At 39.1% G+C, this 72089-nt stretch overlaps 3 protein-coding genes and 1 long non-coding RNA gene across 4 annotated transcripts; 2 read left to right on the top strand and 2 right to left on the bottom strand.

Moving 5' to 3' along the window:
- Positions 1 to 1457: 1457 nt before the first annotated feature.
- Positions 1458 to 1967, top strand: LOC122652024 (uncharacterized mitochondrial protein AtMg00810-like). The gene has a single exon (XM_043845651.1). The coding sequence runs from the start codon at positions 1458 to 1460 to the stop codon at positions 1965 to 1967; it is 510 nt and encodes a 169-aa protein (XP_043701586.1).
- A 15742-nt stretch (positions 1968 to 17709) lies between these two features.
- On the bottom strand, positions 17710 to 19300 carry LOC122652015. The gene is made up of 2 exons (XM_043845641.1): positions 19193 to 19300; positions 17710 to 18390 (listed from the first exon to the last, which is right to left on the bottom strand). The coding sequence occupies exons 1-2, from the start codon at positions 19298 to 19300 to the stop codon at positions 17710 to 17712; spliced, it is 789 nt and encodes a 262-aa protein (XP_043701576.1).
- Positions 19301 to 24648: 5348 nt separating this feature from the next.
- On the bottom strand, positions 24649 to 58264 carry LOC122641474. The gene is made up of 4 exons (XM_043834724.1): positions 57749 to 58264; positions 49647 to 49700; positions 26349 to 26474; positions 24649 to 25128 (listed from the first exon to the last, which is right to left on the bottom strand). Exons 1-4 carry the CDS (start codon positions 58127 to 58129, stop codon positions 24946 to 24948), a joined length of 744 nt encoding a protein of 247 aa, XP_043690659.1. The 5' UTR covers positions 58130 to 58264; the 3' UTR covers positions 24649 to 24945.
- LOC122641483 lies at positions 49342 to 70944 on the top strand. The gene is made up of 4 exons (XR_006329912.1): positions 49342 to 49356; positions 55346 to 55352; positions 60381 to 60388; positions 70605 to 70944. It is a non-coding gene; the product is annotated as an uncharacterized LOC122641483 (long non-coding RNA).
- Positions 70945 to 72089: the final 1145 nt, after the last annotated feature.

Genomic DNA, 72089 nt, shown 5'->3' with positions numbered 1-72089 from the left:
CACCCCCAACAAAATGGGGAGCTGAGAGGAAAAATTGTCATTTATTGGAGGTCACTCGGAGTCTTTTATTTGACATGCATGTTCCTAAGACCTTTTGGTCTGATTCTCTTCTTATTGCTTCCATTCTCATCAGCCACATGCCTACAAAACTTCTTGGTTCCAAATCTCCTTTGGAAACCTGGTCTCCTTAGGTTTCTACTTTTTCTATTCCCCCCCCCCCAAAGGGTCTTTGGATAATTGTTATGTCCATGTTAATAAATCCTTTGAGACTAAACTTGACCCAAAAGCTCTCAAATGCCTCTTTCTTGTGTATTCCTCTACTACCAAAGGCTACAAGTGCTACCATCTTTCCTCTTGTCGGCGTCTCCTCTCCAAAGATGTCACCTTCCTTGATTAATTTGCACCCTACTTTGGTCCTCCTTAGCATCCTCTTCAGGAAGAGATTAGTGGGAGTGAAAAGGCTACAAATGATATTCCCTTTCTTTCTCCCTTACCTATTTCTTCTTTTATGATTGACATTGGGAAACACAAAGAAGTAAATGTGGTTGATATTGGTGATCAGTCAGGTGGTGGTTCAGGTAATAAGGAGCTAATTGTTTACAAGAGAAAGAAAAAAAAAAAAGACCTACCAAGAGTTCTCTTTGGATCCACACCCTGAGATACGTCCTCTTTAGTCAGGTAACATACCTTCTATTAATTTTGATTTAGACCTTCTTATTGCTATTATAAAAAGGAAAGAGCTTGCATTAATCCTATAGCTTGGTTTGTTTCTTATGATGCTCTCTTTTCTACAGGTGTTGTTTTTACTGTTTCCCTCTCTGCTGCTTCCATTCCCAAGAATGTCACTGAGGCTATATCTGACCTAAAGTGGAGGCAAGCCATTTCTGAGGAAATAATGGCTCTTAAGAAAAATGGTACTTGGAAATTAATAGATCTCCCCAGGGAAAGACTTCCAGTTGGATGCAAGTGGGTCTACATAATCAAGTATTGGTCAAATGGTGTGGTTGAGAGTTACAAGGCAATGTTGGTGGCCAAAGGGTACAGTCAAGTGTATGGGATTGACTATCAGGAGACATTTTCTCTATGGCTAAGCATAGATCTATAAAAGTTTTGTACATGCAAACTCCACCTGGCTTTAACCTTCCTTTAGCTGAAGTAAAAGTGTGTCTTCTCAATAAGGCACTATATGGTCTCAAACAATCCCCAAAAGCATTATGAAGAGTGGGTATTCCCAAAGTCAAGCCGATCATACCTTATTTACTAGGTGAGGCAATGACACATTTACAACTCTAATTGTCTATGTTGATGACATTGTAGTAATTGGAGATGATAGGGTTGAGATAACTAGGTTGAAGATATATCTGGCCTAGCAATTTGAAATCAAGGATCTAGGACCCTTGAAGTATTTCTTGGGAATTAAAGTGTAAAGGTCCAAGAAGGGAATCAACATAAGTCAAATGAAGTTTATCCTCGATTTGTTGAAAGAAACAGGGATGTTGGGCTGCAAACCAACAAGTTCTTCTATTGAGCAAAACCACAAGCTAGGAGAAGATTGTGGCCGCTCTCTTGTTGATGCAAAGAAGTACCAGAAGCTAGTGGGGAAGCTCATCTATCTATCTATGACTCTCCCAGATATTTCTTATGCAATGGGAGTGGTGACCCAATTTATGTATACTTCCAAGAGTGGGCACTTGGATGTTGTATACCAATACAAATACTTGAAGTCCTCTCCAAGGCAAAGACTATTGTATGTTAGGCACAATCACTTGAGAATAGAAGGTTTTGCACATGCCAATTGGGCTGGATCCATCTCAGATAGAAGGTCTACATCTGGCTATTGCATATTTGTAGGTGGTAATTGGGTCATAAGGAGAAGCAAAAAACAACCTGTGGTAGCTAGATCCTGTACAGAGGTAGAATTTAAGGCTATGACTCATGGAGTCTGTGAGCTCATATGGTTAAGATGATTGGTCCAGGAGTTGGGGTTTGATACTGAAGGACATATGCGTCTCTACTGTGATAACAAGGCAGCTATAAGCATTGCCCATAATCCTATGCAACATGACAGAACAAAGCACATTAAAGTGGACCGACACCTAATCAAGGAGAAAATAGACTCTGGCTGCATTTGCACTCCTTTTGTGAAGATTGGTGATCAATTGGCAGCCATCTTCATCAAAGGGCTCACTTCTCACCAGTTCGATACCCTATTATATAAGCTAGAAATGCATGATATTTATTCTCTAGCTTGAGGGATTGTGTTAGAGTTTATGTAATAAGGGTACATTAGGAACTAGTTTGTTATTGTGAGGACAATGACCGCATGGTGGGGGATCGCTATGTGTCCTCCACCTTATCCCTCTTTGGGGGGAAAGAGAGAGGGAGGTGAAATGTGTGTTGGAGTCACCACCTAGAGGAGGGTCAAGAACCCAAGATTGTAAATGTAATGACTCTCATGCAATGCCCTTTTAGGGACGAATGGTCTGTTAGCTTGGGTATGGGTCAAGTTACAATCCAGAGAAGATATTAGGCACCCTAGTCCGCTCGAACTTGCCGGTCTTCTATTACTAGGCATTATGGAATGAATAATATGCTTTAATAGTATGTAGATGCAAGTAAAAATGCAAGAAAATAAAGTACAAGGGGAGTGAAGAGAACACATACCCGGAGGTTCGGCTGCAATGCAAGGGTTAGTATACTGAATATAAAGATGAAGGATTCAAAGACCTAAATAACCTAAACATGATTGACTTTAGGCTAATCATAATGATGTGACAAATGCATGACAACGAAGGTGATAATTTAATGCATATGCATAGAGGAATCTGAGAATAAAACAAGAGAAACATGTCAATGGTGAATGTACATGCCCAATATAGTTCTCAATACGATAAACAGGACAATTAGTACAAGAACGAGTACCTTTTCTTTGAGCAATGGGTAAGTCTGGAGATGGAACCTCAATTAGAACCGAATTGGTAGGGGGCAGAGCAGAAGCCTGTACTGAAGTAAAGGGTATTGTAGCCTTGCGCCATTTGTAAACCTACAAAAGGGGTGCCACTATATGATCCAATATAGGAAGAGGAACCACAGATGGAATATGTGGGGTGGACTCGGGAAGGGTATCCTCTCTAGGAGAGGGAGGAGGAGAGTAATAAGGAGTACTCTCAAAGAAGGTAACATCAGCGCTGACAAAGTGCTGATGAGAGTTAGGATCATAGCACCGGTAACCCTTCTGAGTTCTGGAATAACCAAAAAAAACACATTTGATAGCACGAGGAGACAATTTATCAATGGTTTGGTGCAGAATATGGATAAAACACACACTCCCAAAAGCACGGGGAGACAGAGAAAACAATGGTTTGAAGGGAAATAAAATAGAGAAGGGAGTGTTATTTGAAAGAATAGATGAAGGCATTCGGTTAATAAGAAAACATGTAGTAAGAACTGCATCACACCAAAAATATTTAGGGACATTCATATGAATTATAAGAGAGCGTACGACTTCCAACAAATGTCTATTTTTATATTTTACCACCCCATTTTGTTGTGGGGTGTAGGAATAGCTCATTTGATGAATAATCCCACGCTCTAAACAAGAAGTAGAAATTTCATGTTGTGCATATTCTAAAGCATTGTCAGACCGAAACACCTTAAGGAGAACACTAAACTGATTTTGAATTTCATTAATAAAATTGTGAAACACAGATAAAAATTCAGATCGATCTTTTAATAAGTAAACCCAAGTTAAACGAGAATGGTCATCCATAAATGTAGCAAAATGTAAAACACCTAACCTATTTTTTACATGACATGGACCCCAGATATCAGAATGGACTAAACAAAATAAAGAACTACTCCTAGACTCAGTATGAGGTGGAAAAGAAGTGCAGTGATGCCTCCCCAATTCACGTGCTTCACAAAACAGATGAGACAGTGAAGAATAGCTTGGAACCATAATTTTCAATTTAGGTAGAGACAGATGGCCTAGGCGAACATGCCACTGAAAGGGTGTGGGATGAGAGGATGCAGTAGCAGCAGTGGAAGGTCTAGTATCATCCAAATAGTAAAGGCCTGACTGCTCAAGCCCGCCACCAATCGTCGTTCTAGTCTGAAGGTCCTGAAACACATAATAGGAAGGATAAAAGGTTAGAGAATAGTTAAGGTGTTTGGTAAGTTGACTAACAAATAATAAACTCAATGGTAATTGATGAACATGTAAAACTGATGGTAAAGTCATGGTAGGCATGAGAGAAACTGTACCATGACCACTGACAGCAGTAGAGGAACCATTAGCAAGACTAACAGGGGTAGCGTTAGTGAGTGTAGACAAGGAAGAAAAAATGCCAGACTTACCAGTCATATGGGTGGATGCCCCATAATCAATAATCCAAAGGGTAGGAACTGATGTGGAGGACAAAAGAGCAATAGTACTTGTGTGGGCTATGGTAGTTGTAGATGTAGAACTAGAAGTCTCAAGCATTTGCACACGCTTAAGAAGTTGTTGATAATTGTCCTGAGGCACAGAGATGGTGATAGATGACCCAAATAAAGGTGGCCATTCACTAGTTACCACAGAAGTAGAAGCTTGATCCATAGCAACATTGGCAACTTCATTTTCCCAATCTGGATGACCATGCTTAACCCAACATGTGTCAATAGTATGATTGGATTTATTGCAGAAAGTGCAATGATAGGCAGCTTTGTCATATTGACCACCAGATCCACAACCACCAGACCTATGGCCACGACCACACCCCTAGCCACGTCCCTTGCCAGAAGAGAAAGAACCATGATCACGACCAATAAAGAAGGCAGAAGTATCCTTCACAGACGGTGAATCATTCTTGGGTGCAGAAGATAGACATTGAAGACGGCCAAATGTCTCATTCAAGGAAGGCACATGTTTTCCAGTAAGTAGATGGCTTTTTACTGGCTGATACTAAGGATGAAGATTAGCCAGAAATAATGTAACTGAAATTAGACTTTTGCTATTTCAGCACCTCTGCATCAGTAGTAAAGGGCTAGTAGACTTGAAGTTCTCAATAAGGCCTTTGAAACTCCCAAAAAATTCGCTGAAAGACCTATCCCCTTGCTTATGAGTAAATAATTTTTCATAATCTCATAGATACGAGATACATTCTTGGCCTGGGAATATGTCTCACGAAGATCAGTCCATACTTCTTTGGCAGTGGAGTAATACATAACATTAGATGCTATTGTTGGTTCCATACTATTCCACAACCAAATTTTAAAAGTTGAATTATCATGCATCCAAGTAGTGTAGGCAGTAGTAGAAGCCTTATTCTTAGAATCATAGGATCTTCAGTTAGATGCTGGATTTTTTCCTTTGCATACAGATAGGTTTGCACAGATTGTACCCATAATGTGTAGTTAGAAATCCCAGCCAATTTGACTCCAGTGATAGGTAGGTGGATATGATCTACAGTTTTTTTGAACTCATCCATAATACCAATAAACTAAAAGAAAAACAGCCTGATATGACTGTCGAAGAACACTTCAATGAAGATAAGTAGAAGTCCAGAAGATCAGGACAAGAAGCCAACTATTGCAGCAGTTACAGGAGATATAATAGTCCCAAAAAATTGGGAAAAAAATAGAGTACCACAAGTCTGGAGAGAAGCCTTTTAAAGCAGCACCTGGAGAACTCAATTAACCTTAAAGTTGTGGTTGAGTGTCACTAATATAGAGCAGAATAACACCCCAGAAGATGAAGAAGACCAACTCAGACTTGAGCAAGAATAAATCCTTCACTCGAACCTTCAGAACATAAAGACTTGTAGAGAAAATATGTAGACTCGATCTACAATCCTTCAGACATCATGTAGTTAATAGAACAGTCCTAGTTTGCTTGTGTAGTCATACAACTAGGACATTAAGTAGGTAGGCAGCATAGGCTGCTGCAGCCAGGAAGAGAAAAAAAAATTGAGAACTCAATCAAACCAGTGTCGTGGAATGAACAGGCCTGGATTTAATCAAGCTCTGATACCATGTAACAGAATAAAAAAAGAAAAAAAAAACTAATTAGAAGGACAAGATGGAGAAGAGAGATGATGAGAGAAGAGATGCTAGAGATGGAGCAGCCTCGGTTGGTTTAGACTGCTCCTCTCATGCAGGCATATATTAATATAACTTTCCATAAGTGTTTCCTTAATTTAGGAAACAGAATTACAAGAATATAACTAATTAAGGAAAGAAGATAAAGACAAAATGGGGATTATATCGGATGGACTTCATATGCTATCGATAAGGTACCCCAGGAAAAAAGACTTTTGTCTATGTGATGTACGGTAAGAGAAATAGGAAATCATGTAATTGCCAATGTGAGACCCATATGAAAGTGCATTTGGTAAAAAAAGATAGGATATTTTCATGAAATGTGGTATCTTTTTCCAATAACCACAATCATGAATTATTGAATCAAAACGAATTGCATCATCTTCGTGCATATAGGCTCATTTCAAAGCATTGCAAGGACTGACTGGTGACTCTTGAACAAACCAAAATGCATATCTATCATATGATGATCATAGCTAAAGAAAAAAAACGTTCCCATTGATTGTTTTGCCATTTACTATAAAAAAAATGTACAAAATCTTTTGAATGCGGACAAGATATCCCGTAAGAAGCAAGATGCATCAAATTTGGTAAGATGTGCATGTAGCTAAAAGAGAAGGATAATGATTTTCAATTTGAGTATGAGGTTGATAACAAAAAGCGACTAAAGCATATTTCTTTGTCGTATGCAACTTCAGTATGCATATTGGAATCTCTTTGACGCTACCTATAAGTTCAATTCCTATAATATGCTCGTAGGTATTTGGGTGAGTGTCAACAACTACAGATCGACTTGCTTCTTTAGTTGTTATCTTTTAAGGGATGAGAAAATACAATCTTTTTGAATGATTTTTTAACATAAGTGAAACACATATTGTTTGAGATAAATAGTTTAATTTGTGAAATGTGTGGTTATGTTGACAATGATCAATATATCAACTACTCCAATTTCTTGTGCAAATTCCCTTGATGTAGACCTTTCTAAAATCCATGGATAGGATGTCTCCAAAGTCTATCCTCATAGATCAAGATCTAGAAATAATGGATGCCATCTCCATTGTCTTTCCTTGTTCAAAACATGGTGTGTGCATGTGGCACATAGCGAAGAAATTTCCTAGTCATCTAAGGCCTTTGTTGAAATTTCAATACAATGATTGAAAAAATATTTCTAGGGATTATTTAATAAGTTTGAGATGGTGGAAGAGTTTGAATATAGATAGCAATCAATGATAGAAGAGTATAGGTCGTCCACAAATCAACACTTGAAGGATTAGTACAAAGAGAGAGAGAGAGAGAGAGAAATGTGCTAAACCTTATATTTGGCTGTTTTTTGTAGGAGTGACAACCACAAGTAGATCGGAGTCCATGAATACATTTATTGGCATTTAATAACCAACAAGGCTAATTTGTAAGATTTTATAGATCAGGTATAACCTAGTAGCAGTAATAAAATATTTCCACTTCTCATAAAAGCAATCAGAATTTTGTTTTGAGATTGTTAATTTACATTTTGATGCTAGGTTGCACATGCTGTCAACTATTTAGGTCATACTGGCAAGATGTTATTGACAAAGCAGAAGGTTGACAATATGATTCTTTAAACCAACATCTCAATTGTATGTGGTTAAGCTTTTGATCCCTTATGCTTTTGCCAAATACTAAGAAGAGATAGAGGCTTCATTTTCTTACACATGTTTTATTATAAAGGGTTCACCTGGATTGTATTTGGTGAAACATGCGAGTAAGGAAAATGGTGGTTGGAAGCTATATCATAATTCTTATGAACAATCAATACATTATTTGTATCAAATGTTTGAGTTCAAGGGGATTTTAGGTAGGCATTCAATCCTAGTGCTATTTAGATTCAATGCTTTCCCAATACCTAACCAATATCTATTGTTTCGATGAAGGCGTGCTACTTCTGTGCAACTACCTTTAATACTTGAAGAAGTTAATCAAGTGAGAGAGAAGACAAAATGTCTCTAATCTCTTGTTTTTGAGTTGGTTAGGGAAGCTGAAAAGGTTCCTTGCTTCATAAAATAGTGGTGAATTACAGAACTTAGGAGGCACCAATGATATTATCCGAACTGATATGAGTGTCATACCAACTCATTTAGTCACATGTTCAAATAGAATTACACCATCACTGGCAGTAGGGAATCCATTGAGCTCAACACCCAAAGGCAGGGGAAAAATCAAAAGATTATGGGGTGCTTTAGAGGCTACCAACAGGCCCAAGAGATGCAGGCTGCATGGGTGTGGTGAAGTTGGACATGATAAGAGATTGTCTATTGCTCAATGCAATTAGTTTCTCAGAAGAAGTGATGCAGTTTAAAAGCTTGTCATTTAAATAAACTAAATACTTGTACTTTGTGTACCTTCTCATTAGATATTGACATGGTGTTATACTCGTACCTAAGATCATACTAACTTCGTTCTTATTGTATATACCGTGTAGATGAGGCGGCAACCTACGCCGGTGAGTTATTCACGATGGTTGTCAAACCAACCCACAAGATCATCGATTAACACACAAGACTAGTTGTCAAGGATTGATTCCTCCACCGAGATTGGAGAAAGTTCATCGATGATGAGATCACCGACTATCCTCCTAGTAGGAGTCCCAGAAGTGAGGAGTTTCGGAAGGAGAACCCGGTGTCTTGCCACCTAGACACTCACTGCCTTTGCGAGGTGTGCAATGAGATGAGAAAACTCTTCGAGATCCATGAAGACCTACTTTGATGGGCAAGGGGAATACACAAAGGTGAGCTTTCAATCCATTTATGTCATGTGTACATACTCCCTTTAAAGTCCTTGCAGTGTGGGCCAAGGCCCGGATGTAATTACTAAGTGAAAAGCCCTTTTCAGCAAGGGCGATCACACGGGCGGTTGCAGTTGCTGATGCAACCGACCTTGCAACCACCTGCGCTATGAGCCTCCAAGTGTGGTGGATCTCATGGGACCCACTTACCCCATGTTTTCAGGTGATGAGTTAGTGTTCTCAAACACCGTGGACCCCATCCACATTTCTCCTTACCATGTGGGGTCAAATAGGTGGGCCCATCTTGCTCATCCTTAACTTTTAAATAGTTTTAAGTCTATTAATGGTCTAGCCAAATAGGCCCTATTGATTATAGGCTATAAATAGTGAGGCTTAGGCATTTATTGGTCATTAATCTCATCCACCAACCAAAACATGTGAGAGTAAGGGAAGGAGAGGAGAGAAGGGAGGAGAAGAAAGGAGCGGATTGGTGGAGAGCTGGATTACTTGGAGGGCATCTATTGGACTCTCCCTCTTGACCTAGGTAAGTAAATGAACCCTTCTCTTCCTTCTATTTTGGGTTTTTGAATTCTCATGGGTTAGGGTTTGACCTAGCATTCCACTTGGAGCCCAAGGAATGGATGTGGACACCTATTTAAACCTAATGCGAATTTAATGCTCATCTATTGATGCCCCTTTGACCTTCTCCTAACCCTATTTGGAAACCTAGGACTCCAATTTCTTCAAAACCCTAGTTTTGATTTATTAATGAATCAACCCTTTAATCCCTCCAAGGTTGAATAGATGGTTATAACCATTAGAGACCCTAGGGTACTCCCCCTTAAGTCCTTAAATCCTTAGAAACCAAGGGAAATGAGGTGTTGACCTCAAAACCTCGGGCTTGAAGTCGGGCGGTCGCACGACCACTTGCAAGTTCTGATGCAACCGCAAGACCCAAAGACCCCCAAAAGCTCTTGTACTCAGCGGTCGCACGACCCGTTGCAACCGCTCATGCAATCATTGGCCTTTGTAGGTGGGCGGTCGTAGTATCGGTTGCAAATATTTATGTAATCGCCTCTACAATCGCTGCTAATCCGAGGCAATTATACTGAGCAGTCACAGGGGCAGTCTCAGTTGCTGATGCAATCGCCCGTGCAATTGCCCTTGTTCTATTGTGTCTTACTTTTTGGGTGTTGATGTAATCTCTTGGGGACCCCTTCTACACTTCTTAACACCTATTCTCATGATTCCTTAGGTAACTAAACACCTAAGGTGAGGCATATTGGGCAACGATCGGGCGATGAACCATAACTCTGATTCTTAAACTACTAGGTGAGTGGGTTTGGGTATGAATTATTTTAGGAATGTTTTTCACTATAACATGCTATATATGCCATGTATCATGCATAATCTCATATTTGCATTGTTATAACTATGATCGAGGATTTATGCGATGCGAATGTGGTTAGTACTGTGTGGAATGGAATACGGTGGTCGGGGATGCTAACACCAGGATCATGAGAGATATTGTATATTACTGTTATGTATTATCATTGTCTTGTCATGTGTTGTGTCATGTTGGTACTCGGGTACTAGATGGTATTGGACATTCAAAATACCTCTCGACACAATAGGTATCATATAGTATTATGCGGTTAGGTTATGTTCCCCTTGCTATAACCCTTACCAACAGGGGTCTAGGTTTTGGGTAATCAAGGTTCCATGCTTGCCTGTGGAGAGTGAGAGAGGCCAGGTCGGAGATGACCATTGGTTATCGGGGTCTGCCACTGGGTGGTATTGTACAGAGCCATTACTAGCGCGGGCTCCAAATCAATAATTGAGGTTGCATCGCTGCGATGACCGTAAGTGACCCAGGATGTTTTCCGAGTTGTTGCAGTAGCATTGACCGAGTGACTTAAACATGTTGCTAGGTGGCTAATCTTGTAAATTAAAGCATGCATCATAGACTATGTGTTATTGCTTGTGTTCCCCATCCACTCACTGGGCTCAGTGGAGCTTACCCCCTTTTGTGCATACTTTTTTAGATGTATCTGCAGATTATGGTGCTACTGTGAGCTTCGAGGATCAAACCTTTGGGTATGACTACATTGGTGCTGAGTACCCAAAGTCGGTGATTGATGATCACGGTGATGGATATCTGTGTGACGATTGTGCCTACAGGGCACATTGATTCTAAGAGTTACTCCTCTTTTGATTCTTTTTGGGTTTATACCATGTGTTGTATAAACAATTATTGTTATACATATGTTTTTTGTCGTTATTTGATGGTCATTGAGAAGAATTGCAAAGTGTAGTACTATTTACCATTTAACCGAATGAACATCTTGTAACTATTGTTATTAAACGCTTCCGCACTTTTGATTTACATTAATACAATGTATTCTTTCTTTCCGCATTCTGATGTTGTTATGTGAAATGTATACTCGAGTTGATTGTAGTTTAACCCATTGCATCGAGATCCTAGTGATTTGGTAGGATGACAGGCGTCATCTTAGTCATAATTCGAGTATTATACTTGTATAATATGCCTAGTTGGGCGGGGTGTGACACATGATTTTGTTATGAAATTTTAAGGTTGAAGGTACAGAGCGAGAGGATTACTAAGGGACAGAGGGTTTCGATAAGTTTGCCTTTGATGATGATTTAGAGTGTGACTCTAAGTATTAGAAGGTTGTCAACTACAATAATTGTTCATTCTTATTTATAGCTTTGAATATTGAATTCTTATTGTAGAATTTTTTTCTGAAAATAGAGTTGTTTCTTTTGAAAAATGGATGGTTTATAAGGGAAACTAAAATAATTTTCTATCACATTTCATCATTAGTTGTTTCATTGATAAACTATAATATCTTTGAACCAGTTGAATGTAATAATGATTTGATTGTCATTGATTGACAAAGGCCTAATTTATTTATAAATAAAAGAAAATAAGCAAATAAGGTATATTAGGTGGTGATGATTCATCCTTATCCTAACACACATTAACACTCCCCCTCAAATTGGCACATATATATATTTCTCCTCCCAACTTGCATACAATTGGATGAAACACCTTACAATGTAAACCCTTTATGAACACATCAGCCAACTGATTCTCTGTAGTTATAAAAGGAATGCAGATAGAGCCTTGCTCGAGTTTCTTCTTGATGAAGTGTCGGTCAATTTCAATGTATTTGGTCCTGTCATGTTGGACCAGACTATGAGCTATATTGATTGTTGCCTTGTTATTAAAGTAAAGTCTCATGGACTCTTTAGTAGTCACCCATAAATCACCGAGTAACACCTTAAGCCATACAAGCTCATAGACTCCCTGTGGCATTGTGCGGTACTCTGCTTCTACACTTGATCTAGACACCACCAATTTGTTCTTGCTTCTCCAAGTAATTAGCTTCCCTCCAAGGAAAGTACAATATCCTTAAGTAGAACGTTGATCATCAATGGAAATAGCCTAGCCAGCATCAGTAAAGGCTTCCAACTTTAGATTGTCATTGTTAGAAACTAAGAGTCTTTTTTCAGGGGCTTAGTTGAAGTATCACATAATAAGATATACTAACTCGAGATGTTACATCCACACTCCAACTAATCTATTCTTGAACCCTTGCTTGTAAATCCAACCCCATGAGGATTAGACTTCACAATTGGATCTAAGCTTTGAGTGTTGAAGGTAAGATGATTCTCCACTTAATTGGATGATTAGACCTCATGCCACTTCATTTAAATCCTTTAAACTACACGATATAACTCCCCTTCATGCAAGTCCTTTAATATATTTTTATGTGTATTAGTATAAACTCCCCTCCTTTCATGTGTGAACATCCATGAGAAAACCCCCCCCAAACAATTGGAACCAACCTGGACAAAATTCCCTCTTCGGAGGATGGTTGCGGAGGATGCAGTAGAGCCTCCGCATGGATCCTCTGCAGAGACCAAAACAGCCCAGATTTTATTGGCTTAATCTTGGATCACTTGGACTCGAGCCTAAAGCTCAACCCTGAGTTAGCCTAGCCTATTTAGGACCTAAAGGACCTAACTAAATCCTAAGATGGAAACCCTGAGGCCTATTTGGGGTTTTATGTATTTGAAACTCATTTTAGACATTAAAACACCCCCAACCAAACACACCCTTAGATCCTTAGCTAAACAACATCAAAACCCTATCCCTCTCCTTATTTCTCTCATTCTAACACTTAAGAGAGGAGATAAAATGTGGGAGACTGAAATAGAAGGAAGAAGGAGGAAGAAGGAGGAAGACGAAGGAAGTGAAGGAGGAGCCTAACCTCCATTGAAGCCACCTTTGAGCTTCAACCTTCACCTCAACCAACTTAGGAGCTGCCCTTAGACCTTGGAGCTCGTGGGAAGGAAGAGTTGCAGCCCAATCTCATCCTAGAAGCTTGCCCCATTTCTGTCCTAAGCTAACTGTTAGTGGCGGCGAAAGCGATGGGATTCTCATGTAATCACAAAATTTTATGAGCATGCAAGGATCTCAATAAACACATTAATGTACTAACCTCAAGGGGAGAGCAAGGTCACTTAGAACACTCAAATGGTGTGTTCCTCCAAAGGAATGCAACACTTGAAGAAGATCTCCCAAGCTTGCTTCACCTCCAATGGCCAATAGTGCTTGAGGAAGAAGAAGACTATTTTTCTCTCTCTAAGCTCTCTCACAATTTTGTGCAAATTGTTTTAATGATTTTTTTTCTATCATCATCAATCATCTTAGGCCTTAGGTCTCTTTATATATACAGAGACCTAATTGAGGAAGTGGCAAACCTACGGTCCAGATCTAACCAAGTGGTGTGATCCTAAAGGGTAGCCCATAAGATTATCCTAAATTGTACATAAGGATAAAACTTGTCCAAAATCACAGTAAAGGATGATCCTACCAGGGAGTAACCTGAAAAACCCCTTGCGGTAGGTAATTTTATTACATTTTCTCCCCACACTACTAATACCTATAATGGACCATTGCAACCATGGAATAAATATTACCGCCATAATTTCGGTCCATTATAATTTATCACGAGAGTATGGAGGACTTTGATTGGCCATAAAACTCTTTGAAAATTCTTTTCCAAAAGACATTTAATTTAATATTAATAAAATAAAATACTCTTTGCAAATACTTTACAAAATACCAAGGCCTTGGATTTGGCACAATCAAATCCGTTCATTCTCTTTTTGGTGTTCTCCTTTTACGGACAGTGAAAACTTTATTGAGCATCACATCTATAACTATTTATATTGTGCACACCGAGTGGTCGATATTTAGTCAGTCCTTTCGATAGACATCAACCATTGACACACCACAAATGTACAGAACATAAATAAAATGGCAAGTGTCTCTCAAGTACAGAGAAAATAACTACTAGAGATTCCCATTGCAACTACAACTTGACGGTGAATAATTTGAGAATCCTCGTGGATCATGTTCAACACGAAATGTGCCTATATTTACATTTTGGTCCAATCACTATTGTACAAATGTAAAATATAGCAACCATAGAAGAGATTGCCCAAATCTATCCGTAGTTGTGAACAAAACAGTTTGAATTGGGCATATGCAATATACAATTATGACAAGCACATAATTAAATAAAACTAAATTAATTAATTTAATCAAATTAAATTGGGTTTGATGGACACATAAATGTTACATCCAACAATCTCCCACTTGTACATTAAACCTAATGTCCAACAGGTTTTATCCCCATGTTCTCAACATGTCTAGTAAATACTACTGGAGTAAGTCCCTTGGTTAAGGGGTCGGACAAATTATCTACAGAATCAACTTTGGCAATCGATACGTCCCCTCTTTGTATTATCTCTCGAATGAGATGATATTTGCGCTCCACGTGCTTGTTCTTCTGATTTGCTCTTGGTTCCTTAACTTGAGCAATGGCTCCTTTGTTATCACATAACAAAGTCATGGGGTCTTTAACGAGGTCAAGTACTTCCTCCATGTCAACGAGAAATTTTCTCAACCATACCCCTTCCTTAGCTGCTTCACAAGCTGCTAAGTATTCAGCCTCAGTTGTGGAATCCGTCGTTGACTTCTGCTTTGCACTCTTTCATATGACAGCCCCTCCTCCTAGTATAAATATCATGTCAGATGTCGATTTCTAGTCATCTTTATCTGACTGGAAATCTGAGTTCGTGTACCCTACTACTGATAAGTTATCTGCACCATAAATAAGGAAATAATCCTTTGTTCTTCTCAAGTACTTCATGATGCACTTAACAACTGTTCAATGTTCCTGTCCAGGGTTTGATTGGAATCAACCAACCATACCAACTGCATGATAAATATCTGGTCTGGTACATAGCATTGCATACATGAGGCTTCTAACGGCCGAAGCATATGGAACCCCTTTCATAGTTTCTATGTCCTCATGGGTCTTTGGACATTGTGACTTAGAAAGTGTTATGCCATGTCTAAAGGGAACGTTTCCTCTTTTAGAATCTTTCATTCTAAACTTCTCCAAAACGTTGTCTGTGTAATTAGCTTGGGATAGACCTAAAATTTTGCGTTTCCTATCTCTGACTATCTTGATGCCTAGTATATACGTGGCATCACCCAGATCTTTCATCAAGAAGTTGGTGGAAAGCCATTTCTTAACAGAAGTGAGCATTCGAACATCATTTCCAATGAGAAGTATGTCATCTATATATAGGACAAGGAAACAGACCAAACTCCCACTGAGTTTCTTGTAGACACATGGCTCACCAACATTCTGATCAAAACCAAACTCTTTGGTCGTTTGATCAAACCTGATGTTCCAGCTTCTAGATGCTTGTTTAAGTCCATAGATTGACGTCAACAATTTGCACACTTTGTTCTCTTCCCCATGGGAAATGAACCCCTCTGGCTGAGACATGTAAATGTCCATTCAGGAAGGCTGTTTGGACATCCATCTGCCAGATCTCATAATCGAAGTGTGCTGCTATGGCAAGTAAAATCCGAATGGATTTTAACATTGCGACTGGCGAGAAGGTCTCCTCATAGTCTATGCCTTCTCTTTGGGTATAGCCCTTGGCTACCAGCCTTGCCTTATATCTCTCCACACTTCCATCGGCGCCTTTCTTCTTCTTGTAGATCCATTTGCATCCTATAGGCTTAATGCCTTCAGGTGGATCTACTAAAGTCCAAACGCCATTGGAGTACATGGAGTCCATTTCGGCTTTCATAGCATCTAACCATCTAGTTGCATCCACATCTCATATAGCCTCTTGGTAGGTGCAGGGATCCGTATCCGAAGTATCGACGACCATGTAGAACTCCTCTAATTTGTTTGATTCCTCGCTAAAGAAAACCAAATGGTCAGGAGCCCTGATTGTTCTCCCACTGCGCCTAGGCTCTATAGGATTCATCACCGGTGGTGAAGTTTCAACCGGTGGTGGTGTAGGGACCATCTGAGTATCCATGTTATCCAACTCTTGAATTACAATCGGCTCAATTCTGGGTGCAATTTGGTCATCCTCGAGAAACATGGCGTGTTTACTTATAAACACCCTTTTCTCCGTTGGGTTATAGAAATAGTAACCCACAATGCCTTTGGGGTAGCCTAGGAAATGGCATCTATCAGTCCTGGGTTCAAGCTTGTCTGCATGCTGTCGTTTCACATGTGAAACACAACCCCATGCCTTAAAGTGTCATAGACTAGGCTTGCGCCCTGTCCACAACTCATTTGGTGTTTTGGGCACAAACTTTCTTGGAACCCTGTTTAGAATGTATATAGTTGTTTCCAATGCATATCCCTAAAATGACAAGTGCAACTGAGAATAGGTGAGCATGGATTAAACCATGTCTAACAGAGTTCTGTTTCTACGCTCTGACACACCATTTTGTTGTGGTTTGCCTGGTGCTGTCAGCTGTGATAAGATCCCCTTATCTTGTAAGTGGTCCAAGAATTCGTCGGATAAGTATTCACCTCCTCAATCGGATCTGAGGCATATAACACGCCTATCTAATTGGTTGTCAACCTTGGTTTGGAACTCTTTGAACTTTTCAAAGGTTTCTGATTTGCGATGCATTAGATAAACATAGCCATAACGTGAATAGTCATCGGTGAAAGTGACGAAGTACTGATATCCCTGCCTAGCAGTGATATTCAGTGATCCACAAACGTCTGAGTGGATTAAATCTAACGTTCCATTGGCTCTTCCTCCTTTCTTAGGAAAGGCTAACTTGGTCATTTTACCTTGTAGACATGATTCAGAGGTTGGAAATGGTAGAACCTCTAGACTTTCAAGAGGTCCATCCTTAACTAACCTATTTATCCTGTCTATCCCTATGTGGCCTAGTCTAAGATGCTATAAATAAGTTTGATTATCTAGAGAGTACTTTCTTTTCATTACATTAACTTTCATGCTGGAATCACCGGATTCATTCAAGACAGAATTGAGAAAGTAAAGGTCATTCAATTTAAAACCAGAGCCAATAAACTTGCCCTAATGAGTAATGATCATATCATTATCAAATGAAACCTTATAACCATCATCAATAAGTCTTGAAACCAAAATCAAATTCCTACTAAATCCAGGTACGTAATAACAATTATTAAGTTTCAAATAACCAGCATTGCTAAAATAAATGAAAAAAGTTCCTACAGCTACTACTTCAGCTTCATCTCCAGTTCCAACTTTGAGGGTGATTTCATTCCTTCTTGTCCTTCTGCTCTCCTGAATCCCTGCAACTTATTGTAAATGTGTGCGGTGGACCCAGAGTTCACACACCCCATGCTAGTTGGTCCAACCAACATAAGAGATTCAGAAACAATAAAATATTCAAAAATACCTATCTTTGGCTTGTCCTTCTTCAAGGAAGCTAGGTACTCTTGGCAGTTTCTCTTCTAGTGTCCAGTCTTTCCACAATGGAAACACTTTCCTTTGACAGCTTTGGCCTTTTTCTTCTGCACTCCTCCCTCTTTCACACCGGTTGACTTGCCTTTCTTGCTTTTCTTAGTCCTCTTCTTTTTCTTGTTCTTTGAACTCTGAGAACTCTTCTCAGTAATAAGATAAACAACCTTATTTTTCTTAAGCATACTTTCTACTTCTATAAGCATGTTAGTAAGCTCAGAGACGTTGTTAACCACTACTTTATTCATGTGGAAGTTCATGATAAAAGAGCTATAGGCGTCAGGAAGTGAGGCAAAGATAATCTCTATCTTGAAGTCCAACTCAAATATAGTACCGTTATTCTCCAATCCAGAGAAGAGCTTGGTAAGCTTCATCATATGATCCTGGATTGTGGTACTGTCATGCATCTTTGCAGAGAATTGCGCTGAGGAGATTTGTTGGCGTGCAAGACAATCTTGGTTGCCAAAATTCTGCTCTAAGTGTTCCATCACATCCTTGGCTGATTCCAAGTCATCACATGAGCTCTGGAGGTTCTTATCAATGGAGCTAAGAATATAGGTGGTGGTCAAAGCGTCCTTCTCTTTGAAGGTCTCCCAAGCCACATACTCGTCACCTTCAGTGGTGTGGGGTAAGGGAGGTCCATCAGTAGCAATGACATGGTGGATCTTCTCTATCTTCAGAATAAGTATAAGCTTTCACTTCCACTTGGGGTAATTAGTCTCGGTCAGTCTGTTGTCATTAAGTAGGGAATTGAGGGCGGCATTGTTGGTTATATTGATGGCAGTTAGGGTCTACAAAGAACGTACAAGCAATTAATTAGCAACCATACCATCAAAATAATTAAGGAAACATGCATCACATTCCAATGGTAACTCATAAAATCAACATCCCTCTCAATCGAAAATGTGAATTGGAGTCTTCTAAGCCTTTAATGTGCATAGCTTAGCCTTTCGGAGTTCACTATGCATATACTTTGCTGTCAATACCCTAATATAAGGGTTGACCTCCAATATACTTTGGCCACCTGAGTGACAGCTTAGCCTTTCGGAGTTCACTGCATACTCAAGTCAAGTAGGTACCTATCTCCTCAAAACAATTCATGGCTCTTAGGTAATGCTGACACTCAGGCTATACCTATTTACTATGATCGTTTAATACGTCGGAGATGGGAGGATGCTACTTATCCACTGATCACTAAGGTTAGCCTTTCGGAGTTCCCAAAGTGGTCTATGGATAGTCCATTCTCTCATCGCGATAGGAGGCCACGGGATTCTAACCGTTAAAGATTCCCACACTATTACTTACTTTACTTAGTCAAGGGTAATAAGGTAATTTTAACATTACTACGCATTAACCATATTACTCCTAACCATCATACATCATATGCATCTAGTAACGCGCACAAGCAAATATTACCCTATGTACTAACATGTAGTAAACCATATAAAGCAAATAAAGTAAGCAAGAATATGGTACGGTCATGGGATTCTCGAAGGTCTTCAACTCCTTGAAACATGAGAAGCTACCACTCGAAAATTTGTCTTCCTTGAAGTCACGGTCCTCTTCTTTCATCTCAAAGATCATCTCATGTCTTCAAGCGGTTACATCCATTGAGTATAAAATTAAATTACATCTCATGAATTTAAAATAAAGATTAAAATTTTACAACTATTTAGAAAACCTTAGGAAACCAACCCTCCAATTATAGGGCTGCCCAATGGGGATACAACCATTTAGAATGGGGTAAGAAAAGGGGGAGAAATTAAGAAGTAACATGAATATAAAACAACCATCACATACTTAATCCCATAACCATTCCATGCTACAAAACAAATGGTTAGATCAATTGCCCAAAATCAAAGTGCTAATACCACATGAATCTCATAATCCCACTTTTAACTCTCTAAAAATGATTCAAGTATCAACTTTAATACCCAACACTTGGATATGCAATCTATACATGATAGGTAGGCATGTACTCAAGAAAGCATTGCATTCTTTATATTATCTCATAATAAAATGCAATGGAGGCAAAATTATAATTTAAAAAAATACTTGTTTAATTACACAATTTCAAGAACTATTCTGAAATTTCTTTAATTAAACGATGTTAGAATGAAAATGCATTTCGGTTCTCATAAAAAATAACATTTGCATATATTTCATTTAAAACTTTTTTTTTTTTTATTTACAATTCGGGTCAACCCAAGTGGTCCGATCCACATGGATCGGCCCATGGGTCAAACCCATGTGGGTCGGCCCTTTGTTCGACCAAGGCCGAACCGTGTGCGTCCCATGGGTCCAACCCATGTATTAATAAAGTGGGTCCCATGGGTCAATTTACAATTAAATAGAATCCTATTTTAATTTGGACTTTCTTAATCAAGTTAGGATTCCTATTTAAAATCAATTTTCATTCATAAGAGAAAATAGTTAGAGTTTGATTCCAAATAGGAAATCAGAATCCCACTCCTTTTAAATTCTCATTATATTGTGAGCAACTTTTTTTTTTTGGTCAAAATATTGTGAGTAACTTAATTAGATTTAGATTCCTATCCAAAATAGAAAATTAATTCAAATACAAGTTTCCTAATTTAATTAGGCAATCTTGCTCACAAATCCAACTTTCCTAATCTAATTAGAAAACTTTGCTAAAAGTCCTATTGTGTTCAAAACACAATTAGAGCATCTTCAAGCAATCTCCATTAAAATAGCTTCAACTAGAACTCCATTAATTGAGCTTACAAGATGGAATTTGACGTGAAGAATATGAACTTTTTAAATCTACATCACATGCACACATACAAAATTTCAAAAATCATCATCTTCCCCAACCCCTATGGACCCTTTTTTTTTTTTTTTTTGAAATGCAAGGGCCGCTGCCTGCGTGCACGCTGCCGGTATGCAGGCTGCGCCTGCGCATGACTGCCCGCCCCACATCTGCTGACAAGCTGGCCAGCAGGCACGGCTACCAAGCCATGCCTATTTGCCACAGCTGCCGGCCAGCGGTTTCGACTAGTGTGGCCTCTTCTCCTTCGTTTCATCTATTGTCAACTTCAAATTTTGTGTACAATGCTCAAAATTCAAAAAACTCAAAACACAATAATGGAGGAAGAAAAAGAAGATTGCAAGTTGATTTTGACATGTGTTTAATGAAGAACCTACACTCTGATGCCAATTGTTAGTGGCGGCGAAAGCGATGGAATTCTCATGTAATCATAAAATTTTATGAGCATGCAAGGATCTCAATAAACACATTAATGTACTAACCTCAAGGGGAGAGTAAGGTCACCTAGAATACTCAAATGGTGTGTTCCTCCAAAGGAATACAACACTTGAAGAAAATCTCCCAAGCTTGCTTCACCTCCAATGGCCAATAATGCTTGAGGAAGAAGAAGGCTATTTTTTTCTCTCTCTAAGCTCTCTCACAATTTTGTGTAAATTGTTCTAATGATTTTTTCTCTATCATCATCAATCATCTTTGGCCTTAGGTCTCTTTATATATATAGAGACCTAATTGAGGAAGTGGCAAACCTACGGTCCAGATCTAACCAAGTGGTGTGATCCTAAAGGGTAGCCAATAAGATTGTTCTAAATTGCATATAAGGGCAAAACTTATCTAAAATCGTAATAAAGGAAGATCCTACTAGGATGTAACCTGAAAAATCCCTTGCGGTAAGTAATTTTATTATATTTTCTCCCCACACTACTAACACCTATAATGGGCCATTGCAACCATGGAATAAATGTCACTGCCAAAATTTCGATCCATTATAATTTATCGCGCGAGTATGGAGGAATTTGATTGGCCATAAAACTCTTTGAAAACTCTTTTCAAAATACATTTAATTTAATATTAATAAAATAAAATACTCTTTGCAAACACTTTACAAAATACAAAGGCCTTAGATTTGGCACAATCAAATCCGTTCACTCTCTTTTTTTGTGTTCTCCCTTTTCGGGCAGTGAAAACTTTATTGAGCATCACATCCATAACTATTTACATTGTGCACACTGAGCTACCGATATTTAGTCAGTCTTTTCGGTAGACATCAACCATTGATACACCACAAATGTACAGAACATAAATAAAATAGCATGTGTCTCTCAAGTACAGAGAAAATAACTACCGGAGATTCCCGTTGCAACTACAACTTGACGGTGAATAATTCGGGAATCCCCGTGGATCATGTTCAACACAAAATGTGCCTATATTTACATTTTGGTCCAATCACTATTGTACGAATATAAAATATAGCAACCACATAACAGATTGCCCAAATCTATCCTTAGTTATGAACAAAATGGTTTGAATTGGGCAGATGCAATATACAATTATGACAAGCTCATAATTAAATAAAACTAAATTAATTAATTTAATCAAATTAAATTGGGTTTGATGGACAAATAAGCGTTACATCCAACACTAACCTCATTGTAAGTGAGCTAGTTCATGCAAGTTCTAGGTTGTTTCCATTTGAATTTGATTGGCAACCATTCAATCTTTAACCAAACCCTTAGACTTCTTACTCTACTGTAATGAGACCTTCTATTTGAAGTTAAAGGCATCAACTATTGACCTAAAATCACTCATCCACAACCCCATGGCTTAATTGCCATGAAACCCTCTTAAAGAACCTCCAATTTGAGGATTCTTGATGATGGAACCTATCCAATCTCTAGTCAAATAATAGGGCTTCTTGTTATACCTTCTATTTAATATTATTGATGTTAATTAGTGACCTCCAATGACTGGTTACCAACCCCATGGCCAAACCATAATGAAACCCCCATTGAAGAACCCCAAATTGAAGGGATCTTGATGCTAAAACCCAACCCAATGTATGGATTCCATTGAGGATTGAACCCATGTGTAAAATGGAGTTTTAGGAGGCTAAAATTACTCCCATAATGACCCACTGTAAGCCCCTCTAACCATGGATCAAGCATAGACCCGAGCTGAGCTGCAACTCAGCAATTCTGGGTTATGTGGAGGATGGAACCAGCCTCCGCAAACATCATCCGCAGAGACTAAATTGCAGTTTCTGGGTTTGACCTATGCCCATTGTTTTGACCATAACTTGGTCGATACGTAAAAAATGACAAATCGAGTTCATTTTAATAGGACACGAATCGAGTTCATTTTAGCAACTAGAGCAAAAGTATCTTGATAGTCAATGTCATAGGTTTGTGTAAAGCCCTTGAAACCAACCTTGTTTTGTACCTCTCGATGGCTCCATCTGCCTTATGCTTCACATTGTATAATTGGCAGCCTACTAGCTACTTTCCTTCTGGACGGGGAATAAACTCTCCAGTACCATAACAAGAGGGAGAAAGGCACGCACTAAGAAACATGACGAGGACTCAGAGATTTAGCACACCTCAACCAGAAGAGAATAGGCACCATTACACAATCAAAAAGACCCCTCATGGGAGGAGATATTTGCATAGGAGGAGATCCAAGAGCGAAGAAACTAGAAACCTTGAGAGCTAAGGAAAACCACAAACAAACACTCTAGCTATCAAAACTCACATCATAGTGTTGTGATGAGAAACTTCACTGATTGGGTTCTAAATCATAGTTGGAAAACTAGGTTTTGACTGGGCTGAGTCGCCTGAGTCATGTCACAATTTTGGAAAACCTGGTCAAGAATCATGCAGACTAGGTTAGGGTAAAAATTGATGAGACTCGATCATAAATCATTTAAGTAAATAAGATTAAGAATTTTTACCTGAGTCATGACAGACTTTACTAGTAGTCGTTTTTTAAAAAACCATAAAGCTAATTCACTTAGAAACTGAGTTGAGTAAAATAGTAAATCCATATTCCAAAACAGTAAGAAACCCTCCCCTTGTCTCCCTTCTCTTGTTCAATGGTATAAACTCAAAATGCATTGATGTGTGATTCCTTCATTTTTTTTTCTAGTTTTTCCATATATTTTTTCTGTATTTTTCTGATTTTTTACTAATTAATAAATATTATTGCATTAAAACAAAAATTTGTGACTCGCCTTGACCAATTTTGACAAGGCCAAGTCACCATATTTTTCTAAAAGACGAGTCAAGTAAGAAAACCTAGTTTTCCAACTATGATCTAAGGTTGAACTTCACAACTTTGTATTCCTTTCCATTAGTAAATAAACCTTTAATGTTTTCATGATAAGATACAAAATGTTTTGGGAGAAAGAATGCTACCTGATCGTGTGCGATGCGTGACCCTACGCCTAGACACAAGGCCAAGCAAAATGACCACCACACCCCCTGAAAAGGCGGACCTTGAGCAATTTGTGAGGTTTGCAAAACAATTATCTTTTTTGGGGGAAACTCGGAACTTTGAATTTCCTTTTCAAATTTGTATTTTGTTTGTACTACTTTACCATAATCTCTTTGGATTGAATGCGATAAGTGGCCGAGCTGAATGAGGAAAAACATCCATCTTATGTTAAGTTGATTTTCTCCCTAAGTGACACTTGTATGACACACCAAGATGCCATCACTTTTATGCAGAAAACAGATACAAGAAAAACTGTACCATTTCTCAGTAAAAGAACCTGTAGATCAATACAATTTCCTTCACTTTGTAGTTACAGGCAGTACTTACCTCCCAAGTATCAGCTCAGCTCCTCATGAGATAGCATGTTATGTAGGATATTCTGAACATATTTGATTCTAGAGTGGTACATGATGTCAGAGAAGGCACTTCAAAAGGGAAAAGAGGGGAACAGAAACATGTGCACACTTCTTTCACAATCATTTTTACATAGGTAATAGAGGTTACGTTCTTTCCTTCCTCTCCATGCTTTCTTCTGGACATCCCAAACACTCACAGATGACATTTAGCAGTATCTCTCTGTATTTCTCATAGAGGATAACTTCTGCAGAAATCTCAGCTCAGTCCATAAAATTTTCAATAGAGAGAATGCCTGTGTTGGTAATAACAGCAGTAGTAAGGCCTACAGAAGAGCCCGTAGCTCAATTATACAATTTCCTATATCTTCCATCCATTCTTCAGATAGAGAACAATTATACAAATTTAGCATACAGAATCATTCCTACAATCAATTCTATACTTTACAAGAGAAGCCGTAAACAAGAAACATATCATGAACATGAAATAAGGAGGCAAACAAGATTGTCAGCTCCCCTCTTTTCTTTTTCTCTTCATTTCTCTCATTCATTATCTGTGGGAAGTTCAAGAAATAACCCACCACCACCCATGGCTTTCTCTCTCATTTCTCCTCAAACTCCACATCAATAAAATCAGGTCTCGAGGTTGATGAGTTAGTGCCTCTACCACCACCTCTTGAGGAAAAATCACCTTTCGGCTGCCAAACAATGTTCCCACATCCTACGCAACGAATCACTTGGTTCTTATATCCCGTGAACTTCTGTCGGCATGCTGGACAAGATCCCTGATCAAGTAATTTGGGAAGAGACAAGTCAAGCGCATTATTAATCAATCCATCTATTTATTCAGATATTACTAACTATTTTCAATATGTAGAGAAGGCGATAATGTGGATTTTCTAGAATTACATGTCTGCCTCGGTGCAAGATGCCCCCCCGGGCAAAGGGTGGGGCCCTCTCCCATTGTCCAACCAACGAAGATTTCTGGACACAAAAAATCAAGGCATATGGCCAGGTTTTGAAGCAGAAACTAAGTTCACAAGTGTAACAGAAGTGGTGCTCGGCACCGCATTTTTTATCCGCCAAAGTATTTTAACTCAAAAGTCTCTCTAAGGATTCCCATGTAGTTGTGTTTAAAGCTTCAATTACGTTTCTGTTCTAACCTCTTGTGGGAGCTATCCAAAACTAACCGAGCTACATAAAATCCTAATCCAGGCCGAAGCCCAGCTGTGGCCTAAGGTTACTTGGAAACTGGTTTGGGACCCAATGGTAGGTCAACAAATTGTTAACATGGGCTGTACTTTGCTTTGTACTTCCAACATCTCTATTCACAGGTACATTTACAACCAGACCCATCAAGCAATTATGAACATAAGAAAAGAGAACCTTCTCAAAATATGGATTTGATAGACGACAAACATCACAGAGAAATAGAAAACATGTCAAAAATTAAAAATTAATAAGAATCCCAGTTTACAAAGACATAACCAAAGAAAGAGTTTGAGAACATTACAGGGAATGCATTTGAAAAACTGCTTCTTCCTTTTTTCTTTTTTTTTTTTTGGGGGGGGGGGGTGGGGTGTGGTAGTGGATGGCCCACAGCATTCAAAATAGTAGCAAAGACCTAACTAATGAACCTTCTCTGCAGACTTTTACCATAACTTTCAAGAATCAAGCAAGAGAAGTGAGGAATTGAACAGCTATCAGTCAAGGTAAGTTTTACAAATAGTCTATCCAATCATATAATCCATCAATGAGAAAATACAGATCAATCATCAATAGCACCTCCTAGACAACTAAAGCTAACTATTCAATGTTAAAAATGGTACAAGATCCTCAAAAGGAACCTTGCAATAGTAGATACCAACGCAATTTGAGAATAAGTTTATAAGGTAGACAATCCCAATGAGGAGCAAAATTAGTAATTAAGGTCCAGTTATTAATTGTTCCCACATTCTGTCTCATCCAAACTTAAATTAATGCAAGGTTCAGTGCAATAAAATACCTGGATTACTAAATTATTTGCGACAGCTCCAATTAGAAGAGGAGCAGCAAAGGGCAATACCCATGTTGCAAAAATCATGAACCGAAATAGCCATCCGGATAATGCAAACCAAAGGAAGAAGATCGTCTACACATAAGCAAATGCAAAGTGAGCTGATGCAAACCAAAGGAAGAAGATCGTCTACAGATAAGAAAATGCAAAGTAAGCTGATACAAAATGAAGGCAAAGATCCAACAAAAATAAGACTTAAAACAGAAATCTAGATAATGTAAAAATAAAGGCAAAGATCATCTACAGGTAACCAAAACAATGCTAATTGAACTGAAAGAAGCTATATAAGCTAAGAAAAAAATAAAGGAAAATGGAAGCACAAAATATTATGGTTTCCCATGCTTCTCGGAGTATAATTTCTGAATATTAACACTCAAAAAAATGACAAAACTATTATCATATCGTTAACATATTTTTCTCAAACCTACCCAATATAGAAATCTTTTTAAGTATTATTAGAAGATCAAAGATCTTAATTAACGGTATACCAAGAAGTCTAGAGATGAGATGATAACAATCATCTCATTGATTTTAAGCTCCGCAAGTAAAGCCACAGAAAAGGGATCACCGATCCTATTTACATTTGACACCATGATTGAATTTTTTCAAGAATAAACTATTGTTGAAGTATATCGAGCTATGAGTATCTCTATTAGAATATTCTTATTCTAATTGAGATACCTATTTTTGGTGTCTTTGTAATTAGATTAAATTCCTAAGTTTGAGTCCTAGTTCTAGTCCTAGTTACATTATGTTTCTATTTTCTATTTCTATGATTCCTAGATGTAATGGGAATTCTTGGTTGTAAGTTTGACATATAAATAAAGTTATGGGACAGGGGACTGATCAATTCGATCATCAGTCTCTCACCTGTCCCTCTTCTCCATTCTCCTTCTCCATCTCTTCTCTTCATTCTCTCGGTTCTGGTGATCTAGAGTAACCAAATAAAAGACATTCGATAGAGCGAGGAGATAATTTATCAACCAAAGGGTGAAGAATGTGAAGTTGTAAACTGGGCAAACATCACCATGCCTCCTTTCCTGCCCGTACTACACCTAGTTCTTTGTTTCTTTAGTACTGCAGACGTCGTTCCCCCAGCCCCTCCATCTGATTCAGATGTTGAGGTCTCTATCGACTTACCAGTTGCTGTTTATAAAGGTACCTGCACATGTACTCAGAAATCCCACCAGTCTTTAATTGTTTATCCCATTGAAAAATGTCTCAATTTTTCATCTTCCAGCTCACTATCATCCTCTTGTTTCTGCTTTATCTACTAGCTTTGTTCCTGAGACCCACCGTGCGGTGTTACCTCACCCTAGCTGGAAGGCAGCAATGGACACGGAAATGGATGCATTGTTATCTCGACAGACTTGGACTCTGGTTTCTTTACCTCCTGGCAAGGATCTTGTCAAGTGTTGATGGGTTTATATTATCAAATATAATCCTAATGGTTCTGTTGAGCGGCTTAAGGCCCGATTGGTTGCTAAAGGCTATATTCGTCTGTTGCCCGCCTGAATTCAGTTCTTTTTCTTTATTTCTCTGGCTTTAATTTTGATTGGCCCTTATATCAGATGGATATAAAAAATGCTTTTCTCTATGGTGATCTTCAAGAGGAGGTTTATATGGAGCAACCTCCAAGGTATGTTGCTCACTTGCTCAGGGGGAGAATTCTACCAAAGTTTGCAAGCTTCGTAAGGCAATTTATGGGTTGAAACAACCGCCACGGGCATGGTTTGATAAGTTCAGCTCCATTGTCACTAAGGTTGGGTTCTCACAGTGTTATTCTGATCATTTTGTTTTTGTTTGTCGTCAAGGCTCAAAAATGGTGGCGGTGGTCTATGTGGATGATATTATTATATCTGCCAATGATGCTTCTGGTATTACTCAAGTTAAATCAGATCTTCATCAGCATTTTCAGATGAAAGACTGGGGTGTTCTCAAGTATTTCCTTGGTATTGAAGTGTTGTGAAGCAAGAAAGGTGTTAGCTTATCTCAAAGGAAATATGTTCTTTACCATCTGAATGACACCGGAATGCTTGCTTCCAAACCTGCAAATACTCCCATGGATCCCCATCAAAAGCTTGGGTCTATTGAGAGTGAGGATTTTACAAATGTTCATCGGTATAGAAGACTAGTTGGGAAACTCATTTATCTTACTATCACTCGCCTAGATATATCCTTTGTCGTAAAAGTTATTAGTCAGTTTATGCAACATCCAAAGAAAATTAATTGGGATGTTGTTTGTTGTGTGCTGCAATATCTAAAAGGTGCTCCTGGTGGGTCTTATTTATCGACCTAATTGGAATGCTAATCTGGTTGGGTTTTCTGATGCTAATTGGGACGATGTTGATGATGATAGGCGGTCTACTACTGGTTATTGTACCTTTGTGAGTGGTAATTTAGTCACCTAGAAAAGCAAGAAACAAACTACTATTGCCAGATCTAGTGTTGTGGTTGAATATAGGGCGATGGCACATACTACAGCTGAGTTAATGTGGATTAAGTCATTGCTTCAGGAGTTGGGGTTTCCCTTCACTCAACCTATGAAGATGTTTTGTGATAATCAGGCTATTTACATTCATTTTGTTTATGATCTTGTTATGAAGAAGCTAGTTTCTACTCTGTTCGTTTCCACTATTAATCAACTTGGTGATATGTTTACCAAACTTCTGTTTGGACCTGCCTTTCACAGAAATTGTTCCAAGCTGAGTTTTGGAGATTTGAAAGCTCCAGCTTGAGGGGGAGTGTTGAAGTATTTCGAGCTATGAGTATCTCGATTAGAATATTCTTATACTAATCAAGATACCTATTTTTGTTGTCTTTGTAATTAGATTAAATTCCTAAGTTTGAGTCCTAGTTCTAGTCCTAGTTACATTAGGTTTCTATTTTCTATTTCTATGATCCCTAGTTGTAATGGGAATTCTTGGTTGTAAGTTTGACATACAAATAAAGCTATGGACAGGGGATTGATCAATTCGATCATCAGTCTCTCACCTGTCCCTCTTCTCCATTGTCCTTTTCATTCTCTCGGTTCTGGTGTTCTAGGGCTCTGCCCTGTTACAACTATAATGCAAAATTAATGGATTTTCCTTATTAAATTTGTAACTTTTTAGAAGTTGGCACTCTTTATCTGTACTATATCAACAAGTTAAAAATAGAATATCCTGCTCTGAAAGAGAAACAAAACGATGCCTAACATGAAAAACTAAATCTCTTACATTCCTAATTGTTATAGATCCTTTCCAGAGATGGTTGATTTCACTATCTTGAAATAAGAGTAACTTAAATACTCTAAATCAAAAAAATTAAAAAAGGGAAGTAGCATTTGATTAGATAGAGAATGGCCTTTAGATATGAATTAATGCCACATGAGTATATAGTAGAGAGAATACTCACCTCAGACAGAGGTATTTTTTACTTAAGTATCAAAGTAAGGCATACTGCATAGAGCCATGACACATGCAAAAGGTATCTGACATGGACACCCTAAAAACTCTAACTTCAGACATCCAATTTTTTTTAGAGAAACAATACATGGAGACATTAAGTGTCAACAAATGTGTCACACAGACAGAAATTGAGAAAAAGGCTGCCCTCATGACATTATACCTGATCCATTACCACCCTAATTTTAATTGGATCAGCTAGCTTTGATAATAAAAAGAAAATCTTAGGAACCCAAAATCCTAGAACTTTCAACAGTGATAAAAACAAAAAATGCTGCTCTTGGCAAGGTCACTATGAGTTTCTAGCATTTACCTGGGCTTGAGGGCAATTATGCATCTTTGTAGTGTCCATAACCCCAAAAATTGGGGATATGCACCCTCCTTAGCAAAAGGTAATCTTGGGAAACAGCAGCATCAGTCAAACAGCAAATAACTTAACAACCTTCATCCCAGAAGTAATCAACCAATGGAAAAACTACAATTATCAGTTTGTCACTGAACACCCCTTCAATTTTCCCTCCAACTAAACTTACTCTCCAACAATCCCCAGCCAAGAGAAAGCATTTCATCAGCCTGTGCGTGTGATTTGCGCCCAGACAGGCAAACATGAACTTTTCTCCTCACCAGTATCCAACTGCACCCAGGAACTTTCCTTATTCCCTTTATTTCCATATCTATTCTCAGCTTCCCTCTTCACCTTGCCATCCAATAACTGCATATATGTTGCAGCAATAGATGGGCCAGGGCATTACATGGGACAAGCTCAAGCACACATTCAGATGCATGTCTAGCAACTGCTGCATCAATCTTGCCAAGCCCACATATATCTAGCATGTCACCCAAACTTCTAGACCTGGCTCAAAAGGCAGATTAAAAAAACAGATCATCTGGTTCCTCAACTTTACCTGCTCGACCCAGAAGATCAATCATACAAACACAGTGGATCAGATCGGATTGGAAAAGGAAAGATAATCTGATTGGAAAAGAAAAGATTTGTACAAGTTATATGTGTAACGAAATCAGAGAATAGAACCAGCAACAGAAGAGAACCAAGTGAGGAGACTGCCAGAGAGACTAAGAACCGACGGCAGTCTCCCCCTCTCCGAAAGGAAAAGAAGAAAGAAAGAGAACAAACTCCTAGAACCTCGAAAACATATCATAACATAACTAGGAAACCAAATAAAATAAAAGGAAAGAAAGAAGAAAAAGTAGGCAGTAATCCCACAATAGAGGGACTCCCTCTATCGTGGTTACATATAGCCAGCCACGACTTTAACAATACGTTTCACTACCAGTCTGGAAAATCGTTAGGTATGATGAATATGTTAGATACCTGTGACTCGATTAGTGAAATAGTATCTCTCCAAAAAAGCATTTTTCTTTTACCGATGCACAAAGAAAATATATTGTTGCGAATGAATAAGATAGTGAGGAATTGTCCATAAGATAATAATTATTGATATGGCCTTTTCCAAATAAAAAGAGATTCAACCCTTGATGAATTGACTAATCCTTACTCATCGATCATAGAGTTCCCAACCTCAATCAACCATGCCAGCATGGCTACAAGCTGATTGAACACGCAAGAATGTAACAGAGTTCGGCCATGACCCTGAGTCTCGCATTGCTTTAAACAGCTTCAGAGCCTTGTCAGCTTGCCCATGATGAAAAATCTCCAGAACCATGGTATTCCAAGAAACAATATCACGGAACATCTTGTCAGAGTATATGATGTCCACTATCAATCTCTCCATATTTTGCATATACTGCAATTTAAAAACTAAAATGTCATGTATTGTGCTCAGCTTATATTGTGTTTTCATGACTATGCCTTGGAACCGCTTTCCCTGATCAAGATAAGCCATTGCATCAGCTGCTCCAAGAGAGAGTATTATGTAGAATCTAAAGGTGTCACCCCCTTGACAAGCATTTCTGTGGACAGGTAGGTGGCCTCATCAAAGGGTTCGTTTTGTATGTGCCCTGCTATCATTACTATGCAATGGCGTCTCTCTTGGGCATTCTGTTAAAGGCCTCTGATACATTGCCAGCATTAAAATACCCAGAGATCATAGAAGCCCATGATATCTCATCTTGAATAGGCATGGTGTCAAATTAGTGTTGGGCTCTCCGCAATTCTCCAATGCAAACATAACCATTAATCATAGAATGAATAGAAATGTTCCAGTTCTTGGAGAAAATATAGTCTGCATAATCCATCATAACAAACCCAGAGTACATGTGAATTAAGCCCTTCGATAATTATCCATCATAGTCATCACAGTCAAGGAACTAAAACTCGGAACTCAACCAGGTTTCGACCTTGGGAAAAACCGAGTTGTCTCGAGATATCTCGAGATCTTGGTCGAGTTGGTGCATTTTTTTTTTTCAACTCGAAACCTGGTTTCGGTGGGTTTTAGACCTAGTTTGGGTCTGAAACTTGGTACTCAGCCTATTTTAGGCCATTTAAACACATTGGCACTATTAGATTTTGCATAAACAAAGTACAAATAGAAGTTTCACTTGGTGGGAAACTAGGACAGACACTTATACCAGAAACCAGGACAGACACTTATTTATACCTAATATCATTTAAGTAAATGAAACATTTACTTAAGATATTATTCATAAATAAGCAAATACCCTCCTATTTGAATCCAATAAAAATAGTTAAAAAATAAAATTCCAAAAGGAAAACAAGTCAACCCCCCAGTTCAAGAACAAAAACTGGATTTTCGATGGTAGGTGCAATTTTCAACTTTCTAATGTTGGGGTTTTTCTCAAATCTAAAAATTCCATAAATCTTAATATGGTAAAACATTGCTAAAAACCAAAAGTGTAGTAAAATATTCATTTGTTTTGATGTCCAAAAAAATATTTTCATTTAGGGTGATTTTGACAGCATTCGAGCATACCAAATTAAGTTTGACCGGTACATAACTCCTTCAATATAAATCAGATTTAAGCAATCTTGGACTTGTTGGAAAGCTTTTTGGACATCAAAACAAATGAATATTTTACCGCACTTTTGGTTTTTAGCAATGTTTTACCATATTAAGATTTATGAAATTTTTAGATTTGAGAAAAACCCCATCATTAGAAAGTTGAAAATTGCACCTACTGTCGAAAATTCAGTTTTTGTTCTTGAACTGGGGGGTTGACTTTTTTTCCTTTTGGAATTTTATTTTTTAACTATTTTTATTGGGTTCAAATAGGGGAATATTTTCTTATTTATGAATAATATCTTAAGTGATTACTTAAATGATATTAGGCACAAATAAGTATCTGTATACCAATTTTTGCATAGATAGGTGTCTGTATACCAAGACTTCCCACTGAGATCTCATTGAAATCTCGAGATCTGGCACTCATATAAACGAGTTTGGGTTGAGATCTCGCCGAGAACTCAACTCTAGTTATTGTAGTTTTATGTTTCGGATGCCATCTCGTTCGAGCCTTGGAAAAACCGAGATATCGCGAGATTTAGTTCTATGATCATAGTCCCAACCATTTAAAATTAGATGAGCATGACCCTACTTACCAAGTCAAGGAAAACCCCCACCTGCACGTGCATAGACCAGTACAATGCACGTCTCTTCATTAGGTTTCATGTCTTCGAAACTTCTCATTTCATGGAAAAGCAACAATGCCCCCTCTAGAAACCATTCCAAGCAAACCCACCTATCATGGGTGTCCAAGAGACAACATTCCTACTAGGCACTCTGAAACATGCAATAGCCCTCATCTAGATCACTAGCTCTACACATAGTTGTCAAGGCGTCGCCTAGGCGCCGTCGCTTAGGCATCCAGGCGGTTTTTTTGGGGCCTAAACGACACCCGCCTTATTGCAGAGTGCCTTGCACTAGCTTTTATTGGTATCGAACCCGGTATTGGCCCTTATTTATGCCAAATATCATTTAAGTAAATGTTTTTTTATTTGTAATTTCATTTACTTAAGATATTATTCATAAATAAGCAAATACCCCTTTTTTATAAGCAAATACCCCCTATTTGAATCAAATAAAAATAGTTAAAAAAATAAAATTCCAAAAGGACCCCAATTCAAGAACAAAAACTGGATTTTTTGCGGTAGGCGAAATTTTCAACTTTCAAATGCTGGGGTTTTTCTTAAATCTAAAAATTCTATAAATCTTAATATGGCAAAACATTGCTAAAAACCAAAAGTGCGGTAAAATATTCATTTGTTTTGATATATAAAAAATATTTTCATTCAGAGCGATTTTGACAGCATTCGCGTAGACCAAATAAGGTTTGACCGGAGCATAACTCTTCAATATAAATCAGATTTAAGCAATTTTGGATTTGTTAGAAAATTGGTTTTGTGCTCTAACTAATACAAAAAGTCTCATGTAAAAATAAAATCATTTGAGTAGTCAAACTTCTTAGAGAACAAGAACATCTCTCTAAATCGAGAGCAATTTAATTACTTATAGATAAGATCATATTGTCTAAGAACAGCATAAACCAAATGTATGTTTTGATTGTTTCAAACTTCCAATAGCTTGCTTCTTCAGTTCTTCTGTCTTCTAGTTCTATGCTGATTTTTGATGACTTGATGTGGCTTAATATTGATTTTTGATGACTTGATGTGGCTTAATATTGATTTTTGATGACTTGATGTGACTTAATGTTGATTTTTTATGACTTGAGGAGACTTAATGTTGATTTTTTATGATATAAGGTATATATTGTAGCATACTAAAATATTGTACCACACTAAATAATGTTAGAAAAGGGGGAAAATAAAAATTAACACTTGAGAGCGCCTTGGTCGCCTAGGTGACACCTAAGTGGGCGCCTTGTCGCCTAAGAGCTTAGGCACCTCTCCACCGCCTTGGGTCGCGTTGCCGCCTTGACAACTATGGCTCTACAATAACCAGCAATTAAATTAGTCCAAGTTACAACATTATGATCTGCATTGCATCAAACAGAACTCTCCCATCTTCCATTCTACAGTTCTTTGCACAACCACAACTATCACATGCAATAGCCCTCATCTAGATCACCAGCTCTACAATAACCAGCAATTAAATTAGTCCAAGTTACAACATTATGATCTGCATTGCATCAAACAGAACTCTCCCATCTTCCATTCTACAGTTCTCTGCATAACCACAATTATCACATTCCAAGAAACCTGACTCTTTACAGGCATCAGGTCAAACATTTTTCGAGCTTCCACTAGATCACCATTCCTGATCAAACCCAGAATCATTGAATTCCATGTGACAACCTTTTCTAACAATTTTCTTGCATCAGTGATTCTTCCAGACTGTATTAATGCCCACACAGCATAAACGTCCAAGATACTATGCCCACACAGCATAAACGTCCAAGATACTATGTTTCTTTCAGGCCTTCACAGAAATGCAAGCACATTTTGAGAGCATCAAAGTCTAGCCAACAACCCCACGACAGCTGCCTGTTTTCTCTCAAGCATAGATCATGCTTCTTCTAGTTCCTTTTCACTGAGGCATCTTAGGAGTTAGGAGTTCAAAATGACAGCTTTGTGGTGATGGTTAGCTAGAACCATAAATTGGTTTTTAACACAGCAAATATGTGGGGGATGACAATACTTTTGGGATGTTCAGAACAGATAAGGACGAAGTTCAGAATTTCCGAAGACCAGCAGCAGAATTAAGAGTAAAAATGTCAGAGAATGGAAATCACTGTTTCTTTCCAGAAGTCTTCAGTCCTAAGGTAGCAATTTGTATATTCTGTGTTTTCTTTTCCCCTTCTTGGTTGATATCCCACCCCCATCCCAAGAGTAGCCAATAATAATCATCTTTGTGCTCCCAAGCAGATGTAGTTGTAATTTATCTGAACAAATAAAAAAATAACAAGAGAAAAACTGGTACATATTGAGGAGAATTCCTCTTCTTCTTAGACGTACCTATCTTCATTGGGAACGGATAAGAAATAGACGATAATAAAAGTTGGTTTAATTGAGGAAACCAGACCTTGGATAACACAAAATTTTGGTAGTTCTCCAAAATCCCCCACACAGTGGTTCATACTGAGGAGAATTCCTCTTGTTCTTAAACGTACCTATCTTGATTGGGAACGGATAAGACATGGACGACAATAAAAGTTGGTTTAATTGAGGAAACCAGACACCAACACACATGCCTTTATTCTTTTAAAAACTTTACAAAGAGAAAAGGAGATAGTTACATGGGACACATAACAACTTCCCCTTTAGAGTTTGGTCTTGTCCTTGAGACCATAATCTGGAGCGGCTTCTTCATTCATGATCCATAACAATGTCACCGTGTTCTTCCTCTTCCTCAAAGCAAGCCTCAATCACAAACAATTTATTGCAATAGTGTCCAAGGTTACCTTTCATTGCACTTAAAAATAGCAACGCTGCGCGTCGCTCCTGCAATTCTACTAGAGACATCCTTCTAACTGGAAGAGTTGAATGATTGTGGATTCTTCCTTGTTACTTATTTTCCTTAAAAAGTCCAAAAGCATTGCTCGACTCTGGGACCAATTGCGAACTTCATAAATTGGGCTAGGCCGAAGCAACTGATAAAGAAGTAGGACGACCTGCTAATACATCTACCTTGATAGAGTCCTTTAATCAGCAAATAAAACAATTAACTTGGCGGTTTGGAGGAAGGTACCAAATCTCCGTAAATAATTTCTCAACTTGGGTTTGGCACTCTTGTATAGACCCAACTTACTGCAACTTAGTTAACTCCCCAAAGAAATCCTGGAATTAGGTGGAACCGTACCTAGCATACTAGCCATCACAGAAAACTTACCAAGTCACCTCGCCACCTTCTTGTTTAAATAATTAGTACCATAGCTGGGAGACTCCCTCCAAATGGAAGGATGCAAGAGCCACGTGTTCTTTCGGTGTTTGATGGAATTGAAAGAATTGTTCCACCCTACAAATCCAACTTGTTGTATGTTCTTCTCCATTAAAAAAGCAAGGAAAATCAAGTTTGATGCGCTTGACTGTGAAGGATTGTTGTGATCATGTCTGACGGGTCCCATTACGATTGCTAGGTCGTACACCATAGTCCGGTAGTAGAGCCATTGAATTCTCTCTTTCTTCACATTCACTAGAGGCCAATAGGAAGATGGTTCATTAATTAAGCTTATCGAATAGTTCAATAAACTTTTCCATTATTTGTTGTTGTCCAGTAGCAAGAGAGCTCACATCACCTTACAACTTCTCCACTCGTTGATCCATGCCATTTCTAAGAAATAAAGGCATGCATAGTGTGGAGTCTAGAGTTTTGTTAGAAGGCAACTCTTGGTTGATCTAGGCTATAGGGATTAGTTATCTGTGGGTCGATTGGTAGGAGTTATGGGTTTATTAGTTATCAACAGTTATGGGTTGTTAGAAGTAGTTGTTCATTGCCCATTTCTCTATTTTTGAATCTTGTAACTGTTATTTAAGTAGAATGAAGTTATCTGTGGGGATTTTGGAAATACCACTGACACTTGTGTTATCCGAGGTCTGGGTTCCTCAATTAAACCAACTTCTATTATCATTCTTCTTTGATCAATTTGTTCCCAATCAGGATGGGTACATATAAGAACAAGAGGAATTCTACCCAATACGTACCAAGGTGGTATCAGAGCAATGGCATCTAGCAACGAGTGGAGAAGTTGAAAGGTGATGTGAGCTCTCTCTCGCTACTAGACTACTAGACAACAATAGATAATGGACAAGCTTAACGAACTATTTGGTAAGTTTAATTCACGAACAATTTTCTTGTTGGCCTCCGATGAACGTGAAGAAAGAGAGAACTCAATGGCTCCACTCTCGGATCATGGTATACGACCTAGCAACTGCAATGGGACCCGTCAAATAGGATCACAGTAATCCTTCACACCCAAGCTCGCCCAAACTTGATTTTCTTCGCTGAACATACAATAATTTGGATTTGTAGGGTGGAACAATTCTTTCAATTCCATCAAACTCTGGAAGAAGAACGTGTTGTTCTTGCATCCTTCCATTTGGAGGGAGACACCCAGCTATGATACTAATTATTTTATACAAGAAGGCGGTAAGGTGACTTGGCAAGTATTCCGTGATAGCTAGCATGTTAGGTACGGTCCCACCTAATTCCAGGATATCTCTAGGGAGTTAACTAAGTTGTAGCAAGTTGGGTCTATACAAGAGTATCAGACCCAAGTTGAGAAATTATTTACGAAAATTGTGTACTTTCCTCCAAACCACCAAGTTAATTGGTTTATTTGCGGGTTATAGGACACTATCAAGGCAGATGTACTAGCAAGTCGTCCTACTTCTTTACAGCTGCTTTGGCCTAGCCCAATTTATGAAGCTCGCAATTTGTCCCAAAGTCAAGCAATGCTTTTGGACTTTTAAGGAAAACACCTCAACTAATAAGGAGAATCCACAGTCATTCAAGTCTTCCAATTAGAAGGATGTCTCCAGTAAAATTGAAGGAGCAGCGCGTAGAGGTGCTATGTTCCAATTGCAATGAAAGGTAACCCTGGAAACCGTTGCAATAAATTGTTTCTGATTGAGGCTTGGTTTAAGGAGGAAGAAGAACATGGTGACGTCATTATAGATCATGGATTAAGAAGCAGTTCCAGATTATGGTCTTGGGGACAAAACCAAACTCTAAGGGGGGGGGGGGGAGCTGTTAAGTGTCCCATGAAACTATCTCTTTTTCTCTTTGTAAAATTTTTAAAAAATAACGGCATGCATGGTGTGGAGTCCAGAGTTACGTTAGAAGGTGACACTTGGTTGACCTAATCTATAGGAAGTAGTTATCTTTGGGTCGATTGGTAGGAGTAATCATTTGTTAGAACTTAGACATGGCTGTTTATTGCCTATTTCTTTGTAACTGAATCTTGTACATGCTATTTATAAGTGGAATGAAGTTATCTGTGTGAGAGATTTTGGAAAAACTACTGACACTGTGTGTTATCCGAGGACTGGTTTCCGTAATTAAACCAACTTTTATTATCGTCCATTTCTTATTCGTTCCCAATCAGGATAGGTACGTCTAAGAACAAGGGGAATTCTCCTCAGTACATACAAAGCTGGTTTCACCGCAAAGGCATGGATTAACAAGGAGAGAAGTCGGAAGGTGAAGTGAGAGCTCTCTCGCTATTAAACAACAACAGATAATGGATAAGCGTAACGAATTATTCGATTAACTTAATTCATGAACCATTTTCTCGTCAGCCTCTGGTGAACATGAATGAGAAAACTCAATGGCTCCACTCCCAGACCATGGTAACTCTAGACTCCACACCACGCATGCCTTTATTTTTTTAAATTTTACAAAGAAAAAGAGATACTTGCATGGGAGTGATGGGACATGTAACAAAGGTCTTGTTGTACCCAATGGTATACTTGGGAGCTTTGACCCACAAAACCACACTAGAATGGTCCTAAAGATATAAACCAGACAATGATGCAATCCCAAATTCAAAAAACTTAAATTTGGGTCGCTATGGGCCTACCCAAGCAAAATAAACTCAAATAAGATAATAAGTAGCAGTTATGTAACTTCAAAGCACAATTCAAGACTCTTTTGGTAGGAAAAGAGGACTTTAGGACAGATGGGCAAATAAGTTTAAAAGAAAAGGGCAAATCTGGAATTTCAATGAGGTTGGTTATAAGACAAATAAGTTTATAATGAAAGGGCTTTTGTGTAATATAAAAGAATAGGGGTTAATTGTAAATATTGACTTTGGTCTTCTTCTATCTTTCTATTTGTTGTAATATGGGTTCAAGGGTAATATTGTCATAGGGGTAATATTGTCCTTGTACCTATTCCAGAATGTTCTTTCACATATTATAAATAAAGGATGGTTGTAGTCACTTTGACTCAAGCCAATATTCACGGAATTCAACATGACATCAGAGCCAAAAATATTCTAGGGATATGGGAATTAGAAATTTTTTCCTTAGCAAGACTTAAAGCAGCATACAGAATACTCCGTTACCTCAAGTCCTCTCCTGGAAAGGGAGTCTTGTATTCTTCACTTAGCCATCTCCGGATAGAAGCATACATTGATGCAGATTAGGCTGGCAGTCCTGATGATAGGAAGTCCACATCCGGATATTGCACATTTGTTCGAGGGAACCTTACTACTTGGAGAAGCAAAAAACAAGCTGTTGTAGCTCGATCTAGTGCTGAAGCTGAATTTCGAGCTATGACACAGGCATAGTTCGAGAACTCGTTTCGTTTCGGTATTTCGAGCTGACCGAAATATTCGAAATTTCGGATATTTCAGTCGAAATATTGTATTTTTTCTGGTATGTTTCGATAGGTCATTTCGGTGGGTTTTAGGCCAAGTTAAGGCCTGAAACTTCATGGAAACCCTATTTTAGGCTATATAAACACATTTAAATGTTCAAATTGCAAAAATAGTCACCCAAAATGGTGTTTTGGATGTGCACCATTGATTGGCAACGTACGGTCGAACCCTAATGTATAAGTGTATAACTTAGTTAATTACACATTTACACATACACATTGTACATTAAACAAGTAAATTGACTTGGAACTAAGTTGGAAACATAATGACTCATAAGTTAAGTCATAAATCATAATATTAAGTACATAAGACATCAAGTCAATAACAAGTTAACAAATAACAACTTAAGAGTTAAGATTTAAGAAGATGATATCAAACATTCCAAATCACAATATGTCAATATCCCCAATTGTCCCCTACAAGGCTACAAGTCAAGTAGTCAACTAGTCATCATTCATCTCAAATGTTTACAAATTTGCTAATAATAACTACTCCACCGTCCAGGATCAACCCCACTCATGGTCGGCTGGAGCCGACGTGTATTGCTCTCCGACTGTAGGACAAATGCATGCCACGTCATAGTCTGGGAGAAGAAGCGAGTGTAGTCATCCATAGTGGCCATGTAAACTGCATCATCAACATGCTGAAGGTAACCTATCCTAGGATATAGGTCACCAAACTGTGAAGAAGTACTACCCACTGATCCACTATGATATGAGTCATATGACGGCTCTGGGAGCATGTACGGGTTGTACGGCTGCGGCTGGTGGGTTGGGTAGCCAGTATAGGAAAAGAAGTCATGCACAAAAGACTATCCACTATATCCTTATGAGTGGGAGTCATACTCAAAACTGGGAATGGATGGAGAAGATATAGGCTGCTGCCCCCAAGGGTACTGCCCAAAATGCCCTTCGCCACATGGATGTGAATGAGATGAACCATGCTCTGATTGTGCTGGAGATGGACTGCTGTCTACATGAAAAGATGGGGCACGGAAATGCCCACTCGATCTACTGTCTCTATCGCCAATACTCAGTCCACCAACAGAGCCAGATAGGGCATCAATGTCCATAAGTTCAGCCTGCCTACTAGTACCACTACCATGACCACCGAGGACGGGGATCGCACGCTTTCTCGAGTAGGTCGAGGTGGACGATGTGGGCCGTGTGGGTGGTGTGGGGCCGGTGGGGGCATGGATTGCCTCTTCTTCGCTCTTGTACCACAAACGGGACTCGAGTTCCCTCATATGCTTGACCACCATCACCATCATCATCACGTCCATCATTACCTTCATCATCACCTCCATCATCACCATCTCCACCATCACCATCTCCACCACCACCATCTCCACCAGATGACATAGACCAATCTTCATCCTCCTCATCAACACCACCAGTAGAGCTGGAACGGTATGGGTGACGCGTCCCGTGCATGTACCTCACCCTCTGCAGCCATGAAGTCATCCACATCAGCTTGTATGTGTTCAGCTATCATGGGGTCAGGTCTACCTACAGGCTGATCTAACACTGGCTCACCTCTATCCCTCACCCAATCAACAATAGGATCTTCATCATCTGACTCCACCTGGAAAATGTCGGCGAGATCGATATTTTCCCTGATACCCTCTTGTCCCATGCGTATGTGTTGCATCTTCAACCTCAAATTATAATGCACATACACTAAGTCAAAGAGACGTTCAGAACCCAATCTATTTCTCCTCTTAGAGTGGATGAGAGAAAATGTACTCCAATTCCGTTCACAGCCAGATGCTGAACATGTCTGGGAGAGAACCTTGATTGCTATTTTTCTTAAATTGTTTGCCGAACCCCCATACAACACCCACCATTCAGCTGCATTTCAACAAAAGAAACATGTCACCTTCATTTCAAAAGAATAAGATATTGAATTGAGTAATGACTAATGAGTACCGGCATCACCGCGTGTCCGGCCTTGCTGTGCAGCTTCGGTTCCAAAACTTCCTAATGCATCCCTAAAAGTCTTCAACTATAATCATTTGAAAAATATTTAAAATTAGTAACGACTTATTACTATTTAGTATTGAATTGAGTAATTCCAAATGAATTATAACTTATAAGACTCACCTCATTGTTGCATATCGCCTGTAATTTACTATTCGGCTCCAACTTGGAAACTACTTCTTTGACTGCGTCAATAAGACTATTATTCAACCCAAGCCTATGACTGTATTGGTACTTGGGGTTCAAATAATATGCTGAAATTGACATTACATATTCACTAGTTAGTAATATATCCTTCAAATTAACTTTAAAAGATGTAATTGCATAAAAAACAAAGAGTGTACACTCACCAGCCTTATGCAGTGGATGCATAAGTTGATTTTCCCAGCGCTCCTTGATAATTTTGAGAAAGTGTTTGCTACCTTGTGGATTTGCATTGTAAGCACCTTCATTCATCAAGTCTATGGCAGCATATAGATGTGGCATGGTTGGTCCCTTGATAGTAGAATCAACTATATGCAAAACCTTGACCACTGGGTCCAGAAGTTGTACCACTTTATGCAACTTAGACCAAAAGTCATCTGATGAAATTGCAGCTTGTGCTTCCCTACCACCATGGGTATTGGACCCATTCCAGTTGAACCAGTCTTCAGAAGCAAACATTGATCTCAGTCCAGACTTCTTGGTTTCTATACTCTTGAGTGCAATGTAGTTGGTGGCGAATCTAGTTATGCCTGGCCTCACTAAGTCACCCCCATACTTCTCCCTCAAGAGGTTTAGTGCAAACCCATGGTTGTAGACAAAGTTGGTCATTTGCCTTGCCTTTTCCACGACATGTTGTACCAATTTGATCTTTCCCATGTCCTTCAACATGAGGTCTATACAATGGGCAGCACATGGAGTCCAAAACAACCGGTACTTATTGTTTTGCATCAACCTCTCACCGCACTTGTAGTTGCTTCCGTTGTCCGTTACAATTTGGACAACGTTCCCACTCCTACATCTTCTACCACTTCCTTCAAGAATTTGTAGATATACTTTGCATCATTTTTCTCCTTGGATGCATCAACAGACTTCAGAAAAACTGTCCTCCCATCACAATACACCATAAAGTTGATGATGGACTTTCTTGTAGGACCAGTCCAACCATCACACATTATGGTCACCCCATAGTTCTCCCACAGCCCCCTCATTTCATTGATGTAGTCTTCAAGCTCTCTCTTCTGTTGGGACAAATACACATTCATAATCTCATATGGGGTGGGCCCCTTATACCCTGGGCCAGCCTCAGCAATGGAATCTATCATAGTCTGATAAAAGGGGCCTTGTGCTGTGTTTGCTGGGATGGTATGGTATAACATCCACTTAGCTATAGATTCCTTCACCATCCCCTTCAGATTTTTCCATGCTCCCTTGATTTTTGGTTGTTTGTTGCCTTTCTTTCTATAAACACCAGGTGCTTGATGAAGTGCTGGGTCATCTTGTGGTGGTGGAGGCGGAGGGGGAGCTGCCCTCGTACTCTGTGATCTCCTAAAGGGATTAGGCAACCCACCTCCTCCACTTGTACCTGCTCCTCCACTACCACTAGCACCAGCTCTAGAGGTACTAGCTCCTCCACTACCACCTACTCTCTGTCTCTCGACTCTCTCCTGATCCTCATGATAACTGGCTCTGCTCATCATCTATGCTCGTCTCCAATCCCTAGCCTCTTGCTCAGTCTCTATATCATCAGGAACATAGACATCATCACTGTCATCATCATCATCATCACGATGGCTTGATTGGCCTCCCGCTGTACACCTCACTGCTTCCTCAAGATCTACTTTTGCCTTCTCCCTCTGAGCCTCCCTCTTACTCCCTCCCTTCATGTAATCAATGACAACCCTAGATACCTCCACAGGGACCATATGGCATGCGACCACTTCAGGAGAATTCCCAGCTAGATGTTGTTTGAGTCTAGTGGCACCACCTCCCAAAAACTGCATGTGACAATAGTTGCATTGGGATTTTCTTTTATCCCCATCAATTGGAGTGCCATGCAACCATACAATGTCACCCCTAGTGCGCCTGGGTGTGCTCCCCTCCTCCTGGGTCTGGGCCGGCTGCCTCTGCCCCTCTTGTCTTTAGCTCTGTCGTTTACCACGGTTCGTCATAATCAGACTAGTTTACTGTTGCATGAATAAAAGACAATTCATTAATCACTGAAGCACATCAATTCTTTTAGTTTAAAATTTTAAATGTTTAAGAATTAACATTTAAGAGCACTAATACAAGTATATAAGTATATAACTATTTAGTATTTTTCCCCTAACCCTCATATTTAAAAATATTTTTTAAAAATATTTTTCAAATAAATATTGGCCTAGCACAACAAAATCGAAAAGATATGTAAATGGGCAGCAAATAAGAAGTATGTACAATTTACTTTTATATTTTTCAGTAATTTTAAAACAAAAACCTCATATTATTTCTTATTTTTTGCTATTTTTTTGAATTTTTTAAATATTTTTTATAATTTTCAAAAATTAAAATAATTAATTATTGGCAGAAAAATATTTTTGACACCATGAGGCCATAGATCGGCCAATGGTGTCTAACATATATTTAATTCATCACCATACAATATACATAACCCCTATTATTTTTTTATTTTTGTTGTAAATAAATCCAATTTTTGAAGTAGAAAAATAAATAAATAATATATATACCAAAAAAAAATTTCGACACCATGAAGTCATAGATCGGCTTCTGGTGTCTAACATTTATTTATTTCATCACAAACAAACATGTTGATCAAGCATTTCCCTAAAAAAAATCAATTTTGAGAATATGGTTTTACCTGAAATAGTGGAAAGGCTTCACAGATGTGCTAAGAAGTTTGTTCTCCAAGTGATTCCGGCGTAGATGTGGCAAGGATTCAAGTGGGAAGTGGAAGATTGAAGAAGAAATAAGCAAAAACCTTCAAAAACCAAGCAAAAGAGGAAAAATGCTCTGTTTCTCAGTCTCGAATTTCGACCGAGACTATCGAAACATGGTATTTTATATAAAGCATTTTCTCGAGATTTTGAAAATGTCTCGAAATCTCGAGAATTTCGATCGAAATTTAGTATTTTTTTTATTCGAGGGGTCATTTCGTTTCGAGGGGGTCGAAATTCTCGAAATCTCGAGATTTCGCGAGATTTTGAACTATGGACACAGGGTATTCGTGAACTTCTCTGGCTCAAGGGGCTTCTTCAAGACTTGGAGATGAATGTTGATCTTCCAATGTGGCTCTACTGTGACAACAAGTCAGCAATCAGCATTGCTCACAACCCGGTCCAACATGATCGTACCAAACCTGATGAGATTGACCGCATTTCATCAAAGAGAAATTGGAACAGGGAACAGTTTGTATTCCGTTTATCCAATCTAGTGAACAGCTGGCTGATATCCTTACCGAAGGGATCAGTAGTAAGTTATTTTTCCTATTGTTAGCAAGCTGGGCATGTTTGATATGTATGCACCAACTTGAGGGGGAGTGTTGTAATACGGGTTCAAGGATAAAATTGTCATAGGGGTAATATTGTCCTTGTACCTATTCCAGAATGTTCTTTCACATATCATAAATAAAGGATGGCTGTAGTCACTCTGACTCAAGCCAGTATTCATGGAATTCAACACTATTAAAACAGGGATACGGTAGAAAGGGGAGACAGTGGATGCTAAACTCACAGGTGAGGTAGCAAGTCCACCAACAAAGATAAAAGAATGGCAGCATGATATGAAGGATAAGGCCTAGAACTAGAAGTTGTGATAAATAAAGTTCAGGGAAGGAACTCATTGTAACAACATGTACAGGAAGGGCTTTTCCATTTTACATGCCTGTTGGAACAAGAAGTATGATAAGAGAAAGCAAAAAAAACAAGGTTTTTGACTAAAGTGTCAAGTATCAATGTCGGGTAGCATATCGGTAAGCTAGTTTTAAGAAATGTCTTAGAGACATATGGAGAGACTAAATACACTTTGATACACATGGATACGCTTATGAATTATGATACATGCAAAAGTAGTGTTTTTAATCATTGTGCACCATAAATAAACAATAAATAATAGGCGAATTATTACTACCACATAGGTCTGTTATTTTTCCAAATGTCACAAAGCATCCATTCTGCCACGTGGACAGGACAGATGATATGACCATGCATGTGTTCCAATACTCTAGACATTACTGTGAACTCTCCCAACTCTGAGTAGGAATGAATGGTTTAGATTAAAAAAATGTAAAAATAGACGGCTCAGATTTGTCTTGTGATTTTCGGGAACATCACTTTCCATTGTTACATGGATAACTACCCTAAATAATATTATTAATGCAATCTGAAAATCTAGATTATGTATCTTAGATGCAAGTAGGTCCAATGATCAAATCTGTGATCAGATCTGAGATAAAGGAAGCAACTGCATTCTTCAAGGAAAAAATCAGATCGATGGAAGGGAAGGGAAAAGAGATGAGATTGATCTACTTGGGAGGAAGAATAGAGAAGAGAACAAAAGAAATCAGGTATGGGATACCAATCCCGTATACTGCTCAACAGCCCCAAAACTCTTATTCTTTACCAAAATCATTTCTAATTGATGGGGTTGTATTACATATATAAAGACCACCTAAATTGACTCATAAAAGGACTCCTAATCAGTCTAACATACTCAATAAAGTAAATAACTTAAAAAAAAAAACTATACCTAACTATTAAGTATCCTAAGGACCTAATCTAACTCAAACACTTAACTACTAATCCCATGTACTAACTTTATCCCCACTGATGCAGATAAGTCACATAAGGGGCATATTTTATTGGAAATAGGCCTTGGGTGGGGTTATATATGCATTGGGCCTTTGATTCCATGTGTTTTCTTTGTAAGGAGCCACTTTAATGGACCTAAAATGTGGGTACAAGGAAGGCATATGGGATTAGGCTTAGCAGTAACTTATTTTCATTCCTAGGTTAATTAATGTAGTAGGTTTTACTTTCCTAGGTAGTCTTGATTAGTCTTTTAGTTTTCCTAGCTAAGTAGTTATTGTCTTTGGAAGCCTCCCCCCATGCTTTGGGAATTCCAAAAGACCACTTAATGTTTTAGTTGTTCATGTATCCAGCCTTTGGAATTCTTCCCTTTGTTTGGGAATTGCAAATGCTGACTAGGATGTAATCAATTAAGGTTCAGCCTCCTTCATCTATAAATTGAAATCATGGGTGAGCTCTCAATCATCCAAAAATACAAAAAAAATCCAAGAAAATCTGAAATATGACTACTACTTTTGTGAGAGTTTTTCCTTATGAGATGCAAGAAGGTTTGTGACTCAAACGGGATCAAGGTGGGACTCCTTCGATCGTGACCTCAGTGGGACTCTGACGGTTGGCAACCAGTGGGACTCTGAGCTGCACCTATCCAACGATCATCATCACCATCATATCCATCATTCATTTTCGTCACCATCCGTCGATTTGTGTTTGTACCCGTTTAGGGGAATCCGTATTTGAAAAAATCAGCTTCCAGAAACTATCTGAATCCATTCGAAAGCTAATTGGATGCTAATACAGATATTTCAATTTCAGACCAGATATTATCCAATCCAATAAGGTCTGATTATAAAAATCTGATTAAATAATTGTCTTTATAAATGATATTTTATAATAATAAAATTCCCTTGTCAATTCACGGTATATTACAAGTAATTAAAATAGAAATTAAATGGAAAAAAAAATTGATTCATGATGACATGTATGTAATTACAGATGACACTTCAACATCAACCCTCGTGGAGTAGTAGATTGAGCCCTTTAAGTTCTCGAATTTTCATTTTCTCCAGTTCTCCGCCACTCAACACAAACATTGAGACTACAACGCCGCTCTCTCCAGACTCGCGACTCTACTCCCCAGTATCCACTAGGGATGTAAATGGATAGTCGAAAATCTGTATTTGATTTGTGTTCGTATCCATTTAGGGGAATCCTTAATCGAAAAATCGGTACAAGAAACTATCCGAATCCGTTCAAAAGCTAATCAAATGTGGATACGGATAGTGTTATATTTGAATGTGATCCATTACATCCCTAATTATGGTTCCATGCTTGCTAGGGAGCCGCAATCAGAACTTATACAAACATCTATTAAAAAAACAGAACTTCTACAAAGATGTGGTGCCCCACAAATAAGTGGATAGCACCACAGCCCCACACAGAAACAAAACCGGAAGAAGCAACCAAAAGGGAAGCTCAAGCGGTGACACATCTAATGGGTGATCCAGATAGTTGGGCTGGTCAGACCATTTAGGCTTGAGGTAACTTAAACACGCGTGTTCCTAACTTTATTCATTGAGGATTTATTACCAAAACCTAAATCTTTGTTTTTGGTAGGAAAATAAATAATAACACCTACTGAGAAACTATCAGTGCTCACATGCGGACTAAAGGGTTGAAACCAAGGATTGATATGTATAAATCTTTGTTTTTGGTAGGAAAAGAAATAATAATTCTTACTGAGAAAAACTTACACTAATCCTTAAAACAGTAGTTGAAACCCCAGTTTCTTAGAGCTGAGAAGTGATGAGCAAGTTAAAGCTGCCTCCTTTAATTAATTTTCAAATGATTGGAGGCTTTGAGAACTTGATTACAGTTTCCAACTGAAGCAGATAAGTCATCTAAAGGGCTTATTTGATTGGAAAAAAAGCCTTGGGTTGGATTATCTAGGCGTTGGGCCTTTGATTCCATGGGTTTTCTTTGTAATGGGCCACTTTAATGGGCCTAAAATTTGGGTAGAAAGTAGGAAAACGGAATTTACTTCATTGGTTTAGTTAGAATCCTGTTTTTGAATCAGTTTCTTTCATTATTATAGTTTCCTAGTCAGTTTATGTTACCTTATTAGTTAAGAATTGGGATAGGCCTTTCCTTTTTAGTGTTTTGAGTCTATTTTTGAATTTTCTATATAAGTTTGTAAGGGGTACAGCCTTCTACACGAATTTGATTAATAAGACTGAGAAAAAAAAAATAGCTTTATGCTTTGCTCTGTGAGAGAGTATGATGAGATGCCATTAGTGAGAGATCAAAATACAGTGGGAGGTCATGGATGAAAGACCCGAGTCTAAGAGAGACTACCCTATCTTCTTCTTCTTCTTCTCTTCATCGATTTTTTTTTTTTTTTTTTTTTTTTTTTTGGTTAATCTGTCAACCGATCGAAGTATTTACTGTTGCTGGACCTGAAGTTTGTGATCCTCTTGTGGACAGGTTAACACCTATGACTGGTTTAAATAACCAAAAGAAGGTACTTGCAACTTGCTACTCATGTCCAGATTTTGAGGCAATGGTTGTTCAGTGCATCTAGAACGAGGCACATGTTTTATTTATTAATTTGTTATGGTAAACAATGAGGCACATGTTTCAACTGCTCCATCCTTTTAGCTACTAAAGGGTGTCACTTTGACAAACAAAATCTATACAAACAACAGAAAATGTTTGTGGAATATCAAGAACAATAACATATATTGTAAATTAGTGAAGTATACTCACAGCAAAACTTCTTCCCAATGGGGTATCCAGAAAACCATTCAGCTGCCTCCTGTACTACAGGAGGAAAGGAGTCAAAGAAGGTAAGTCAGTATGTTTACAACAACAATAACAATAAGAATATCAATTGATAATAACAATAATAATAACAATAATAATAACAATAATAATAATAATAATAATAATAATACAACCAAGAATCAAATACAAAGATAACTTAGTTGAACTCAACATAACAACATAATCTGTACAAAATCAGCTAAAATTAGAACAAACAGGAGCTAGGAATATAAGTTGAATTTTATATGGCATAAAATTAGGAAGAAGGAAAAAAACTATTATCAATATCCAAGTTTTATAAGCAGAGTAAAAGGAAAAATCAGAGTTGACAGAGTCTCCTACAGTAAGAGACGACACTGAAATATCCTAGCCATCAAAGATGTCAGCTGCAAGCTTCTCTGAGATATGCCCCAAATAATACATGCTGACTCAGAGACGGAACCTTACGTATAAAGAACTTAATTTTTTATGAAGCTCCCTCAATCCAAAAATAGAATTAACTGATCTATTTAATTTAATCCTGTTCTCATCTTCTCTTAATTTTCAGTTCTTATTCTGTTCTCATCTTCTCCCAGTCTACTTACCATTGTTAAAACTCGTAACGTACACCAATCAAACCTAGGCACTATATTCCTCCATGATCCATATTCTTTTTCATCCTATTAAATCTCCACCTCAAAAAGGTCGCTGCTAAATTCAAAACTACCCAGGCGACATGTCTCCATTAGTCCTTCCCTTCAATCCATTTAGGCCTTTGGAACTCGGTTTGACCCAAACCCTAATTTCCCTGATTGGTGCTTCTTTCATCCTTGTGATTGTGGTTGATTCTGACCACTAATATGTATCCTCCTTCAAACATTTTTCAACTCTGATTTCTATCTTATTCCTTCCGATCCAGTCAAAAATAGATCCTTAAACCTTTACCATCATCTCTTCACATAAATTCCTAGCTTAATTAACATTGGTTCAGCAAATAGACACGATGCCTTGTAGGAATTCCAATCCATCCTATGTCAATACACTATCACATTTATTAATGCTCCAATTCAAGCAAACCATCAGGCAAGGAAAATCCAGGGAAGTAACCCCCATCATCTCCAAATTCTGCAGAAGTGGGAAAAGGCTTCTCAAGCTACCAACAAAGAGGAAAAGACATGATAGCTCATCTTACCATCCAAAATGATTTGAGCATTCAGCCATTCACTACGTCACTGTAGGCGTATCACGTATGTCACAGTAACATGAGACTACATGCCAAAAACAGACAAGAACAGAAGACGCCAAACACAGTAAACCCCAAGAAAGGGATTGTAAGACTAAAGGGGTATGAAGGATCATTTCAATCTATTATAATTCACAATTCTTTTTATATCATATTAGCAACTCCAAAAGGTTTACAAAAGAGAAAAGTCGCTTTTATACGAGATACTAAATTAGATTTATTTAGGGTTAGTCATAGCTTATCTATTATGATAAGTTAACTATTGCTGGTAGTGGCTCCTGTTTCTAAGTATTCATGTAATCAGAGGTTCAACTTCTCCATCCATTGTCCCCAAACACTTAGACAGCTTTAATCTCTAAAATCTTAACCAAAGAAACACCTAAGAGACTAACAGAAACCTTCTTGCACCCTACCATCCATCTGATACTCCAATACTTTCTAGAAATGAAGTTTTTGATATATGGTGGTACCCTATTAATGGAGAATTGGTTTGGATTGAGTAGGTTGGTTCGATTCACTTGTGAACCATTTTTCTGGTTCAACCTTAGTTCAATAGATTGGGTTTTATCTGAACTGTCCAATCAGCAGTTCAGGTCGTGGAGTAGAATTTAGCAGTTTATTTTCAGCTAAGATTTAAAACTCGAAATGGGGTACAAGATCAATCACGTGCTCAATTCGAATCATCCCGGACTCGAGCAGAAAATCTATGTAAGACTTAAGTTAGGTCAAATTTAGTCCCAAAATAACCCACAACAAGTCACAGCAGTCCACCAGAAATAACCCTACAGTAGGGTACAAACCAGGTCCGAAAATAGGACTTAGGGTTCAGATCAAACACAACTTTCAGCCACTTAAAAGGAATTGTAACTAGGGCCAAATGCAAGGCTGAGAATGCTCAGCAAACCCTGAGAACAGGGATTGATTTGGATGACCAGAAACAGTAGAAACAGTAGGTCACCAAATTAGAAAGTAAAGGGATTAGGTGTAGAAACCAAACCAGCCTGTAGAAAGTCTCCAAATTGAGATCGAGTGGAGATGAGGTTGAAGAGGGGCTGCACTCCAAATTTTAGCCAAATCTGATGGCTAGAAGTTGAGATATGAAGATAACCCTAAATTAGAAAGTTTGGAGAGAACTTGCAAAATCAGCACTGCACTTGGACTCCAAGTTGGATCGAGTGCAGGGCTTATTGAAGGGAAGCTTTGCTGCAATTTTGGTGAAGTTCTGATGGATGGATGTGAAGTTATGGAGGTGGAATGAAAATAGAAAGTATCAGGCAGAGTGATGGGGTGGAATTGTCAATCGAATGGAGGTAATGGAAGGGGAAGGCTGAGCTTCAAGTCCTGGTGATGATTTGAGGGTGTGAAGTTATGGAGGTGGAATGAAAATAGAAAGTATCAGGCAGAGGGATGGGGTGGAAGTGTCAATCGAATGGAGGTAATGGAAGGGGAAGACTGAGCTTCAAGTCCTGGTGATGATTTGAGGGTGTTTTGAATTTAGAATGTTGCAGAAGGTGTAACACAGCTCCAACCAAAGGATCTCCAGCAGTAACAACCTCAATGAGTGAGAGAAGTCTTCAGCCTTGAATATGGATAACCACCAATAGCAGCAAACTCTTGGATCAGCAGCAGCACACTCGAGCAGGGCAGCTTGCAGGATCAGAAATGGAGATCGAGCAGGGGTAGGAGAAAAGAGAAGATAGAAGAAGGGGGTAGGGGGAATGGCTCTGTCAGCCGGGGTCTCTCACCCACAGATATCTCAGCTGTTGCAGCACAGGGAAAACTCCCATACTCGATGGCTAATTGGCCTGGAGATTCTTTTCTCTAAAGTTCTAATCTTTCATTAAGATGTGATGCCTTTTAATAGCTTAGGCAAGCTTACAATAGAATAGGAACTTCCCAAAAATAAAAGCTAATCTAAAATAGAAACTTCTAAATCCTAACTAAACAGAAGTTAACTAAATCTACTTGGCTTTATAATTCAGCCACAAAATAGAAACTAAAACAAATTAGAAACTAGAAAATATGGAAACTACTAAAGTGCACCAAATCCAACTGACCGGTCAAAAGAGGATCCTAGCAAAATCGTGGAGCACCTTCCTCTCAAAATTGGAGAGCATCTTTGATTTGGTCAAGGGGGATCCTTGGCACAATCGTGGGGCATCTTGGACCCCTGATTGGCTTGCTCGAGTTGGCCCTGCTGGGCTGACTCGAACTGGTCCATCTCTGGCTCAAAGGGTGGCCTGGTCCTTTGTCTCTCCCTCTGGCCAGAATCTACATCAATCTAACTCAGTTAGATTTGATGTGTAGAATTGGTGTTGATTGAAATTGACCCAATCTAAAATTTAAAACCATCTTTTCAGCTTGTTTTACTATACTTTTATTGTAAGCATAGTTTTCACGGTGGTTAGGCGACCCAAGGCGTTGGAGAGGGTAAAAAGCAAGGAAACACAAATTAGGTGACCAAGGCACCCGTTTACACGACCAAGGCGCCCAAGTCGACCAAAGTGCCTGGACACCTAGGCGTCGCCTTGACAACTATGATTGTAAATAGTTGGTTGGATCAGGGACTTTATAAGTCCAGTGATAGTTTTAAGTTGTCTTAATTCAATTTCGAGATCAGATTAGGACACGTCAATTGGATATAGTTTCTTGTCCGTTCTGAACTTTTATTCCTGATGTTATTTAGTATTTGAGTCGATCAACAGTATCTGAGTCAATCAAAGAACCTACGCAAGAGTGGAGGTTACCTTATTTATTATATTGTTATTTGGTGGTTGAATGAAGATAGAACTCCTCCCAAAGCAGGTGGTCTACGTGAAAATTTTAGGGATAAGTTTTTGAGTCAATAAAAGACTGCCCTCAGCCCATCGACTGGTAGTTTTAGAGTCCAAAATTATTTTCTGTTTTCTCTAATTTTACAGCTTTATAAATGCATTGTAAAGGCTCACAAGCCCTCTCTAATTTGATGAATGGATTAAGAATTAGGTTAGTTAATTATTGAGATAGTGATTGTTGTCTCTTCTCCTTTGGCTCTCCTCCCCCCAACTGGGAATTTTCTCTCGTGCTACATCTCTCTCATAATTAATGTAGTCCTAGATAGGTAGGAGACCTACTAGGAGCCAAACAACAGGATCAAATAACAAAAGGGGTTGCTGGTTCGAATGGACAGCACTAGGATTTAGGTCAATTCCTAGGGCTAGAGTAGGATAATGGGAATATAGTTTATATGATTAAACTAGGCAGGTTTTGCAGAGTTTAGAAAGCTAGATTTGGTTAGGTTTAGATGAGAATTCAAAATTCCAGAAATTAGGGTTAGGGTTTCAAGTTTTGGGTTTTAGAAATTAGGTCAAATTTAGGGTTTTGAAAGGCAAAAAGGGGCAGCAGCTTAGGTCGAGTGTAGGGAGTGTTAAGGAGAGGCTGTGGTTTGAATTTGAAATAATTCTAATGGTCAAATATGGTTGGGCAGCAAGATCTAGGGTTTAATGAAGTTAGGGTTTACGGGATTCAAACCAAAAATAAAGGGGGATCAATTGGGGGGAAGGATTAGAGGATTAGGAGAAGAAATTGGGTGTCAAACTTACTGGAGATTCCACTGGCAGCAGCTTGAACAGATGTGAAGGATAGAACAACCTTCGAATTGAAGAAGATCCTCCCAGCCGTCACAGCGTAAGGAGTCAACCGGATTCCACCAGTCCCTTTCCACCTTGATATCCACAAGGATGCACACTCACAAGGAGCAACACTCAACAAAGCAGGGCAGCAGCAATGGCAGCAAACAAAAGCTTTTCATTAATCAAATTCGTGTACAATGCTGGCCTCCCTTCCAAACTTATATAGAAGACTCAAAAATAGACTTAGACACTAAAAAGGAATGGCCTAATCCTATCCCTAACCTATTAGGTAATTTAAATTGACTAGGAAACTAAAATAATAAAGAAAATAGACTCAAAACATTCCTGGACTTATAGAGTCCTAATCCAGCCCAACTTACATCACATGACCACTTAAGTTGTCACATGACCACTTAACCAAGTCACATGATCACTTAAATTGAACCAATTGGATGCAACCAATTTGAACCGGTTCCATTAAAAAACATAAAAATAACAAGTATTGGGCTAATCCCGTATATACCCATATTTTAGGCCCCAAAAAGTGACCTATTACATTAGAAACCCATGGGATCAAAGACCCAACATGTATGTAACCCAACCCTAGACTTATTCCTAATAAAATAAGCCCATTTGGGTGATGAATCTGCATCAACTCTCCCCAGTTTGAAAAAATTCGTCCTCGAATTTTGCAGTGATGAGGGGGAAACAACTTGTGAGTAACAACTTTGACCATTCCCAAGTAGAATTGTGGTTGCTTGTAGACTTTAGGGATGTAGTCTTTAAGGCGTGGAGCGTTCTCTTCAAAGAATCATAGTGGACTAACAAACTCTATGTGCTCAACATCTTCAAGAACAACATCTTGGATGTCGATGATTTCTTGTGGAGTGTTTTCAATCACCATTTCATCTTCCATGTCCTCAGCCTTGTCAACTTTGCCCTTTTCAGTAGTTTCTTCTACCATTGTGTTTTGGACCTCCACATCAATTTGATGGCCGAGCTTCTCAACCATGATCTCAACTATTGGTGCAGCTTGGTCTACTTGAATTTCTTTAGCTATAGGTTCTTGAATCTCTTCAACACAAACTGCCTTAGTAGAATCTTCTGTTGGTGCATCCGCCATTGGTGAAACTTCAAACACAGTCGATGCCACTTGCATTTGAGTTGACATGTTCGGCAGTCCTTGTAGCTGTGTAGTCGATGTGGTCACCTTCGGTTGTAACTCTTTTAGAGTAAACAAATGGTATAGACGGTGTCGATCAGGTAGGACACACGAGTTGTTTTCAGGTTCAATCCAACCTTGTCGCTCGTCCAACCAATTACAACCTACTGCAATAATGCTCCTTGGAGATGGTACCGGCTTACACCAAGCACCATCATGGTATGAAGAACACCCAAATTCAACAGAGACTTTACCTATAGGCATGATGCAAATCTCTCCTGATTGGGACAACATATCCACCACAGATTGTGAAATAATATTGTTACGTCGCCTCTCATCAACAACTAATATGGCTGTGCTCCCATTGGGTAGACGAACCTGGGTCTTGAAAACGAAGGGAGGTGGGTCTTTCGAGGCTTGGGTGGATCTTCCCTCCGCCATAGCTTTGATACCAATTTATGTAGTCCTAGATAGGTAGGAGACCTATTAGGAGCCAAACAACAGGATCAAATAACAAAAGGGGTTGTTGGTTCGAATGGACAGCACTAGGATTTACGTCAATTCCTAGGGTTAGGGTAGGATAATGGGAATATAGTTTATATGATTAAACTAGGCAGGTTTTGGGGAGTTTAGAAAGCTAGATTTGGTTAGGTTTAGAAGAGAATTCAAAATTCCAGAAATTAGGGTTAGGGTTTCGGGTTTTAGGTTTTAGAAATTAGGTCAAATTTAGGGTTTTGAAAGGCAAATAGGGGCAGCAACTTAGGTCAAGTGTAGGGGGTGTTAAGGAGAGGCTGTGGTTTGAATTTGAAATAATTCTAATGGTTAAATATGGCTGGGCAGCAAGATCTAGGGTTTAATGGAGTTGGGGTTTACAGTATTCAAACCAAAAATAAATGGGGATCAATTGGGGAGAAGGATTAGAGGATTATGAGAAGAAATTGGGTGTCAAACTTACTGGAGATTCCACTGGCAGCAACTTGAACAGATGTGAAGGATAGAACAACCTTCGAATTGAAGAAGATCCTCCCAGCCGTCACGGCGTAAGGAGTCAACTGGATTCCACCAGTCCCTTTCCACCTTGATATCCACAAGGATGCACACTCACAAGGAGCAACACTCAACAGAGCAGGGCAGCAACAATGGTAGCAAACAAAAGCTTTTCATTAATCAAATTCGTGTACAATGTTGGCCTCCCTTACAAACTTATATAGAATACTCAAAAATAGACTTAGACACTAAAAGGGAATGGCCTAATCCTATCCCTAACCTATTAGGTAATTTAAATTGACTAGAAAACTAAAATAGTAAAGAAAATAGACTCAAAACATGGTTGAACTTATAGAGTCCTAATACAGCCCAACTTACATCACATGACCACTTAACCAAGTCACATGATCACTTAAATTGAACCAATTGAATACAACCAATTTGAATCGGTTCAATTAAAAAACAAAAAAATAATAAGTATTGGGCTAATCCCGTATGCAACCTATATACCCATATTTTAGGCCCCAAAAAGTGACCTATTACATTAGAAACCCATGGGATCAAAGGCCCAACATGTATGTAACCCAACCCTAGACTTATTCCTAATAAAATAAGCCCATTTGGGTGATGAATCTGCATCAATAATTCTTGCTGATTCACTTTCTCATACCCACCACAAAGCAGATCTAACGATTTGATCTGCATCACCATTGATGTTCTTGACAATCTGCTCTGTTTATAAGAGCAAACCCCAAAAATATGACTAAACTATCCACTAAATAGTCGCAAGTAATTGGTATTTCTCAGTTAGCCACCTTTCAAATCTATACATGCGATAAATAACTTAACTCCATTCAGTGAGTACAGAACAAAAACCTCGTCCAGTATAGCTTCTAATTCCCACACCGCAATCACATGTGTTAACAATAGAGAATTTGAGTTATAAGGATGTATTAGAAGACGTACTACATAGACCAACAGTAAGTTATGATAAATACAAATTCACTTCAATTAATAAGTATCGATTTAGTCATCATAACAGAGAGAGGGAGAGAGAGCAAACCCGGGGCAAGTTGCCAGAGAAATCGAGGGTGAAAGTGCGCCACCTGCGACCGATTTCAAGCTCGCGATCGAGCTCACGAGCCTTGTCGGTGGCAGACTGGACAATAGAGTTGAAGCGCCTGGAAACGTAGTATTGGCGATCGAAACGCTCTGCGGCCTTCTTAGCGTCGAAGACGAGCTGTTCAAATCCATCGTTGGCGCTCCTCCACGCTTCCTTCCAGACCTCGCCGGAGGCAACTCGCTTCGCGAACCCGTCGAAGTCGCTCCTCCGGAATGCCTGAATCGTGGCCACGTGGCGCGTCGAAATGGCTCGTCGTTGGCTAGATAGGAAGCGAGACTTCGAAGGCGATAGTAAGGGATGCCATGGCAGGCTCGTCGCCATGACCACACTACGCGCGCGAACACTCTAACACAGAGAGACTTGCACACCGAGACGACGGATGAGACCGAGGGAGATTTTCAAGGTCCGTAAAGGCTCAAGGATCAGGAGTTGCACGTGGGGCGTGCGGGCAGTTAGCGAGCGAATTTTTATCTGCTGCTGCACAGGCAGCGCTGCTGTATGCATCGTGCGAAGCAGCAGCGGCCATGTGTGCATAGCGGGCCCCACTGTGCAGACATGGCCGCTGCTGCACCGCATGATGCATACAGCAGTGGCTGCTGCACAGCAACAGATAAAGGTTTCTGAATGATTCCCCAAATTTTCACCGCTCACCGGTAGGACACTTACATAATCCGTTCTAAATATGACACGTGTCAATACATGGCAAATTATCAGGTTTGAAAATTAGGTAAAGTACACGTACCCCATAAAATGCATCAAATATTCCTCATACCCCCTAAGCTTCTAACAAGTCCACGCGCACCCCCTGCAAATTCCACATACTCCCCCTACTTTACCCCCTAAAGCCATTTAAGTCTACATCATTAAGTTAGGCGTTAAGTTCTAAAAACTTGAACAAACTATCCTTTCTTCTATCTTTTCTAAATTTGAAAAGATCTAATTGCCCTGACCTATTTGTTCATAATATGAAAAGTCATTTTTGCCATAACATAATTTGAAAAGATCCTTTTACCCCGCTATTTGTTCTTAAGAACCTAACCCAACCTAAATATCAAAAAGCCCTTGCTACAGCATAATTACCAAAATGCCTTCGTCTTCCCTAAAATCCATCTTCCATTTCTCAAACTTCTCTCAAAAGACTCAACACTAACTTTTTGAAAAAATAGGATTTGTCAAAAATAGTATAGCTTAAAATGTATTGGTCTTTCATCCACCGTCAACCTCTGGAGTCTGTCTGAACCCTTTATGGGATTTTACCAGCGAATTCGATTTTTATTTGACCAAACTACCCTTCACACTGTCTTTGTATTGGATTACATTGATTTTTCCACCATTTCAAGGTTTCTGGTCGAAAATCGGAATCCAAGAAAAAAAAAAGAAAACCCCTTTCTCTCTCTATCTGAGGAGTCTCTGACACATTTTAAATTTTTAAAGTGAATTTATTTATTATATTTTTTCCCACCATTAAAGGAGCTTTCACTGGTATTTGAAGTCACTATTTGGGTTCTGCTACTCACTTTTCCTTACTGGAAGATAAGGCAACTCTTCCGGACTCGCTTCCAGGAAAGCGAAATTTCTAGTTTTGGATCTATGAATTGAAGAAGAAGAAGAAGAAGATTAAAGTTCTTCCTTTTTTTTGTTTTCTTTCTTCTTTTTATGTTTCTTTGGATTGTATATGACAATCTCGGATCTCCATTTGTGTTTGTTGTATATATCTGTAAATAAATCTTAGCGTTTTTTTACACACTCCAAGTTGTGGCGGTGGTGTTTGCACGATGAAGTCGACAACTTGTCTTGATTCTGTGGTGTTTCAGCTCACTCCTACTCGAACCAGGTAAGTTTTCTCGATCAGAGATTACTTTGTCTTCTCTTGATTTGTTTGAGTTAGTTAACCAATCATTGGACGTATCAAGGGAGGGTTATGGTCTTTTGAGAGAAGTTTCAGAAATGGAAGATGGATTTTGAGGAAGATGAGGGCATTTTGGTAATTATGCCCTCACAAGGGCATTTTGGTAATTAGGTTGGGTTAGGTTCTTAAGAACAAATAGTGGGGGTAAAAGGGTCTTTCCAAATTAGGTCAGAGCAATTAGGTCTTTTCAAATTTAGAAAAGATAGAAGAAAGGGTACTTTGGTCAAGTTTTTAGCACTTAACGCCTAAACTTAACGGTGTGGACTTAAATGACTTTAGGGGGGTAAAGTAGGGGTGGTATGTGGAATTTGCAGGGGGTGCGCGTGGACTTGTTAGAATCTTAGGGGGGTATGAGGAATATTGGGTGCATTTTAGGGGGTACGTGTATTTTACCCTTGAAAAATCTATTTATTTTTGTTTGGATTCATCCACATTCTAAGGGTGTCAATTCTAAACCGGCACTGATATGATCGATCTGTCCCAATTGGTGAAAGCCTGAAAACGGCCTCGACCTGAGGTCCACATTAGCTAAATGTATATCATTCACAGTGCAATAGGATGGACCGTCGAACGCCCAACCAAGTCCAACACATTTAAGGACCGACATGTTTAAGCTCTCAATTTTTTTTAGTCTTAGTTGATGCATAGGGATGTCGCCCGTAGTGTTGGTTGTTTGCTTGACCGGCTTAATTGACAGCCTTCATTCCAGGGATTAGTGATCTTGAATGAACTTGACTTGGTAGCCCGTGAGTGAGGGGCGCTTGCAATACACCGAATTCTTATTCAATCGGCGTAATGAAAGTCGTACGGCCTCTCCTTTCTTTCCTCTTTACGGATGAATAGATAGTCCCAATCCCTCAGGCCCTACTTCCAATTAATGCCTCTCTTAAGATCTATTTAATGTGGATAAAGAGGTGACCATTTGTTTTACTTCGATTACCCCATAAATTCTCTAGTTTATCCCAAATATACCCTTTCTTGATCTCCTTGATTAATTCGTTATCTCGCATTATATAAGCTATATAAAAGACTATGGGTCAAGTAAAAACATAGAATTGATAATTAAATATTATTGCACTATGAAGTTGAACAGCAAAAAATAAACAGAGCACATAATCAAAGCCATTTATGTTGTTCGAAATGCCATCTTTTTCTTCATATGTATGTCCATTGAGATTCAGCCTCATAAAGCTCCAAATAAATTTGAGATTTACTTATTTAGTCATTAGCCTAGTGAGGAATATTCTCTCAAGTAAGTTCTTGTTTCTCTTGTTTTTTGGTAAGAAGTAAGTTCTTGTTTCATTTCAAAGAATTAAATCTCATTAGGAGCTATATGGACAAAAAAAAATTTATGATAAAAAGAAATTTATTAAACTAAAGAGAAGGATATACATAAGTGGAAAAATTTTTGCTGCTACACTTGTAGCAGGAATGTTCCTGCTACGAGATTGGCAGCCAAGGAAATGGAATAATTAACTTCCCCTTTGGGTTCATAAATGCCCTCCTAGGTTTTAGTATTTTCTAAAATACCCTTTAAGATCCCATTTCCTTGGCTACCAGCCTTATAGCAGGAACATTTCTGCTACTAGTGTGGCAGCAAAATTTTGTATTGTTTGTTTCTTGAGCCTTTTTAGCTAAGTTAGACACCACTAGTGAACAGAATGGATCCTTTTATCGCTAAAACTCAAATCCTGCCCTATAGAGTTAATATCCAAAATATAGTGTAAGAGCGGCCAAGGCCAAGGCTTCGTAGTTGGAGCTAGAAGAAAATTGGAGATCTGTCGATTCGAGCACCATACTTCTTTCACCTTCAACCCTAATCGTTGAGCATGCTTGAGAACAATATGAATACTAAACAGCTCTGGCTCCAAAGGACGAGAAGTTTTGATTGGTCTTGCAGCAAACAAAACAAACTTGCCATTTAGCAAAAAATGTAAGACCATCCAACTGTAACTACTTCGGAAATCTGGTATCCTGCACAAATTAAAACAGGGAAATTGAAGATAGGCAAATGAGAAAGAGTAGCCAATGTAACTGTCACACCCCAACCCCCATCCTAGGGTTTTGGTATGATTAGGAGGCTTATCAACATCCTAAACTACCGCCAGGATCTCGATGCAGTGGCTCGAATCACAGTCAACTCAATACAACTCATATGTACATCAGAGTACGGAAAAAAATAAATTTACAATAGAAGTAAATATAGATACAAAAGTGCGGAAGTGTTTACAATAATAAAAGAGTTCAAAAGTCTAAGTGATAGACAATTAACATATTACATCTTTTCTCAAAAGATTAACTAAAACTAAGAATATCAGTAATATTACAGAGTTTATACCATACAAATGAGGAAACTTAAAAGGAACAAAAGAAATAAGTGTCTCGATCCAAGTGCCCTATTGGCACAGTCATCAACATCTAATCAACATCATAGGTCGAAGTCACCGACTGCACGTCAGTAACACCAAGCAAAACATATCCAAAAGAAAGAGTCACAGAGATTTCCACCAAAACATCACCTGCAGCGCATCTAAAAAGGTTACGCAAAGAGGGGTAAGCTCCACTGAGCCCAGTGAGAGGATGGAGACCATACAAACAATAACACATAGTCCATGATGCATGAATTAATTAACAATATTAGCCACCTAGCAAACATGTCTAAGTCACTAGGTTCTTGCTACTACAACTCGAGAAACATCACGGATCACTTATCTTATCACCACGATGCAACCTCAATTGTTACCTTGGAGCCCACACCGGTCGAAGCCACTCGTTACTCAGAGGCAAACCCTGATAATCAATGATCATCCCTGACCTGGCCTCGTATCACTCCACAGGCACACAGGGAGCATTGGTTACCCAACACCTAAACCCCTATTGGTAAGGGTCATAGCAAGGGGAACATAACCCTAACCATACTATATGAACTATCGTGTCGAGAGGTATTTCGGGTGCATCAACGTCTCATACCATCCAGTACCCGGGTACCAGCACGAGACGGTGCATGATAAATCATATAATAGCACTAATCGTATGATGCAATATGATACTATCGTATCGAGAGGTATTCTGGGTGCATCAACGTCCCATACCATCTATCACCCGGGTACCAACATGACACGCTGCATGACAGACCAATTATAAACATGATGAAGACATTAACAAGCCACATTCATAACGTATACATTCGCAATTTCCACAAACATGGTTATAATAATGCAAGAATGAGTATGCATGAGAAATGACATACAAGCATAACATAATGCAAAACACTCCCGAATTAGATCAAGTCCACACCCACTCACCTATTAGTTCTCGATTCGTTTACTAGGGTCCGTCGTCGATCAACGTATGATAAGCCTCACCGTAAGAGTAATGTTGCCTAAAAAAGCATGACAAAAAGTTAGGTAAGGTATGAGGGTCTCAAAGGATCTCCAAAGGTTAAGTCTTAAGGATGGATAATAGAGTCCAGGTGGACTCTTAAGTGGAGGTATAGTGCCTGGGTCCAACCGGGGCAAAAAATCTGAACCGAACTCTTAGGTGGATTCTGGTTTGAGTCCACCTCTGGGTCCACCTGTAAATAGAAAACGGATGGACTCATATGCGGATTCTGGCCTGAGTCCACCTGCAAATAGAGAAGGTGTTGACTCATATGCGGATTCTGGCCTGAGTCTGCCTCTGGGTCCACCTACAAACAGAGAAGGGGTGGACTCATATGCGGATTCTGGCCTAATTCCACCTCTGGGTCCACCTCTCTGCTGAACCCAAAATTCCTAGGTTTTGAGCTCCCTAACTTGATTCCACTTGGATTTTAAGCCCCAAGGACTTGGGGAAAGGGTCTTTGGGTCTACTTTGGTCACCATAACCTATTCCTATCATGGAAATGATGGATCTATAGAAATAAACCACCACACTAACCCAAATTCTTAGGTTTTCCATTTTGAACCCTAGATCCAAAAGAGAGAACTAATAGAAGGTCGTGAAAGGTCTTAAAGGTGAGCATCAAGCCCCCAATAACGTAAGATACCAGATTCATAAGCATCCTTGGGTTTCAAGTGGAACCCTAGGTCAAAACCCCCAACCTCAATAGCTTCTTCCCCAAACCCAAAAGATTTTAAGGGGAGAGAGAGAGAGGTTATTCAAGAACTCACCTAAACCAAGTGGCCAGGTGGTCCGAAGGCTGAGCTCCACGGCCCAAATCTTCCTCCAATCTCCCTCCTTCCTTTCCTTCTCTTCTTTCTTCTTTCCTTTCTCTTCGTTCTACTTTCTTTTCTCTTGTTTCCACGGCTCTGGGTAGGTTGCTAAAGTTATGATCATTTCATGGTCATGACTTCTATTTATAGCTAGGTTTAAGTGAAGGCTTGTTTGGTTAGGCCTATAAAACTCCAAAACCCATTTTTAGGTTAAGTTGGGTCTTTAGGGCCCACTTTTAAGGCCCAACATAAAAAGAACAGAAGAGGGTGGGGTCCATCATATTTGGGGACACCACAATGAAGTCTGAGACATGGGACAAGTTGGTCCCATAACCCAAAATTAAGTCTTACAATACGGGTGAATTCACCCCTGTGAGTCCAGTCCAAGGTCCAACCCTGCTGTAAAAGGGTAAACCAAGGGCAATATTCTTTGGGCTATGTCCCATACTTCGAGGACTTCAAAGGGAGGGTGAGCACACTTAATATTTTGGGTTAAAAGATTCATTGTTCATTAAAGTGTGATTTTTTTCCTTTTGTTAAAACCTTTCCTTGACGTCAGGGCCCAAGGTCACAAGTGTCGACAGTTGGCATCATCACAACACCTACCAAAGCAAAATCAAAATAGCCCATGAAAAATAGGGTGTCTTTTTGGGCGCGGGTATAACAGTAACAACCTCCTCAGTTAGAGAATATACATCAAGGGAAGAGAATGAGGGGGAGGGGGGATAACCCCAAATCTGATATCTAATTTTCAATTTTTTTCACAACCCATACTGGATCTAGCTTCTCTGATCCATAAACAACTTTGTTTCGAGTCGACCATATAAAGTAACAAGTAATAATAAATACCTCAAAGAACCAAGGTAAAGATTGTTTATCCAGCTTAAACTTAAACATAAAGGAGAGGCAAAAGTTTTCCAAAGAGGAATGAGACAAATACTCAGTTCTCAATCCCAACGGACTAGCAACCCAAATATGTTTTACCCAATCACATGAAAGGAATATGTGCTACTATGATTCCACATAATTTCCACAAAGAGCACAATAGGGGTCAATCGAAAGCCATTTGGACAGAGTTGCCTTGATCGGAATTCCTGCATTTAACACACGCCATATGAACAAAACTTGCATAGCTCGATTATAGCTCATTTAGTATGAGCCCGTTTAGAGGCACATTTAGCCCGTCAAGTACAAGCCCAATTATAGACTGATATCCGATCGACCTTTTATATGCCTAGCCTATGAGGATCAATTACTTAAATGGGTCGATCATAGTGTGAGATCCTAAAGTAGGGGAACCGATTAGGCCTGATCGAAACCGGCCCAAGCCGACCGATTGACACCCCTAATCCACACATTGGTAATTAAGACTAGGGAGGGGGTTGCTACTAGACTGGGTGACCCCTGCACCAGCGCAGGGCCAATGAGAGCGTGCAGGGAAATACAATATGGTGGGTGTAGACATCTCATTTTGTCTTTCCCCTCGGAGGTTTCTCGTAACAATGATGAGCACCCTCGAAGGCGTAGAGTTGTCGTAACTGTGGATGTAGCGTCAATATGCGCTACCCAAATTTGTTTGTCAATCGTCGATCCCCCCTTGCTGGAGCCCCAATCAGAGCCTCCAATCCCTCCAAGATCCCCTAGAAAGGTTAGCCCTGACCCAGACCCCTTGGAACAAGCCTGGCCCAGCACAGAACCTGGCCCAAATAGCCCAATCATCCGTGTCAACACCGAAGCCTAGGTCAACACTCAAAGACCCCGAGTCGACATTGACCCAACCTTCCATCGACATCGACATATCTCATTTTACTATCGAGCAGAGCATTCCTACTGTCTAAGTTGCCTCGACATTCATAATTTAAACATTGACAGTCAAGCCCTTTCCCTCGAGGTCGAGTGATGTTCAGCGACAACCACTCAAAGTCAACCTCACCCCTTCTCGATGTCGACTCGACCCCAGTTCAGTCTCGAATCTATGCAAGTCTGAGAATCCAAAACTTTTCATGTTTAGTCCCGATTTCGATTCCTTTCGTGACCAAGCCTATTTTGTGCATGTTGGATGTGTATTTTGGCTTCTTTAGGCCCCAAGAAACACTCCCTAAGGAAACTAACCATTTGCCCACACCCCATTGGCTCCTACCTTGATCAAACACCCACCGTTAATGTAAAGACACCAACTTTGGACAATCCGGATCGAACCTAGCATCCCTACACGAATTTGGGAGTGCATACACCCCTCTACATCTATAAATGCACCCCCTCTCACATTAAGGAACATTACATGAACTCTCCATGAGCATACCCATAAGTTCCACAAGCTCTAGTCATTCCCCACTTCAGTGCTTTGAGTCCTTGGCCTTTGGCCCTTCATTTGGTCTTAGCTCATTGCTTCCCTGTCTGTCACGCCCCTATCCCAACAAGGAATATAATGAAAATAAAAGAGGGTGATTGGGATGACACACGTCATCTAAGCTACCAGGATCACAGATATAGTATCTCAATTCACAGTCTTAAACTAAAATTAATATCACATTAATATCAGGGTGCAGGAAAGAAGGTAAATATCACATTTCCAAATATCAAATATAAGCGGAAGCGTTTAAGGGAATAGTTACATTATGTTTAATCACTAGGTGATATAATAAAGTTAACACAATGTTCGAACTGACCATAACATAACTACACAAAAGTAATATGATATCTGAAAGGTTTGTACAATGCTCATAAGCCCAAAAGAATCAAAAGGGAGCAAGTCCCAAGTAATCATTGTGCTCCGTATGCACAATCATCGCAAGGGCATCCATCGCCGTGCTCCTCAGTCACAACCTCCGGATCCTCAGCTCCGATATCATCATATCCCGAGGGTTCAACCTCAAGTTCAGCAAGATAGCCACTACCTGTATCATCATCTAAAAAGAGTGTATACATGGGGTTAGCTCCATCGAGCTAGTGAGGGGATGGGGATGCACATACACACAAAAGCACAGATAGTCCATGATGCATGCTATTATTAATCCATTTATCACCTAGCACACAATTCTAAGTCAAGGTATATGCTACTGCAATAACTAGGGAAAATATTTTGAATCCTTCCATGTTCACCACAATGTAACCTCAATTATTACCATTGAGCCCGCACCAATCGTAGCCTCAAACCACCCAGAGACAGACCCCGATAACCATTCCTAACCCTGGCCTGGCCTCTCTAACACTCCACAGGTGGCAGGTGCTCTAGTTACCCAACACCTAAACCCTTGTTGGTAAGGGTCATAGCATAGGGAACTAAACCTAACCACAGGTATGCTACATGATTCCTATCGTGTCGAGAGGTACTCTGGGTGTATCAACGTATCATTCCATCTAACACCCAGGTACCAGCACAACACGGCGCATACAGGCAAAGATGACATGCAAGTTATAAGTTCACTTAATCTGGGGTTCTGGAATCGGTACTTCCCGGCACCGTAACCCAAAATAGTCCACATCATCATCCATATCATCAATGTCAATTAAGAAATGGATGCAATAATGCAATCATGAGAATAATGATGCAAATAGCAATATATATATATAGGCAAACACAAACAATGCCCAAACCCACTCACCAAAGATTTGCGTATTGATTGGGGTGTTTGAAAGAAGTCGCTTTGGTACATGCTCCCCCGTGCAAGTTAGACTGCCTAGGGATGCATGAACAAGGTGTTGAAGAGTGTAGGTGGGTCCCACGAAGAGTCCCCACAATCTGCCACTCAAGACAGTACAAAAACCTCGAATGGATTCTCGAACGGAGGCACACTCAGTGGGTCCGTTGGTGAATCCATTCTCAGAAATGAAAACCCGAGAGGAAATGGTTAGAATGGGATTCTCGAACGGAGGTAGGATCCTGGGTCCTTGGTGAATCTGTTCAAGCCAAAACTCAAGTTTTAATCTTTAAAATACTGAATGGGTTCTCGAACGGAGGCCCGATGTCTGGGTCCGATGGTGAATCCGTTCAGGGTAAAACCCAATTTTTGAAGATCTTAACATTCCCAAATTCGTTCCTTTGGGTTCTATGGCCTTTTTTATTATTAGGGAAAGTTACATTGGGTCCATTAATGTCTACATTATATCACCCTAGGTATAGGTTCCAAGAGGTTCAAGGGGTTGGTCCTTCCAAGCTAGTTCCCATGTCTAGGGTTAGGGTTTATGGTATTAAACAACCATAAGTTAAGGTGAGGTTCTTAGGCTTGAGGTGGAGGTTAATTAGCTCTTGGATGAGCCACCAAGGGTTTGTTTGGTTGCAAGGGGAATGGAAATTTTTGATGTAATTTGAAAATTTTTTTCCCAAGGGGTAATAATTTTAGGTGTTTGGTTGTCAGAGAATTGTTTTTCCCATGGAGAATAAATTTCACTTTTGAGGTCAGATTGCAATTTTAATTTACTGACCAAAAACGCAAGTAAAATCAAAACCTGAGAAACGACTCTTAAACCTTGCTTTGTGGGTTGTTTCATCAATTGGAGAATCTCTGCGAACGTTTGAAAAGCTGAAGCCCTAACGTCTCTGGTACTGGTTCTGAGAAGGCTTCGAAGCTCGAGCAAGCTCCGAAGCTAGGATGGGGCTTTCGATTCAAGTCTTCAGTAGACCTTGCATCTGGTTCATTGAAAAAATCCCCAAACCCTTACTCCCTTCTTCTCTGTCTCCATTCCTCGACGATTGTAGCGACCTGCGAAGTGCGACCTCACAATACCGAAATCCCCCCGTGGCAATTGATAATTGCAGCAGCAGATTCACCATCTCCGTTCAATTCGGCCAGCGACAATCTATCTACTCTGTAAGTTTTCGCTCTGTGTATGTAAAAATGTCCATCAGATGATCTGGTAGTTATGAACTTGCCCTGTACTATAACTTCAACAACTCCCTTCCCTCTCTATACTTTGGTTATGGAAGGATTAGAAAATAAATACGAAACAAAAATATGCTATATGTTTCTCTTTTATTTCCTGGTAGTATGGATTTGTTTCTCTATTTTTATTATTACATAGGAGTTTGGAAACTGGATTTAATACTGCACATGGCCATTGTGATTCCACTGTGTCATTATTTACTAGGAGTAGAAAGACGGAACAGGATTCATGCTGTTCCACTGAGTTTGGAATATTCTTTTTGTTCCCTCCCGTGCTTCTTTTTTTTTTTTTTGTTGAATATACTGTTGGGATGTCTAAGTCCTGCTTCGGCATGGTTTGAATTGGTTTCTGATTAAGGATAGCAGTAGCTTATATGGGGAACCTTCTTGAGACATAATAATCGAGCAGCTTCTCTCTCTGCGTATTAGTGGGTCAAAACTGAGTCATTTTGCTTATCCATGTTTGGGGTTTTAGGAATTCCAAATATTTTGATTGCAGTAGGTTATTCTGGTTCATTATATATCAGATTATGGATGTTTTGAGGGAAATGTTGGTATCTCCACCTTGTTGTGTTATAAGGGTATATATGCACACTTATATTAAATATTAGGTACTTCTAAATCCATAAATTTGTTCTTGTTTTCTATTTTTCATGGCTTATCTGGTTGATAGTTTAACTGGTGTAGGACTTGTTGATCAGAGATTATTAGAGATTTATTTGTTAGGCATATGATATTTAGAGATATATTTGTTGCACCATCTCCTAGACGAACTGAAGATAACAAACTATAAGCAAAATAGTTGTGGTGGAGAAGGCATTTCCAAAGGGTTCTTTGTATGACATTTGATTTCTATATTCTGTATAGTTTTTAGTTTATGAAACTTTGGTAGTTGTGGATATAGTTGTTTCTGTTGTGGATTCAGTTGTCTAATAGGTGGATTCCAAATCGTGCTTGGGTCAAATTTATTCAATTTATTAACTATTTCTGTTGTGGATTCAGTTGTCTAATAGGTGGATTCCAAATCGTGCTTGGGTCAAATTTATTCAATTTCTTAACCTTTCTGTTACTCTAGTTTTGTCAAATTTTTGATCTTCTACTGATTATAAAATCCTGCAGTATTCTTATTGAATTGGGTTCAAATTGTTTTATTGATATCTGGTTTTATCCTCTATGGGATTTTTTTCTACCATTCTGAATCTCTTGCTCAACCACCTTAGTCGTCCTCCTACTATTAACATTACACAATGTAGGACTCTTTAGAGAGTGACTGTTCTTTTGATAGAATCAATTCAGATTTTTTAGGTTAGTTACATAATAGACCCATTTATTGAAATTTTGGACCATTCTAATTTGTTTTCTTGAAGCAACATAATTTTCTCTTTTATCAGAGTACCCTGCCAAGGGGAGGAACATGTAATTGTTCCCATGGTTTAAGAAACCTGGATCGGATATGGGATCAGCCATCAAAGTCGGTTGTGAATAATATAGGCAGCAAACAAGAGGGTTGCAGAAATCTACTGAATTTGGCTGGATTCTATTAACTGACATGATCCCTTTAGGCCCTTTTAAACCAAGCCCACTTGATATACACTTCAAAACCTACTTAGTTTTTTATTTTCAAAAGGAGCAAGTGAGCAAAGAGAGGGCTCATAAAGGGAGAAGTGTATCCATCCCAAAGCAAGCATGGTCTCCTATTACGCAGCAACTATCCTTTCCCTCACTTGCTTGCTATGTTATTTAACCCTCATATAACTATAAGGCAAAATTTTCCACTTATTTCTAATATAATGTTGATTTGTCCATCGCAGATTGGCATTTTTTATCGCGGAGATTTGCTTGCTTGCGGGTTCTTTGAGGAATGCCTACCATTCCAGATACAGGATAGTTTTTGGGGACCAACCTCCTTCTTGCTAGATTTTGAGGAAAGGAGTCTTTGGAGTAGGGGCTGCCTTCATTGTGTTCACTGGCATACTCAATGAACTCTTCTATGTTTGCTATTCTAAGGCTAAGGATGGATTCAGATTTGACTTTGGCAAAGACATTGGTGTGGGGTTGGGAACCTATAGTTGAGTTTGCATAAGATACAACATTGTTAGCTAAGTATGGAACTGTTTGCACTTTGGATTTATAATGTTTGGCTCACTCGTTGAGTTTCGTTGGTGTTTCCTATGGAGCTTAATTTTGGTCTTTGGATATGGTGTTTGATCCTAGTTTCTATTCTGTTTATATATTCTTTTCTTGTAACCCTATCCTTGCCCTTGTATACAGTGCTCACATCGTAGTTGGAAAAGTTCAATTAGGAACTTGACATTGCAATCTGATACAGACATGCCATTGAGGTTGGTCTTGTTTGTGACCATTTTTGGATTTTTTTTTTTTTTTTTTGTGGTAAGCAAAATGTACTATTTGGTTGATTGAGGAAAAATCCAACTAGTTATAGATAGAATTTCCTTTATCCAGCTTGTCATTGGAAATCGTTTTATTTATTTCTTCCCCACAAGGTTAGAGAAATGCAGAAGAGGCATATTGAATGTTTGCATTTTGAATCATTAGGCCCGAATTTACAATTTGGTTTTGCTTCAATGGTCATTAATGACTATAAAATGTCTGCCCACCTATTTATGAATGTTTGATAATATCCCCCCATTGATGTGCGATACCCTCTTCCAACCATCCAAATTGTTAGAATTCAGACGCGCTCTCTAATTGCCTATGCACATTTGTGTGTGTGTGTGTGTGGGTCTCAACAGGATAGTTATGATGTGTTTTCAGACATTATTTCAAATTCATCAAAATTATGTTATATATAACAAAAGTTTGAAATGACTGTTACACTCCTTGGTCCTTTTTGCCGTTCTAGGGGGTGTGCCAGTCATTTCACGCGACTATGCCTAGGTGCAGGTACACACCGCACTGCAGCACCGGTTAGCGTTCCTTTTTTCATAAATTATTAAGAAAGAGTCTTAATAAGTGAAAGTTAGTACACTGGGTTGGATTACAAATTTAAAAAAAAATTACACTGATTTTACATCAATTTTTTAGACAACCAAACAACTTAGTAAAATTAATTTCACTTTACTTCCTTTGCAACCAAACGACTTAAAAGGGAAAAAAAATTCCCTTCCCTTCTCTTCCCTTCCCTTCACTTCCCTTCCCTTCACTTCCCTTTCCCATTTCCCTTGCAACCAAACTGACCCCAAGGGAACCATAGAGGAGACCTTGGGTCCAGGGATTTGGTCCAAGGAAGGGAGGGTCCAACCGGTAGGGTTTTGGTGGGAAAAGGGAGAGAGTGC

Source organism: Telopea speciosissima, chromosome 1, assembly GCF_018873765.1.
Source record: "Telopea speciosissima isolate NSW1024214 ecotype Mountain lineage chromosome 1, Tspe_v1, whole genome shotgun sequence".
NCBI classification, from domain to species: domain Eukaryota; kingdom Viridiplantae; phylum Streptophyta; class Magnoliopsida; order Proteales; family Proteaceae; genus Telopea; species Telopea speciosissima.
The sequence above is the reverse complement of the archived record's forward strand: the minus strand, read 5'-3'. Positions and strand labels throughout refer to the sequence as shown.

What these genes read in the sequence shown, in the direction of transcription:
- LOC122652024 (XM_043845651.1), top strand. Translation starts at nt 1,458, where the DNA reads ATGAAGTTTATCCTCGATTTGTTGAAAGAAACAGGGATGTTGGGCTGC.
- LOC122652015 (XM_043845641.1), bottom strand. Translation starts at nt 19,300, where the DNA reads ATGATCTTTGAGATGAAAGAAGAGGACCGTGACTTCAAGGAAGACAAA. An exon ending in CCTTCGAGAATCCCATGACC is followed by an intron (nt 18,391 to 19,192) that starts GTACCATATTCT and finishes CTTATTCTGAAG; the next exon opens with ATAGAGAAGATCCACCATGT.
- LOC122641474 (XM_043834724.1), bottom strand. Translation starts at nt 58,129, where the DNA reads ATGGCGACGAGCCTGCCATGGCATCCCTTACTATCGCCTTCGAAGTCT. An exon ending in TCTCTGGCAACTTGCCCCGG is followed by an intron (nt 49,701 to 57,748) that starts GTTTGCTCTCTC and finishes TTCCTCCTGTAG; the next exon opens with TACAGGAGGCAGCTGAATGG. An exon ending in CATTGGGAAGAAGTTTTGCT is followed by an intron (nt 26,475 to 49,646) that starts GTGAGTATACTT and finishes GCTTATGTGTAG; the next exon opens with ACGATCTTCTTCCTTTGGTT.